Source organism: Lucilia sericata, unplaced genomic scaffold (genome assembly GCF_015586225.1).
Source record: "Lucilia sericata isolate MDLA Ls3-8-SP2 unplaced genomic scaffold, ASM1558622v1 Contig002413F_arrow, whole genome shotgun sequence".
NCBI lineage: Eukaryota > Metazoa > Arthropoda > Insecta > Diptera > Calliphoridae > Lucilia > Lucilia sericata.
In genome coordinates this window covers 1-51,944 of record NW_023996206.1, presented here as the reverse complement: position 1 = coordinate 51,944, position 51,944 = coordinate 1, and the positions used below count along the sequence as shown (strand labels likewise).

The following is a 51,944-nucleotide window of genomic DNA, read 5'->3' as shown; positions in this document are numbered from 1 at the left end:
CATCAGAAAATGTGTTTCTAAACTTCCAAAATAGCGAAGAAATTCAACATAAGATTTATATTAACAGAAATTTATCTTCCAAGTTTTGTAAGGATCAGTATATAATTGATCCTAACCTCCACACAAGGTCCCCTTCAGAAAAATCATTTAACTATTATTATATACATAATACCAATATATGGATGAAATTCGACATAAACAAGTTTTGTAGGAATTAAAATCTGTCTACTAACTTTCAGGAATATCAGTCCGCAATCGACACTACCCCTTATATAAAATCCATCTCAAAAAAATACTTTAATGCTCATAACTGGCTATAAATGGCCATAATTCCACATAATCAAGTTCTATAGGAACTAAAACCTAAAATAGAACCTCTCTTAATCCAAGCCCATATTGAAGGCGCTTTACCGAAAATTATCTTAATGTCAAAATCAATTTATGATCTACATACGTAAGTTCATATATTAGTCCACCTGAAATTCACGTTATTTTTACGACATTTTACGACAAAATATTAACATTCTTGAATTAAGAATTGATTCCTTTAAATCTTTGGTTGGAAACAAAAGTGCAGAGATTGGCAAACTAATAACAATTTCTTGAACTCTGATTAAACATTTTAACAAAAGACAAGTTTCAGTACCCTCGTAGATATAAAATAATTAAAACAAAACAATTAGTGAGTCCTAAAATACATATGCCAATTAGGTCCTATCACTACGTGATAGCCAGTAGTGTTGTAGTAACAAAAACATTTTTCTCGGGTCATTTTGGTGTTAAACCCTTCCGTGGGAAATCGATTTTCTAAAACCCTTCGCAAAAAAAATTGAGTTCTAAATTAGGAACTGCCTTCAATAACGTGCACACCGGGTGCTCCGTAACTGGATCAACCACATATTAAGGAACAGATGGATAAGCTGCGAGATGTACGATATATCGGAAATTTGTCTTTTCACAAGAAAGACAAAAATTTCTACGTATACTAAACCTTGCTTCCTGGACAAGAAGATACCAGTGACAGATTTAGTACTTAGGTGTAATTCACGACCGGAAATTAAAATGGAGACACCACATAGAGGATAGGATCAACAAGGCACATCGGCATTGGGCGATATGTAGGATAACTATAGGTATGAAATGGGGTCGTAGTCCTACTATGACAAATTGGCTTTATAAAAGTGTAATTAGACCAATTCTAGCTTATGCTTCAATAATTTGGTGGACTGCTTTACACAAAAAGTGCAGTATAAAACTACTACAGGGAGTTCAGCGTACATGCTGCTTGGGTATACGTGGTGCCATGTGTACTACTTCAACCAAGGCTCTGGAAACCTTGCTAGATATTCCACCCATTGCGCTTACAGCCGAACGGCTTCTTACTTTAGGCGAACTGTCCAAAAGAGGTTATAGGACACGTCATCAATGTATACTGGACACATTGGAAGGTTATACACAATCATCGGACGTGCCTGATCGCATACCAGACACAGAATAAGTCGGAAACTTTAAAACGCTGATCCCAGATAGAATGTCTTGGTCAAGCGGAATACTAGAGCAAATACCAGTAGGAATCCGTTGTTACACGGATGGATCTAAATTGGGGCAAGTGGGCCTTGGGTTCTATATTGAAGACTCAGAAACCTACCGTTTACCTAATCATAACACAAGCTTCCAGGCAGTAGTCCGAGCAATGACGGAATGCGTAAATTGGATTAGAATAAATATGGCGGCTACAGCACTTAATATATTTACCGACAGTCAGAAGGCAATTAGGGCGATATCAGGTGATAGAATTAAAACTAAGGCCGTATTGGATTGTAAGAAAGCTTTAACTGAATATTCTACCAGAGGTAAGGTTTACATCATATGGGTACCAGGCCACTCGGGAGTAGTCGGCAACAAAAGGGAGAATGTAATAGCTTTAAAGGGAAGGGAGCTCGTTACCTGACAAACGCAAAACCATTCGACGCAACAAAAGCTGAACTAAAAATATGGGTGAGAGGATCTCATAAGGCCTCTTGGAATAATGAAACGGTGGGTAGACCACAAAGATCCTATGGGGTGACCCTGATGAGAACAAAACGAGAAATCTCCTCTAAATAAGCAAGTCTGAAGTTAGTATGACGGTACGTATTCTAAGTGGACACACAGGATTAGGAGCACATCTATACAAAATTGGCCGTGCGGATTCAGACGAATGTAGAGCATGTGGAGAGGACAGTGAAACTCTGGAGCACTTTCTTTGCCACTTTCAGGCATACATCGAAGTTAAATCCAAGTATCTTTGAAGTTATGTTATTCCGGAAATAACATTCCTAACTAACACTGATTGGAAAATTCTTAGGGAAACCAGGAAACTGAGTTTCTGACCACTTAAAAATAATTCATTCAATAAATTTTTTCATGATAAGGAGCGCACAACAGGCCCGATAGTGGCCTAGGTGTATTTATTCGGATTTGATGTAGTATACAGCCTCCTATCAACCTAACCTAACATAAATGAGGAAGTTGAATAAATCGCAGACCTTATCATTGCCTTTTCTACCTGTAAATATCGTGGGTCAGATATGACCCATGTTCATATCAAAAATTTCCGATTTCAAGTGATATACTTGGAATGGGCAGTATTAATCAAACCTACTATTTTGATCTGCAAATCTTGAATGAATAATGTACATATCAGAAACAACTACGGTTTTAACTGTTCTACTTTACACCAATACAAATTAACGCACAGTGGAGCATTTGACCGAAAATCTGGCCAAGGCAATGATGAAGTGATTAGGGTTCCGCAAGTTATACTTACGAAAGTTGTAATTTAAAGGCAGGTTATCAAGTTAATCCAATACTTCTGATTGATCGAGCAATACTAAAAAGTGTATCGTATATTTGCCGATACATATAAAATCTTAATTCCTCGTAGACATCAGCTAATGTTGCAATGCAGATTGTCTATTAGTTAAATAACTTTGACAAGTACGACAGTATTGCAATAGGTCTATCGCCTTTATCAGGTTTTTAAGTCGGTATTATTTTAGCATATTTCGACATTGTGGAAGGATTTAAAGAAATTTAATCTGATTCGACTGAAACGAATTTAATGTTTTTTTTTTTAAAGTTTGCGAACGCAAAAGAAAGAGAATTACGATGATTGGCAATATCTGTGGACTTGAAAGATAATACTGGAATTAGCCATTGGTATCGTCATAGTTATTGCCCACTATTAACGTTATGTTTAATAACACGCATATCTTTAGTTACACTCCTTTTAAAGTTGATGAAAAATTTTCATATTAAAGAAAAATTTTCATATTAAAGAAAAATTTTACCACCATTTTGAGCAAAATACTCCTCTGTGCAACGGCTGATTTATAAAATAATTGGTCGATATTATTTGTTTTACATTCAAAGTTCTTGTTAGTTGGTATTTGAAGAAAAAAAATCTTCCCAAAGTCTACAGATTTCATTGTTCATTTGGATATGTTTTACGTCTTTTCATGTGCGTTCATTATGCAAAATATTTAACAATAAATTTAAAAAAAACTATAAGTTAATTGTATTAAAAATGTGAGAAACCTTTGTTTTAAACTACAATTAAACACCTCTAATATTGTGATATGGAATGGATGCAGTAGGTATGCAGGTATGTATGATGCTAAATGATTATGAAAGATTTAACCCCGTTTTCATACACACTTTCCATACTAAACCATCAAAACGTTATTAATCGTTTATGAATACAGCGGTTAGATATTAGACATTTTTGGTTGAATGTCCGGGGGACATTGTTATTTCAGTATTATATGTATATTACATCAGGTCCACTATTGGCCCTGTTGTGCATTCCTTTTCATGGATAGTTTAGGTGAATCTATGATAGGAATTATGGTCGAATGTTTAGAAACTCCCATGTAATCGTATGGGATTATCACGCCCATATTTTTAATTTAACCCTCGTTTTGTCGCTTTAAATTTCGTCAGGTTGACTTCCACCAGCACTTTTCCCTCCACAGCATCTAGATTAGCTCTTTCATTGACGATTATCTTTGAATTGGTGAACATATGATGCTGAGATTACCACTGGAAGAATATGGCTCTATCATAGTCCAATACGGTCTTACATTTAACCTTATCAGCTGGATTCGCCATAATTACTTTCTAGCTGTTGGAAAATATGTTAACCTCTGTCGGTGCCATACATATTCTATCCAGTCCATTATACACATTCCGTAAGCTAGTATTCTAGTTAGATAGGCGGTATCAATCTAGAGTAACAGACCCATTTTATCTTTCACCGTGTAACAACAAATTCCCACAGAGGTTTGCTATATTGTTTCGCTTGACCACGATCTCTTGTCTGTAATCAATATTTCAGAGTTCCCGACAATTTCTGCTTTGATCATATCGCCTTAAAATATACGTAGCTTGGCTGTGAATGCCGCCTGTAAGGATATCAAGCAATATTTCCAGAGATTTGATTGACGTATTGCTCATGGCACCTCTTATATGCAAGCTACATTTTTGCTGAACTCCCTGTAATGGTATTAGGTAACACTTTTTCATCAAACAAGTCCATCAGACTATTGAAGGATAAGTTATAAATCCTATAGGTCATAGTTGGGCTAAGAGCCCATTTCGAGACTATGGTTCGCCCGTGTTGAACTTTTTTAGCCAAACAAGTCCACCCGCCTATTGAGGGTTAAGTTAGAATTGTAATAATTACGCGTAAGAGACACGATTTCGAGCCTGTGGCCTACAAAGTGTATTTAATGTTCAAGAACTAAGGTTCAGTATAGGTAGGGGTTTTCGTCTTGGTTGAGCCCAAGCTGAGTGGTTGAGTAACAGATTGATTTTAATCATTTATAGGTTAAGGTCCTTAGGAAGCTATTAATCATGTTAACTCAATTACAACTATGTTTAGAATTTTCCATGTTTAAAAACTGTTACAAGGTGTTTGGAATGCGTTGGAATTGCCGGATTTTGGTTATAAAGTCCTATAAATAGTTCAATCGTTTAGGGAGATAAATCGTCTTTCGTCACAAATGTAGTCTTTGTAAACGAGAGTGAAGGCAGTCGTCACTTTAGTGTCCCCCTTTGTAAGCGAGGGAGGATATAGTCGTTACTTCACAGACCCCAAGTAATCTAAAGAGTGGACATTTAAAAAACAAACCTAAGAGTAAAAGCCTTTCATAAACTCCTTTGGAAAGACTTTCTTTGTAAGCTATACAGTAGGTGAGTAAGTAGTTCGGCACTCTCCGGTCGAACTGCTGTGATTTCTAACATTTCATTTATCATAGTGTAAGTCGTTATTCGAAGAAACACCCTAATATTTTAATATTATTAATTAGGTAGCTAGGTTGATAGAAGGATGTATACTACATCAAATCCGAAGAAATACACCTAGGCCACTATCGGGCCTGTTGTGCGCACCTTATCATGAAAAAAAATATATTTTTCAGTGTCCACAAACTCAGTTTCCTGAACGTAATTCCTAAGAATCTTCCAATCAGTGTTAGTCAGGAATGTTATTTCCGGAATAACATCACTTCTAAGATACTTGGATCTAACTTCGACGAATGCCTGGCAGTGGCAAAGAAAGTGTTCCAGAGTTTCACTGTCCTCTCCACATGCTCTACATTCGTCTGAATCCGCACGTCCAATTTTGCAGAGATGTGCTCGTAATCCTGTACGTACCATCATACTAATTTCAGACTTGGTCATTTTGAGGAGACCCCTCGTCTTGCACTCATCAGGGCCACCCCATAAGATCTTCGTGGTTCTACCCAATGTTTCATTATTTCAAGAGGCCTTATGGTATCCTCTCACCCATATTTTTAGTTTAGCTTTTGTTGCGTCGAATGGTTCTGCGTTTGTCAGGTTAACTGCCTCGAGCTCCCTTCCCTTTAAAGCTATTACATTCGCCCTTTCGTTACCGACTATTCCCGAGTGGGCTGGTACCCATACGATATGAACCTTACCTCTGGGAGAGTATTCAGTTAAAGATTTCTTACAATCCAATACGGTCTTAGATTTAGTTCTATCGCCTGATATCGCCCTAATAATAATATGTATTATTAATTAAATTTTTAATTGTACCAAAAACTAATTAAAATTAATTTTAATAATTTCCTTTTAAAATGAAATGTATTTTCCCAAAAAATCTCTTACAAAAATACTGTGAGGTTATGGAAAACTATAAACACACATACACATGCATATGCCTTTAATAATTTTTTATTATTTAAATGCATATTTTATGAAAAACTTTATTAGTTGTGTGAGAACTTAAACATATTGTAACGAAAAATTCAATGGAAATTTTAAAATTCTACCTCCTCTTTCAACAAAATAATGAAAAATATTGATTTTTTGCAAATATTCAGGAGAGCAGAAAAATATTATTTTCATTCATTGATTAGTTAGTTAGTTTAAACATTTTGAAACTGTTTGTAAAATTTCTTTAAAAAATGAGAAAAACGATTAAGAATGTATTAATAAATGAAACAGTTAAAATAACCGAACATTTCAACTAAATGTTTCAACATGAGAAATTTTATGAATTGAGTACTAGAACTCATTTTTAACAATAATTTATAAACGTTAAGTGTCGTCGAAATAAAAAAAATTATAAACACTTTTGATAAGAATCGCAATTACATGTCGAATTCGCTTAATACGACTATTAATCGAGAGTAAACTAACATAAAAAATAATAAAGATTTGATAAGACTTCTTTTCTAGATAGTAAATATTGGTGCTAGAGAAATATGAATTTTGGCTTGGAGGTATTGGCCAGAAGAGTTTGGTATCAGTTAACCGGCAACCGGCTACGAGTCAATTGTGGTATATTGTGGGGTACCGCCTGGGCTTTAATAAAGGTACTTGAATGAATATTAAAGTTGTTGTAAATTTTGCTTGATAAGAAATCAAGAGTGAGAGTGTTTTTAATATATTTAAAACTAAACAAAGTGGAACTAATGTTTTTTGGTTAACAAAAACATTGGATAACGGTACCGGTCTTGACTCCAGATCAGTTTTGAACATAAATGAGTCTATAAACCAGTTTAGAGATCAAGTTCATAGTCTCAACTATAGATCAGTCTACAGTCATGACAATAGAACAGTATATATGTAAATTAGCCTATAATCTTGACAATATAGCCATAGTCTTGAATATACATAAGGCTATAGTCTTGACTATAGCAAAAGATATAATCTTGCCTATAGATATAATCTATAGTCTTAATTATAGATAAAGTCCACAGTCTTTACTTTACTAGTTTATAGTCTTCAATATAGACCAGTCCATTTTTTTTACTATAGACCAGTCTATAGTCTTGACTATACATCAGTCTTGACTATAGATCTATATATAGTATTGACTATAGATCTATCTATAGTCTTGACTATAGATCAAGTCCATAGTCTTTACTAGTTTATAGTCTTCAATATAGACTAGCACATAGTCTTGGCTATAGACTAGTCTACAGTATTGACTGTACATCAGTCTATATTCCTGACTATAGACCAGTCTATAGTCCTCACTATAGATCAGTCTATAGTCTTGATTATAGATTTATATACAGTCTTGACTATAGACCTACATATAAATATAGTTTTGAGTATAGACCTACCTATATTGCTGACTATAGACCTATCTATAGTCTTGATTATAGCCCTATCTTATCTAGTCTTGTCTATAGGCCTATCTATATTCTTGGCTATAGACCAATCTATAGTCATAACTATACACAAATCTGTAGTCAGAATATAGTCTTGACAATAGATGAGTCTATAGTCTTGACCTATAGACTAGTCTATAGTATTAACTATAGATCAGTCTATAGTCTTGTCTATAGATCTGTCTATTGTCTTGTCTATAAATTAGCCTATAGTCTTGTCTATAGATCAGTCTATAGTCTTGTCGATAGATCAGTCTTAGTCTTGACTACAGATCAGTCTATAGTCTTGACTAAAGATCAGTTTATAGTCTTGTCATATAGACTAGTCTATACTATTAACTATAGATCAGTCTGTAGTCTTGTCTATTGATCAGTCTATAGTCTTGACTATAGACAAGTCTATTGTCTTGACTATAGATTAGTCTACAGTTTTGACTATAGATCAGTTTATAGTCTTGACTATACATTAGTCTATAGTCTTGACTATATATCAGTATATAGTCATGACTATAGATCAGTCTATAGTCATGACTATAGATCAGTCTATAGTCATGACTATAGAACAGTCTATAGTCTTGACTATAGATCAGTCTATAGTCTTGACTATAGCGTACTCTATAGTCTTTATTATAGATTAGTCTATAGTCATGACTATAGATCAGTCTATAGTCTTGACTATAGATTAGTCTGCAGTCTTGACTATAGATTAGTCTATAGTCTTGACTATAGACAATTGTATAGTCTTGACTATATATAGTCTTGATTATAGATTAGTCTATAGTCTTGATCATAAATTACTCTATAGTCTTGACTTTACATATATAAGTCTATAGTCTTGACTATAAATTAGTCTATAGTCTTAACTTTAGATTAGTCTATAGTCTTGACAATAGATTAGTCTATAGTCTTGACTATAGATCAATCTATAGTTTTAACTATAGGTCAGTCTATAGTCTTGATTATATATCAATCTATAGTATTGACTATAGATCAATCTATAGTCTTGATCATAAATTACTCTATACTATTGACTATAGTCCATAGTCTTACTATAGATCAATCTTGACTAAAGCGTACTCTATAGTCTTATTTGTAGATTAGTCTATAGTCATGACTATAGATCAGTCTATAGTCTTGACTATAGATTAGTCTATGGTCTTGACTATAGATTAGTCTGTAGTCTTGACTATAGATTAGTCTATAGTCTTGACTATAGATTAGTCTATTGCGTTGACTATAGACAATTGTATAGTCTTGATTATAGATCAATCTATAGTATTGACTATAGATCAGTCTATAGTTTTGATCATAAATCACTCTATACTATTGACTATAGATTAGTCCATAGTCTTACTCAATCAATCTATAGTCTTGACTATAGATCAGTCTAGACTTTAGATCAGTCTATAGTCTTGACTATAGATCAGTCTATAGTCTTGACTTTAGATCAGTCTACAGTCTTGACTATAGATCAGTCTATAGTCTTGACTATAGATCAGTCTATAGTCTTGACTATAGATCAGTCTATAGTCTTGACTATAGATCAGTCTATAGTAGTGACCGTAGATCAGTCTATAGTGTTAGCTATAGATCAGTATATAGTCATGACTATAGATCAGTCTATAGTCTTGACTATGTATCAGTCTATAGTCTTGACTATAGACCAGTCTATATTTTTTACTAGTATTGACCATAGATCAGTATATAATCATGACTATGGAATAGCCTGAACTATTGATCAGTCTATAGTGTTAGCTATAGATCAGTATATAATCATGACTATAGATCAGTCTAGTCTTCATAAGTATTTGATGATCAATCTTAAAAAATGAAATGAACTTAATTCTTATTCCCCTTGCAGATGAGCAACGATGAACAAAGCTGCTGGCATCGTACATTTCATCCTATAGCTAAAGAATTTCAAAAGGATAAATTTTGCTTTTGTCATGAACCCGTAGATGATTTCCTAAAATCCCAAGTAAGTTTTAAATTAAAGTAATAATAAAAAAGAAAGACATTTTTCTAAACATTTCAATACTTTTCAGTGGCAAACCTCACAGAAATCCTTTCTCTGGCTATTATATCGCTGGGGCCTGGCGGTATGCTTTTGCATTGGTGTGTTTGGTAGTTTAGTACAACAATGGGCTCAGGGTCGTTGGTTTATATATTTAACCGATTGGGGTTTCTTTTTGTGCATGTTTGTTAGTGTTTTTGGTGCTGTAATAGCGACAATATTTTACTTTAAACCAGATAAATTTGGTTGGTATTTTATTTTTTCAATGTTTCAGTATAAAAATTCTTTATTTATCTTTTGTTCTGTTTTTAGTTGCAAATAGTGGTGTTATAAAATTTTATTGGCTTTCCCATTGGTCTACCTTGGTGGTCGCTACAGTGATAACTTTTATGTATTGGCTTTTTATATATCCCAGTAAGTTTTTAATATGTTATTATCTGATTTGATTAAGTATGTGTAGTTCATTGAACAATATTAAAAATTTTATGGAACGTTATCTAAAAATTGCAAATTTCCTGAATGTCTGAAGTATTTTTGATTCTAATCGAATTTGTAGTGATTGTTAAGTGTGATTTACAGATTTAGAAATATGTATAAATAGTTTTAATATAAAAAGGAACAGTGGGGCTAATTGGAAACTACATACTTGAATAAATTCATAAAATATACCTTTTACAAATTCTGTTTTTCTTTTTAGCCGATGATGCCAGAGCTTCAGATTTATATAATTTATGGGCCCATGGTTTCAATTCTGTATTGATGTTATTGGATCATATGCTGGTGGCATTCCCTACACGTATTTTGCATTTCATTTATCCATTAATTTTAGGACTTGCTTATGGTATTTTCTCCATTATTTACTATTTTGCGGGAGGTGTGGATATGTAAGTAAAAAAATAGAAGTAGAAAATTAGATACAAATTATAAAGACAACTAAAAGAGGATCTAACTACAGCATAAAAGATATTGAAGTGAAACATTATTAAGACTTCTTCGTTACGAGAAAAGTCAAAGTTCATTAAGTTCATTTCATAATTAACAAAATTTTCTCTTTTCCTTCTTTCTTCCAGCAATGGCAATCGTTATATTTATGAAATATTGGATTGGTCGCAACCTGGCTGGGCCACTTTAGTGATATTCGGCTGTTTAATTTTAGTTTTAATCTTTTGTTTTCTACTATTCTGTCTATATAAATTAAGAAAAACTATTTATTGTAAATGTAATAATTCTAAAATGACCATAACTGCCTAAAACCAAGAGAAAATAAAAAATAAAACCGTTAAGTACAAAATCTAATGTAAAACTTCTTTATAAGATTTGTTTTATTATATTTCTTTTTCGTTTTTTGTTGAATTAAAAATATTTAAAAGATGAATGCTTGCGTTTAAGGGGTAATTTTCAAGCCATTTTATTAATAACGGCCATTTGTAGAGACTGTATTTGATTGGACCATTTGTCGATGGCATTATAACGTGAGCCAGTGCTGTTCTCTTTATCCAATTGCAAGACTTGATTAACCTGATCAATGCGTCCTTGTATGGTGCTATAAAAGACAATAACAAATTTCACTTAAACTTTGCTACAACAAATATATTTTCAAATTACTAACTTATCCAATATACAGGACACCAATAGACTTTCCACCTCTGCCGGTTCGATGTTAAGAGCATTAGCTATAAATGGTATGGCTATATTCTTATAGGGACGTATTAACTTTATCAATACTTGGGTGCGTATATTGCGCAATAAGTCTTCAATATGCTCTCTTATAAAGGGATCGGCCATTATATTGCTGCGATTGTGTCTTAAAATCGATTCAAATTCGTTGATATCATTATTTTGATAGGACACCACCAAATTGGTCATGGCTAGAATTTCCGGATCATTTTTGTAGGGTTTAGCTTCTTGTGAGTCGAAAGGATTAATGCCCGACTTCATTAACCTGTAAGTAAAGTTTTAATTGCAGAATAACTAAAGTATTGAGTGTCTAATTTAGAAAGGATTCGAAACAGGTGGCTGTTGTTGTTGTTGTTAAGTTAAAACTATACAATAATCTTGTTGGGGGTTCTACATCAATGTCCAGACCTAAAAATTGTGCTACTTCAACTGGATGTGTTCATAAATTGGACAAAGTGAGCAGTTGAATATGTGGAGGGTATCATGGGCACCTTGACCACATACTAGACATTCATTGGGGACGACTCGGTCTATGCGTGACCTGTAGTCATTAAGCCTGTTGCTGCATCCCGATTTTTGTTGTGTCAGAACTGCTCTTGTTTTCTGCAGCAGCTTTTCTTCTGTGTCTGCTATGGGCGACCTACAAGAACGACATTCATGCGATATTGATGGCGTCTCTATGAATGTTATTCAAAGCTGCCATATAAGTGGACTGATCTATTGGATCCTACACAAAACTGCATACTTTTTTGTATTTTTTGTAACAACAATACAAAAAACAGATGCTGTAAAGTTCCACTAAAGCAAGCCTAATGCTGAGCGAAATTTACAACTAAAGTGTTCCATTGGTTTTAACGTGCGATGGCTTGTTTATTCCGCCAAAGATCACTCAGGCCAAGCAAAAAATACATTGGAGAAGCAGTATTCAACTAAAATCTGGTAAATTGGTTAACATACAAAATGAGAGTATGACGGCTAGGAATATGTACACAATCAGACTATATTGTGTACCAGGGCACTGTATTAAACATAGTAATGAAATATGAGATAAACTTAGAAAATACCCTGACACAATAGGATGGAATCCAGGGTATCTAATGTGCCTTAAGGTGCACTCTAATGCCATCAGAGTGCTAATTATGTTTGCGTGGTATTGGGTCAAATTGGGTCTAGTAGAAGAGCTAAAAGGAGTAGAACAGGTGTATAGGGAATATAGAGTAAGATATCGCATGATGAACTCGTGGTTATAGCTAGATATGAGCTTGACGATCATATAAGTAACGAATTCATTCGAAAATTCTAGAATTCTAGATTCCATATCATAGATATGGAGTTTTGATAGGATAAATAAGACCAGTGGGACAATAGTCTTTCCTTCTCTATAGATTTCTAATTATATAATTCCATTTATAAAAAATAATAAAAGAAATCACAATTATACTCACATATTTGCCAATACCAAATATTTCAAACAAGTCGTTCGGCGTGGCGAGCCCGATTCATCATAATTTTTAAATGCCTCAAAGAAATCTGTATGAGCCTTTTCAAATTCACCTTCACGCAAATGCATTTTACCACCGCATTCTCTAATTACGCCCATAATCAGAGGATGCGGTATGGCCGACTTAATGTGTAACGATTGCTCGTACAAAGCCTTTAGTTTTTTATTATTCTTTTGCACTGTGTACATTTGAATTTCCAAGGCATAGATTTCCAAGAGTTGGGTGCCTTTCTTTAAATCATCTTCACCATCGTCTGTCTGACACGATGAGTGAAGTTGTTTAAGAATTTTTTGTAATTTGCCAAATTCACTACGATCGAAATAGAGTTTCCCCAATTTGGTATTGGTCTTGAACCACAGCCGATCATTTTTTGCATCCTTAAGGGCTTCCAAAGTAGTTTCATAGAAATTTTGCAAAAGTTCCATCTTTTTGAACAATTAAAAAAAAAAGGAAAATGTTAAACAATGTTAATTTTGTGAAACAATAACTTACATTTTTGGAAGTAGATATATAATCCAATATGGAGTTAATAGACTTTTCCGAATGATTGCGTGTCACGGCACTTTTGATGTAAGTCAACAATTGTTTGTATCTCACCATCATTTCCTCATAATTATTCTAAAAAGATATTCATTTGAAAATAAAGCATGTACAAAATTTTGAAAATTTTTTACTGCATTTACCAATTTAAAATTGATTTTAATCATTTGCTTAAGAGCCTTAAAGCCCCATTCTCCCTTTTCACCATTTTCCAAATCTAAGACTTTTTGGAAGGATGCCAATGCCGCTTTCGGATCATCTTCTTTTAAAGATTTGCTGTTATAATATTGATTTTCTAAATCAACATCTGGTTCTGAATTGCTATCTTCCGAATATTCCTAAAAATATATATATTAACAATAGAAAAGATGCTTTTATCAGACAACTCCTGGCCACAACCGGCTTATTTCGCTTGTCACAAAACTTCAACGCAACGACTTACCAAACCATAATCCTCATCATCTTCACACATAAAATCATCATCATTATCGGACATTTTTCTTATATTTTTTAATTAATTTTTATAAAATAGAAGATAATTTAGTATTTTAGAATTTTTTCTAAGAATTTCTGCAATCTATTTTTGCACAAACAAAAAAGCGATTTTTTTTCAGCTGTCAGAATCTACTGTTGCCAGATTGTTTGAGTGAACCACTTTACTACAGAGTTGCTTTATTTGAAAAAATTAGTACACTTAAGAAAATTTTTAATATTTAACGATTTTCTGTGAAAAATATTAGGAAATTCAAAAATGAAAGAGATAGACGGCACATATATTCTTTACAAATAAGGTTTGTTTGGTATTGCAATATTTTTACTTAAATCTACCTTCTTAATTTTATTAATTGACACCTCATACACATGAGGTAATTTGAGCTTTTAATAAATGTTTAAAATCTGTTTTGTTTTTTTACAAAATACACAATTAATTTGTAGTTTTCTTTTGGATTTGTAAATTCAGTCCCTCTGAAATTTTTATGTTAGTTTAACTCAGTGTTATTGGCCAATTAAACCTAAGTTATAAATGAGATTACACTACGCAGCAAAAATAAATTCCTCGGAAAATATATCATAAAACTTGGTGAAAGGATTTGTTTTTAATTTTTAAAAATTCATCAAATTTAATTTTTTTACTTTTTTCCATCCCTGCATAATTTCTCACACAACTTTTGTGCTTGCTCTATTTTATTGTTATAAATTATTTACAAAATCCCACTTAAAATGTCTCTCGGATTCTGTTTTTATTTAAAATCTTTAAAATTTTTAAAATTATGCGTATTTGAGAACTTAGACGGCTTAAAGTCGATTTTAAGCTGTCGACGATATTTTTAGTGCCGCCGCCGTTAATATTTGTCCGCGCAGGGCTCTGTACGGCAACATTCAGTTAGTAAACGTCACAAGCACAACTAGTAAACTTTTTTATTTTCCAATTGGATATTTGTTTTACTATAATTTCATTCATTGTAAAGTATTGGATTTTTCAAGGTTTTCTCTTAAAGCCCAAAACATAATTTAAGTGTATTTAAAGAATCTCATTAGATTTATTTCGACAAATATTAATTATTACTATTAAAGAAAGAAAAAACTATGCCCGTCCGAAAATATCGACATGAAACAAGAGAAGTAAATTGTTGCATGAAATATGTATTGTTTATTTGCAATACATTGTTATGGGTAAGTCCACACTTGACATTGTATGTGTTTTCGATTGTTTGTTTATTAAGTGCATTTGTGAAAAAGATTTTGTATCTATTATGGTTTTGTTTGTGTTATATTATTTTGTCATAGCTACAGATACAAAGCATTTCATGCAAAATGATCAAAAGTTACAAAGTCGTTCGTCGCAAGGCCGTTTTGGCGCCGTCGTTAAATCCCAATATGGAGTTATAGGCCATAAAAAATGTAATGGGGTTGATGTGTATTGATTTAGTTGTTATTTATCGTAATATGACAATTGTTTTGTTAAATTTAGTTAATTAGAAGAAAAATAGTAAATAACAAGAGAAATAACTTGCGAAGATCGCAAATCGTGACGCCGTTAAATAAATCGTTTTAGCATATACTGTTTAAAAATATAATGAAAATGTAATTTTGTAAATTTGCTTTTTTTAGATGACTGGTTTAATTATACTAGCGGCTGGCATTTGGGCATGGAATGAAAAAGATACTTTTAGCAATTTAAACAAGTTGACCCTGTTGGTGTTAGATCCGGCCTTCGTACTAATATGCATTGGTAGTTGTGCATTTTTAATTGGTTTTACGGGGAGTGTAGGAGCCCTGCGTGAAAATACCTGTCTATTAGCAACTGTAAGTAGAGTTTTAACTATTTTAAGACTATTTTAATTAATTCATTTGTTTTTTTTTAGTTTATTTTACTAGTGTGTGTTTTGCTGGTTGTGGAAGTTTGCTTTGGTGTCATGTATCTTGTATTGAAAGACAAAGGCTGGGTATGTTAATTTGTTGCTATTAGTAAGAGAATTACTTTGATATTATTCCTCTCTTTTTATTAGATAAAAGATCAAGCTACTGAGGGCTTGCGCGCCTTTATTATCCACTATCGGGAAGATCCCGATCAACAGAATCTTATTGATTGGATACAAGAAGATTGGCTGCAGTGTGTGGCATTGATGGTCCCAAAGATTGGGATAGTAATAATTATTTCAATTGTTCCTCTTATGCCATTGGTAGCCGGGAGGCTTGCGGAGTACCATTTTCCTGCTGCCGTCGGCAATCACATGAACTAATTAAAAACAAACAAATGTGGTTATGATGTACGCAAGGAGGGCTATGTAAGTATTATGAATTTTTATTAACTAAACTTTTGACCTGACTATAGACTAGATAATAGACTAGACAATACACTAGGCAATAGACTAGACAATAGACTAGGCAATAGACTAGACTATTGACTAGACTATAGACTAGACTATAAACTAGACTATAGACTAGACTATAGACTAGACTATAGACTAGACTATAGACTAGACTATAGACTAGACTATAGACTAGACTATAGTATAGACTAGACTATAGACTAGACTATAGACTAGACTAGACTAGACTATAGACTAGACTATAGACTAGACTATAGACTAGACTATAGACTAGACTATAGACTAGACTAGACTAGACTATAGACTAGACTATAGACTAGACTATAGACTAGACTATAGACTAGACTATAGACTAGACTATAGACTAGACTATAGACTAGAATATAGACTAGACTATAGACTAGACTATAGACTAGACTATAGACTAGAATATAGACTAGACTATAGACTAGACTATAGACTAGACTATAGACTAGACTATAGACTAGACTATAGACTAGACTATAGACTAGACTATAGACTAGACTATAGACTAGACTATAGACTAGACTATAGACTAGACTATAGACTAGACTATAGACTAGACTATAGACTAGACTATAGACTAGACTAGACTATAGACTAGACTATAGACTAGACTATAGACTAGACTATAGACTAGACTATAGACTAGACTATAGACTAGACTTTAGACTAGACTATAGACTAGACTATAAACTAGACTATAGACTAGACTATAGACTAGACTATAGACTATAGACTAGACTATAGACTAGACTATAGACTAGACTATAGACTAGACTATAGACTAGACTATAGACTAGACTATAGACTAGACTATAGACTAGACTATAGACTAGACTATAGACTAGACTATAGACTAGACTATAGACTAGACTATAGACTAGACTATAGACTAGACTATAGACTAGACTATAGACTAGACTATAGACTAGACTATAGACTAGACTATAGACTAGACTATAGACTAGACTATAGACTAGACTATAGACTAGATTATAGACTAGACTATAGACTAGACTATAGACTAGACTATAGACTAGACTATAGACTAGACTATAGACTAGACTATAGACTAGACTATAGACTAGACTATAGACTAGACTATAGACTAGACTATAGACTAGACTATAGACTAGACTATAGACTAGACTATAGACTATAGACTAGACTAGACTAGACTATAGACTAGACTATAGACTAGACTAGACTAGACTAGACTAGACTATAGACTAGACTAGACTAGACTAGACTAGACTAGACTAGACTAGACTAGACTAGACTAGACTAGACTAGACTAGACTAGACTAGACTAGACTAGACTAGACTAGACTAGACTAGACTAGACTAGACTATAGACTAGACTATAGACTAGACTATAGACTAGACTATAGACTAGACTATAGACTAGACTATAGACTAGACTATAGACTAGACTATAGACTAGACTATAGACTAGACTATAGACTAGACTATAGACTAGACTATAGACTAGACTATAGACTAGACTATAGACTAGACTATAGACTAGACTATAGACTAGACTTTAGACTAGACTATAGACTAGACTATAGACTAGACTATAGACTAGACTATAGACTAGACTATAGACTAGACTATAGACTAGACTATAGACTAGACTATGGACTAGACTATAGACTAGACTATAGACTAGTGACTAGGCTATATGACTAGGCTTCAAGTATAAAACTGTTAATAGTACAATTGTTAATTAATTAATTATTAAATAAATAACATTATTTATGTTCAAATGCTTAGAATACAATACCAAACAGACACTGTTTATATTGCATAAAAATTGGGATTATTACTTGGGGTTAAATGTTTTAAACACAATACATACTGAGTAAACAAGCTAAACAAAGAAATTCATATTTTAATATCTATTCTTATTCAAACAAAACCCATTTTTAATTTATTTAACTCTTAACAGTGACAAACTTGTTTTGAGCCATTGTTTTTATTTCGGTTTTAAATTCTATAAATATAATTTAACAGTTTACAGTTATGTCTCTTCTTACGTTTAAAAGAACTCTAAACAAAATTATTTATATTTTATGTATTTAAAATTTTAATAGGTTTTGTTTTGAAGTTTATGTTAATAACTAAATATTGGTAGTATTCATTAGGGGGGTTCTTTTTATAAGTATTTCATGAAATTGGCATGTTAGTGCGAATTATTTATTCTGTTAAAGTTTTAAATGCTGTTAAAACTATCTCTGAGAATTTAAGAAAACATAATATTAGTTTTTCTAACGAAATTAAACTTAGTTATGATCGAATAATTAATGATACCATTTTTTAACCATTTTAAACTAGGAGAAGATGGAAGTTCAAAAAGTATCTTCATACATACATATACATACGTATACAAATCTCAAGAAGATGAGGGGATTAAAAATGTGATGTCAAACGTAAGGACTAAAGGTGGCATATGTAGCGAAAGACAACAGAAATATTATTTTATCATTTTCGTACAACTGGTTTTATGACAGACACATGAACTATATTAGCAGTTAGTTTCAAAAAGTACTCAATCGTTTTTGGTTTCGCTCTTTTTCAAAAACCTGTTTGTTTTGTTTTGTATATGTGATCACATTAGTAAATCCGAGTTTTGCATATCCCCTCATTTCGTACTAGATTAACATAAATAATAGTAGTAGTAGATGTAGTAGTAGATGTAACTAAACGCTTTCAAACTAAAAATAAAAAGCAGTTTTCAAAGAAAAATACATACCGACAACTACATGAAAAAGTTTAAAACGGCGCATATTTCTTAAAAAACACGAATTTTGAGTCATGCTAGTCTTATATACTTGCAATATATACTTTGTTGATAAGGGTTAATATAACTGAAATAAGCATCTTAAATCATATAAGTATGTGTGTGAAACTTTTGGCTTGTTATTTTTTTAACTTCCCGCCTTTAGTGCAAATATGCACATGGAATATGGAATACGTTTCTCTCTTTGTAAATATGCTGCTCATCCTGACAGGGTAACCATATCTGCAAATTGGTTTTGCATTGTCATAGTATGTATCTTATTATTTAAAATATTAATTGGATAAGGAGTATTCTCTGCATTGGCTGTATATTTCCTCGATATAATTTTATATCAAATTTAGAGGTAACCATCCCTGGATTGTGTTTAAACATGATAGACTAGTCTAGTTTATAGTCTAGTATATAGTCTAGCCTATAGTCTAGTGTATAGTTTAGTGTATAGTTTAGTCTATAGTTTAGTATATAGTCTAAAGTCTAGTCTATAGTCTATTCTATAGTCTAGTCTATAGTCTATTCTATAGTCTATTCTATAGTCTAGTCTAAAGTCTAGTCTTTAGTCTAAAGTCTAATCTATAGTTTAGTCTAATCTATAGTTAGTCTATAGTCTAGTCTATAGTCTAGTCTATAGTCTAGTCTATAGTCTAGTCTATAGTCTAGTCTATAGTCTAGTCTATAGTCTAGTCTATAGTCTAGTCTATAGTCTAGTCTATGTCTAGTCTATGTCTAGTCTATTGTCTAGTCTATAGTCTAGTCTATAGTCTAGGCTATAGTCTAGTCTATAGTCTAGTCTATAGTCTAGTCTATAGTCTAGTCTATAGTCTAGTCTATAGTCTAGTCTATAGTCTAGTCTATAGTAGTCTATAGTCTAGTCTATAGTCTAGTCTATAGTCTAGTCTATAGTCTAGTCTATAGTCTAGTCTATAGTCTAGTCTATAGTCTAGTCTATAGTCCTAGTCTATAGTCTAGTCTATAGTCTAGTCTATAGTCTAGTCTATAGTCTAGTCTATAGTCTAGTCTATAGTCTAGTCTATAGTCTAGTCTATAGTCTAGTCTATAGTCTAGTCTATAGTCAGTCTAGTCTAGTCTATAGTCTAGTCTATAGTCTAGTCTATAGTCTAGTCTATAGTCTAGTCTATAGTCTAGTCTATAGTCTAGTCTATAGTCTAGTCTATAGTCTAGTCCTATAGTCTAGTCTATAGTCTAGTCTATAGTCTAGTCTATAGTCTAGTCCTATAGTCTAGTCTATAGTCCTAGTCTATAGTCTAGTCTATAGTCCTAGTCTATAGTCTAGTCTATAGTCTAGTCTATAGTCTAGTCTATAGTCTAGTCCTATAGTCTAGTCCTATAGTCTAGTCTATAGTCTAGTCTATAGTCTAGTCTATAGTCTAGTCTATAGTCTAGTCTATAGTCTAGTCTATAGTCTAGTCTATAGTCTAGTCTATAGTCTAGTCTATAGTCTAGTCTATAGTCTAGTCTATAGTCTAGTCTATAGTCTAGTCTATAGTCTAGTCTATAGTCTAGTCTATAGTCTAGTCTATAGTCTAGTCTATAGTCTAGTCTATAGTCTAGTCTATAGTCTAGTCTATAGTCTAGTCTATAGTCTAGTCTATAGTCTAGTCTATAGTCTAGTCTATAGTCTAGTCTATAGTCTAGTCTATAGTCTAGTCTATAGTCTAGTCTATAGTCTAGTCTATAGTCTAGTCTATAGTCTAGTCTATAGTCTAGTCTATAGTCTAGTCTATAGTCTAGTCTATAGTCTAGTCTATAGTCTAGTCTATAGTCTAGTCTATAGTCTAGTCTATAGTCTAGTCTATAGTCTAGTCTATAGTCTAGTCTATAGTCTAGTCTATAGTCTAGTCTATAGTCTAGTCTATAGTCTAGTCTATAGTCTAGTCTATAGTCTAGTCTATAGTCTAGTCTATAGTCTAGTCTATAGTCTAGTCTATAGTCTAGTCTATAGTCTAGTCTATAGTCTAGTCTATAGTCTAGTCTATAGTCTAGTCTATAGTCTAGTCTATAGTCTAGTCTATAGTCTAGTCTATAGTCTAGTCTATAGTCTAGTCTATAGTCTAGTCTATAGTCTAGTCTATAGTCTAGTCTATAGTCTAGTCTATAGTCTAGTCTATAGTCTAGTCTAGTCTATAGTATAGTCTATAGTCTAGTCTATAGTCTAGTCTATAGTCTAGTCTATAGTCTAGTCTATAGTCTAGTCTATAGTCTAGTCTATAGTCTAGTCTATAGTCTAGTCTATAGTCTAGTCTATAGTCTAGTCTATAGTCTAGTCTATAGTCTAGTCTATAGTCTAGTCTATAGTCTAGTCTATAGTCTAGTCTACAGTCTAGTCTATAGTCTAGTCTACAGTCTAGTCTATAGTCTAGTCTACAGTCTAGTCTATAGTCTAGTCTATAGTCTAGTCTATAGTCTAGTCTATAGTCTAGTCTATAGTCTAGTCTATAGTCTAGTCTACAGTCTAGTCTATAGTGTAGTCTATAGTCTAGTCTATAGTATAGTCTAGCTTATAGTCCAGTCTATAGTCCAGTCTATAGTCTAGTCTATAGTCTAGTCTATAGTCTAGTCTATAGTCTAGTCTATAGTGTAGTCTATAGTCTAGTCTATAGTCTAGTCTATAGTGTAGTCTATAGTGTAGTCTATAGTCTAGTCTATAGTCTAGTCTATAGTCTAGTCTATAGTCTAGTCTATAGTCTAGTCTGTAGTCTAGTCTATAGTCTAGTCTATAGTCTAGTCTATAGTCTAGTCTATAGTCTAGTCTATGGTCTAGTCTATAGTCTAGTCTATAGCCTAGTCTATAGTCTAGTCTATAGACTAGTCTATAGTCTAGTCTATAGTCTAGTCTACAGTCTAGTCTATAGTCTAGTCTATAGTCTAGTCTATAGTATAGTCTATAGTCTAGTCTATAGTCTAGTCTATAGTCTAGTCTACAGTCTAGTCTATAGTCTAGTCTATAGTCTAGTCTATAGTATAGTCTACAGTCTAGCTTATAGTCCAGTCTATAGTCTAGTCTATAGTCTAGTCTATAGTCTAGTCTATAGTCTAGTCTATAGTCTATAGTCTAGTCTATAGTCTATAGTCTAGTCTATAGTCTAGTCTATAGTCTTAAGTAGACTATAGACTAGTCTAGTCTATATTCTTGTTTATAGTCTAGTTTATATTCTAATCTCTAGTTTAGTCTCTTAAAAGAAATGTAAATATTGGTAATTTTTTGTTAATGTTTGTGAACAGCTAAAGAAAGCATCTGGTAACCTTAATCTTCTATATACAAATTCCTATATATACATGTTTACCCTCTTATTGAAAATGCTTACATACATATATACATGCATATGTATGTCTGATGTACACAGTATTAGTGTGATAAAATTTTAATGTTTAATTTTAAATAAACGGATGTTTAGTGTTCTGTTGCAAGTATCGCAAATCTGTTGAAGGAGCGGAAAAAATTTGTGTGTTAAATGCATAATAAAATTATTTCAAAAGATATCAACACTTATATTTTTAAAGTTAAAATAAAAGTATTTAAAGAAAATGTTTCAGTAATTTAAAAAAAGTTTAAGAAAATCACGTTTTTTTAAATTATTTTTGAAAGTTTTTAAATTATTATTAAAAAAGGTAATTTATTCTGTAAAATGTATAATTAGCAAATTTAACTATAAGAGGTTTCAGACTGATCTTCTAATGAAATTTTCTAAAATGTTTTTTTTTTTCTAATTATTTTTTGTAAAAAATGCTGAATTTTCAACAACAAAATATATGAAAATGTGTTCGTTTAAATATACATTAAAGCCGGTAGATAGACATATTTATGAACGTGGTTGTTTGCGAGCTGGCGAAGAATATTTGGAGACTCACATTGTTTCTGTATGGATCTATATAATGCTAACAATATTCTGGCAGGTTAATAAACTTAACTTTTATAAAATCGACATAATTTCTTATTGATTTAGTTAATTTTTTTATTAAATTTAGTTTTAAAATATTTTGAAGTTTATTATTTTTAAACAAGTTGGTCCCTGATTCTTTTGGAAGTATTTTTACAATTCAGTAAGTAGAACCATAATATAATTGAAAAAGACAAATATTTAAAGAACTAGTTTTTGTAGAATGATTACTGTACTACTACTACCTTCGATTACTAATGCGGTAATTTTTCCCCCGATTTCAATTGTAATCAAATGCCATGAGTTAATCTCTGAAATCTCAAACGTTCTTAAGGCTTAAATTTGTATCGTAAAGACTTTAAGGGACAAACGGGGCAACGATTTAAATAGCCTTTAACTATTCCTAGACCATAGTAGATGAGGTAACTACGCCAATCCGAAACCTAAGTAATTGTCTCTTCCTAACCGTTATCGCTGGGTTTGTGTAGATTTGCGACTCTATTGGTCTAGAAAACGCCATCTAAAGCAACGTTTTTCTAGCTCGTGTCAATCGTAGTATATCGATAGTATTCCAATAAGAACTGTTTAGTCAACAACACATGTTGTTTGATAGGCAGTTTTCTGTTCTCCTCATGTTCTAAATTCGTCATCTTGACCCATCCGGTTGCATTTGCTTTGTGTGTCGCTACTATCCTCTCCTTATCCCTGCTGATGTTCTAAACTTTTGGTTGATGTATTATACAGTCGTATAATGACGCATATGACTCCATAGCCTTCGATGGCGAATGCTGGAAGCATACTACTCCTCCTTGTGGCACGCCCATTTTAATTTTGCTTTACAACTTTGATAGGCACAAGTTGCTGATTGAATCCATTGTGTGAGAAGCGGAAAATGTTCTTTCAACATTGATAGTTGTAGCGATTCGAAAATGTTTGATACAGGATACAACAAGGAGATGGAGTGTATGATTCTTCTGAAGTAGCATGTTTGTTTGGTTTTATTATGGGAATAGGTCGAGAAACTTTCTAAATATCTATGGTTTAGGAATAGTTAAATGCTATCATCAATTGGTGAGAGAGAGAGAGAGACCTACTGAACCGAGATTCGTGAGCGAAATCATTCCAAGCAAAAGCTACTTTCTAAATATCTATGGTTTAGGAATAGTTAAATGCTATCATCAATTGGTGAGAGAGAGAGAGAGAGAGAGAGAGGGAGAGACCTACTGAACCGAGATTCGTGAGCATTAACATAGCGATACCACCATTCCAAGCAAGAGCTTTTAAAGGTTTCGACTTGGCGATCATTTTTTCGATATAAAAAGCGATTAAAGAATATAGCTGAGCATCTCATGTGAGATTCTCTGAAAAATTGTGGTATAAGAACTAGTTCTACAACTGTTTCTTAATAATTTCTTTCAAGAGTAACAATTTTGAAGAATATTCATTAACGAATTAGTTACAGAACCATTCTATAGAAAGAATTATTTCTATACAAATTTATTGGTCAAGCTAAACTAGGAATAATTGTGGAATTTAAACGTTCCTATATAGATTATTTTTATTATTTTTTCTTTTTATTTTTTATTTATTTATTTTTGTATTATTTTTTTTATTTTAAGAGTTTTGAAATATCGAAAATTATTTACGAAAAAGGCTGTGTTCAAGCGGGTGAAGAATGGATGGAAAGAAATCTTATTATAATATCCACAAGTGCTATTATAACAATTTTCTTTCAGGTTTGTTTTTAGTTTTTTTTTTTTTAATTTCTGTAAAATTTTTTATTATAATTATTGTTTTCTACTATTTTCTGTCATATTTTCTTAAACAGAAATCATTTAATAAATTTTTTCTACTTTCTTTTCACCAACCAATACATATAGATATTATTCATAATTTTTACCCAAAATCTACGTGCTGAAATAAATGCTCAAAAATCAAAATGGCACTGACAATTGCCCACAGCCCCTTAAGAAAGGCTGGTTGCTGTTTAAGCGGCTGGAAATGGACATGAAAACAAAAAAAAAAAAAGAAAAAACAACCGAAAATCAATCTTATGATTAGTCAACTAACATACCCTGACATCTTAAAGTCAAGGAAGGTATTTATGTACGTCATGTATTTGGACAGCTGGAATGATGAATATATCGCCTGTTAAATATGTATGTAAGCTAAATTTTAAATATTTATATATATATATAACTATATTATTAAGGGCGGGTTTCTTACTCCTTAGTTAAACTAGGCTTAACTTGCTGTTAGATTAAACTCGGAACAAATTTAGGCGGACTTTAACCGATGATTGTGTTTTTCAGTTTTAGATTTAAGCTCAGTTAACTTTGTTAGTATTGCCAAGTTTTTACTCAAAAACATAAACAATGAACAGCTGTTTTTTGCAAACAATACTTTTGTAAAATAGAAAATTTTGGAAAAATGTTAAATAAACATTTAAAACAATAATAAATAAAACAAAACAGATCAGAAAATTGCAATTTACTTAAAATATTAAGTTTTTGTTCTTCCGAAATCATTGTTTTATTGTTTTTGTTAATTGTGTTTTCTCACTTATAACTTGAGTTTAATTGGCCAATTACACTCAGTTAAACTAAGATAATATGTAACTTTACTGATAACTGAAAAACACGAAACATATAATAAACCAGGTTTAACCAAAGAATGAAGATTATCTTTATCAGAAAAACTCGCCCTAAGTTGCCAATTTTTGATAGTCTATTTTTTAACAATGAATATTTTGTAAATTTTTAAGATTTTTACCTCTACGTACCTTTGAACAATTATTATTATAGTTTTATTATTATAGCTCAAGTGTATTGATTTCTAGCGAGCAATTTAAAAAAGAAAACGTGATTTATTAATGCCTAAAAGTATGCAAAATCGTTTATATATTTAATTTATAAATAATTTATGATACAAATTTTAGAGTCTTGTTTTATATTTTAACTAATTTGGCTCGCCCTTATTTTAGCTGTAAAATTACACAGTCCAACAGAGGCTAGATTGGGATCTTTTAGAAAAATTACTTTGGACTCTGGAGTTAAAAATTTGTTGGCCTTTGTTATGATAATGATTTTAAATATAATTTTGATATATTTTCTCTTTACTATACGATCGTTTTACGAAACGCAAAACCTTTCTTTGTTTAACTACCGTTCGACGTCTTATGGGACACATATTCCTCATTTGATTTGTTGTCATTGCAGCCTTATTTTCCAAACAATTTTGAACTAATCGTTGTTTATACTAAGTTTAGTGAGGAATAAACTCCTTTCCTTCTTACAAAAGGAAATTCTTGAAATATTATTTTTATTATAGAGTAATCAACTAAAAGGTTTTTTGCTAATGTTTCCAAACTATTGCAAATCTATGTTCTAGATATTGACCCATCATTCATTTCTGAAAAATGCGCTAAAGAAATATATTGTGTTTTACCTTTTTATGTGTATATGTTTAAGTAAAAACAATGTATTGAATAAGATATAAATGTTATATATAGAGACGTTTATTATTTTAATGTTTAACTTGTAAATCTCAAGTTTAGAATTAAAATTTAATTTGCCATGTAGTTTGATAACAATTTTTAGACTACAAAGCAAATAAATGAAATGTTCTTAACAAAAACAAACCAATAAATCCTTTTCAGGCAGCTCTATTTCTCTTTTGTTTATTGCAAATTCTATTTCCTTTAAATTAAAGCTTTTTATCAGACTTAGCTAAATTTATCAGACTTAGCTGTTCTTGAATATATTCCTTTTTTAGCTAGTGTTAGTTACATTTTCATTAGGTAAACTGTTTAATGGCAAACAGTTTTTGAAGTATGCAACTGTATAGTCTGAAATATCGAAAGATATACTTTCATTTGTTACTGTCTTCTCAACTATCCTTGTTTCAAAAATATCCTTCTGCTCATAAAAAATTGTACACATTTCTATTAAAGCCGCTTTGGCATTATTATAGCTGATACACATGTATCTTACTTAAGATCGGATAAGCTGACACTATTGCCTCGATCGAAAATCGTTTGTTGTAAACCTAAGCTAGTGGTTTCAAACAAATAATAATAATTTTTTTTTATATTCTTTTAAACTTTTGCCAAAAGAAAACCGAACACTGAGTGTTTGAAACTCATGCTTGAGAATTTGAACGATTGATACATATTTTTTCTTTACGACTGCGCTGCCAACAGCACATTTTTTTCTTAACAAATTATCTATTTAATTAAAGCGATTTATTAACAAATTTGAATATTTTCTTATAGAACTTTTTATGCTCTACATTTTTATAGACTTTTTATAATAATTTAAAAATGTTTCATAAATTAGAAGTTTGCAAATGCTACAAAATTATATGTTAGATTTTTTTCCTCTCTTCTTTCTTATGTAAAACGGGCCAATGATTTTGTTTGTTTCCTCATCGTAACCTATTATATAATTTTATTTTTACCTCGTTATATCTTTTATTAAGAGGTAACGAAATTCATTGGAATTTTCCAATTATGCGTTCACTTTTTACTAGTTTCTCTAGAGTATTTATCCTGCTAGATCCTTTTACGATTGATGCCTTAATTATGTTAATTTCACTTTGTATTACTCTAATTAAAGTTCAACCATTAGTTTGGGATTTGTTGACACATTATTGTTGATTTATATCCTTCCTTACCATTGAATATTGTACAAATGGAGTACAATATATTTACGTTGATTATGAGTTTTAACATGTTTAATAAATAAGATTTTTCTTACATGTTGCGAAACTATTAGAACGATTGATACACATTTTTTCCTTACGACTGCGCTGCCAACATCACATTTTTTCTTAACAAATTATCTATTAATTAAAGCGATTTATTAACAAATTTGAAAATTTTCTTAAAAAACTTTATATGCTCTACATTTTTATAGACTTTTTATAATAATTTAAAAATGTTTCCTAAATTAGGAGTTTGCAAATACTGCAAAATTATATTTTAGATTTGTTCCTCGATATATCATTTATTAATATATAATGAAATCCATTAGGATTTTCCAATGCTCTGTTCACTTTTTGCCAGTTTCTCTGGCGTACTTATCCTGCTAGATCCTTTTACGATTGATGCCTTAATTATGTTAATTTCAGCTTGAATTATTCTTATTAAAGTCCAACCACTAGTTTTGGATTTGCTGATACATTATTGTTGTTATAACGTTTACTATCAAGAATGCTCCTCCAATTTTGATATATAATCTTAAGAGAGAATTTTCATTTACTATTATTTACTATTATAGAATTTGTGAAACTACTCGAAGTAGTGATACATATTTTTTTCCTTACGACTGCGCTGCCAACATCACATTTTTTCTTAACAAATTATCTATTAATTATTGCGATTTATTAATAAATTTGAATATTTTCTTAAAGAACTTTTTATGCTCTATATTTTTATAGACTTTTTATAATAATTTAGAAATGTTTCCTAAATTAGGAGTTTGCAAATGCTACAAAATGAAATCGTAACCTAACACGTTTATGCTAATATATAATATTAATTTAACCTCGATATATCATTTATTAAGATATAATGAAATCCATTAGGATTTTCTAATGCTCTGTTCACTTTTTGCCAGTTTCTCTGACGTACTTATCCTGCTAGATCCTTTTACGATTGATGCCTTAATTATATTAATTTCAGCTTGAATTATTCTAATTAAAGTCCAACCTTTAGTTTGGGTTTTGCTGACACATCATTGGTGTTAAATACTCCTCAGTATTCTTCACTTGATAATTATATTCTGGTCTTAACTGTGACAGTTGTATTTCATTGGTATTAAATATTTTTCATATTTTTTAATTCGGTTATTTTGGTACAGATTGATAATATTGTATTGGTACACAATATTATACAAATGGAGTACAATATGTTTGGGTTGATTATGAGTTTTAACATGTTCCAAATAGGATTTTTAGTATTTATATACCTTACTGCTTACATTACATTGATACATATTTGGTATTTATATACCTTACTGCTTACAGTACATTGATACATATTTGGTATTTATATACCTTACTGCTTACAGTACATTGGTACATATTTGGACCGATGGAATTCGAATCAACATAATGAAAAACAAGACTAATATATATTTTTTCATATTACGTTATAAAGGTTTTGTATTTAAAGAATTACAATATTTTATTTGATGAAAAACAAACAAGTCTAATATATACTGGCTCAGAGAACGTAATTCCAGCACCTGTTAATGCAGTCATTAACGCATAGCGACTTGGTCGTAAATCCATAATTATCACAAAATATTTACTAATCCTTATATAGCCTTTTTCTTCATCTACTACCTGTGTAATTAGAATTTGAGATTTTGTATATGGTTCATGCGATTGACATTAATGTTTGTCGTGATGGGCGCAAATCCATTAGTCGATTAAAGAAATTTGCCAGGTAGGTGTGTGTGAATTTATCCTTCGGAATAAAGAAGGTAAATTTTCGAATTGGTCGGTCTATTCTATCTGTCTTTAGAGTCCTTTGTTCTTTGTCATGGTTGGCCTGTTAGAATTATGCACTTTTTTTCAATACAAATTACGTCTGAAACACAGTTTGAGGAATTCATAAACTTCCTCCAAATTAAAACCCTTCAGAAGCACGAGTAAAAGGGAATCATCATCATTTTGATCGTTTATTTGTTTTAAAAAATTAATACAAAACAGTCAAATTTTCAACTAAAGATAACAAGTGGTTGCACTTTTCCAATCCTATCCTCTTTTGGAAAGGTTCCATCGTTGGCAAAGAGCATATTTACTAGCACTACCTCGAAACGATTTCGCAACATTATCTTAAGAATCATATTGATCCTATAGATAACGCTTGTAGATCAGTATGATGTAACACTATTTCATTGAAAAGAGTTTGCTGCTACTTTAAGGTGAAGTTCGCATTGAAACTGGGCATTATTCTTCACTTGGCAGCCTCAAAGGCCTTTGTCTTTGAGATTGAACTAATCCAACTGTCCGTTTGCAATATTTTCAGTTACTCTCTACCTCACTCTTACTGATCTCACTCAGAATGTCTCACTCTATTGACAGTTAGATACTCTCCGGCTTAGCAAATATGCGAAGAGCAATTTCAGCATATAGTATACATACATTTAATTTTGTTAAACTTGTAAACTACTTGTAAGGAGAACGATACACTTAAGTTAAGAATTTTTTACTTGATTTCATAAAAAAATGTAATACAGACCGATAAACTGTATCAAATTTACACACACTAAATCAATATGGTGTGTTCTATTAGTTAAACGTATTATTCCTTTTAGAATTCTTCCTCGTGTAGTGGAATGTCCACGAATCAAATCTAGGATTATCTAAATCAATAGGGTGTGGTCTATTCTTTAATCGAATTCATCCTCATCCTTCGTTAACACCTTAACAATATCCTTGCGTCTGTAACGACCGATAAACTGTATCAAATTTACACACACTAGATCAATATGGTGTGGTCTATCATTTAAACGTATTATTCCTTTTTGAATATTTCCTCGTGGAGTGAAATGTTTACGAATCAAATCTAAGATTATGGGGATTATATGAAAAAAACCTTTTTTCCTCTCACATCTGCATCCAAAAATTAGAGATCACCTTCGGGGACAAATACAAAAGACAAATGCTCCATTAAAAAAAAATATTTTCTTTACTTTATTAAACAGTTTAATTATTTGAAATAATTAAATTTCTTTACTAACAACCCCTTTTTATTCTAAAATTTCATCATAATTCTTGCATTTCCAATCACGAAAAAATATATTTCAATTCATTGTTTTTTTTAGTTGCAATTTTTTGTGGCTTGTTTTACAAAAAAAAAAAAATCTTGCAATTCATTCCTCCTTTTGTCGCAGTTTCGATCAGAAGAGGCGCCAATTGCTCCTCTATTAGTGGAATAAACCTCTTTTCCTCTCTCATCTGCATCCAAAAATTGGACGCAAATGCCAACTCCATTTCCAATACTTCATACCAGAGATCTTACTATATATATATATATATATATATATATATATATATATATATAATAGCTTCTCTATTAGTGGAAAAAATCTTTTTTCCTCTCACATCTGCATCCAAAAATTGGACACAGATGCCAACTCCATCTCCAATACTTCATCATACCAGAGATCACCTTCGGATACAAATACAAAAGACAAACGCTCCAGTTAAAAATCAAAATATTTTCTTTACTTTATTAAACAGTATAATTATTTCAAATAATTAAATTTCTTTACTAACAACCCCTTTTTATTCTAAAATTTCAACATAATTCTTGCATTTCTTATCACGAAAAAATACGAGCAGAATTGTTCGTATAGATGTCGCTTGTAGACCAGTAAGATAAAATACTACCAAGTCATACAGGACCCATCCATACTAATAGTCTCAAGAACTTTTTCAATTCATCGCTATTAGTTGGAGTCGATTTTTTTTATCAACTTAAGCGCTTTGGTCCCTTTGCTAAGCGTATCCTCCTTTGGAACTGTTTCTAACTGAGATTTACTTAAATTATTATTAAAATTACACTTAATATAGTAAGAAAATGCATACGATAAATGTCTATCAACTAATGTAGTCGATGAGGAATTCACATTCGGAATACAAGTTTGTATATTTTTAAATATGCTCTTTGTATCTGAATATCCTGCAAATGGAAATTATATATCTATGAATAACGGCTTAATTTTCCACACTTGCAAAATGCGGTTACTTTTTTACGCTGATAATTAATTGTTATGGAAAAATATTAACAATATTTCACACACTTTAGTCCTGGGATTTGTTACAGATGATGTTATAGAGGGATTTTATCAATATTCCTATTCACTTTGTCTGTGGCATGCCACTAACCAACTTATTCAATTGTATTAATTTTGATTGTTATTAGCGATACTCCAGTTTCTTCAATTTGTAGTTCATCGAAAGAAATAAAGAAATATTTTTAAATTTAATTTTTAATTTTTTATTATTATTTATTTATGTTAATGCAATATATTATTGCTATCACCAAATGTAAACTTATCATCACCTTCATGAAATTCGACCTGTCCTTTACTATTAATCCATGTAATCTCTGCATGGTCAACATCTCGTATCCAACTCATAAAAGACGACCTCACCTTTATCGTTGTACCATGTAACCTCTATATGGTCGACTCGGTCGCATTTTTATACTCCTCTCGCTGCAGTCCTAAGAAGAAACAGTGCTAATTGTTCACTTTAATTAGCGGTAAGAACTTCTTCTCTTCTTTCATCTGGATCCAAAAAATTAGATGCAAATGTTAGTTTCATATCTAGTACATCGTCGTACCAGAGATCGCATTCGGTAAAAAAGCGAACAAGATAAAGGCTCCATATTTTTTCGCCTTCTCCAGTTGTGTTCATTTTGATTTTTATTAGAGATCGTCTGCAACTAGCGATACTCCATATTCATCAATTTGTAGCTCACCGAAGATAAATTTGTCTTTAACCTCATAAAAGATGACCTCATCTTTATCGTTGTACCATGTAATCTCTTAAGAAGAACAGTTACTAACTGTTCTTCGATTAGCATTAAGAACACCTTCTCTTCTTTCATCTGCATCCAAAAATTAGATGCTAGTTCCATATCTGGTACATCGTTGTACCAGAGATCGCATTCTTGAAATTGATCTTGAACATACACAAGAAAATTAAAGGAAATATTTAGTTACACGTTTATAAACTTTGAATAAAAAAACCTAATATTTAGGAATTCATCCTCCTCCTCCATAAACATCGTCATTGACTCGTATTGTTGTTGTCTCTGTTGTAGCAGATTTCACCTCGATGTAATGTATGCAAATTTGTGTTTATTCTGAAAATGCCTAAATATATTTTCAAATAACTCTTAACATTTTTCAAGCTATGACAGTATTTTATGTTTAATTTAAATTTCCCTCCTATTATAATAAAAACAATTAAACATTTTGTTTAAAACTTTACAAGTGGTTTATCGATAAGAGCCTTAGCTTCTAACCGTTTAAGTCAATACTCCCGTACACATAATAACATTTCTCTTGTCAACATTTTCCATGTTCTAAATATATCATGGACCACTCACTGTTTAAGAGGATTATCACTAAAGCCTTCAATGAACACTTTTCTTACTCTTTCGTTTGAACAATCAAATTCTTCTGTACTTTGTGGAGGCAGTCCATCAATATGGCCTCTTACTTCTTTGTGGGGCCTATCCTCTTAAAGTCTCTTAAGTCGTATTGATATGAATTAGAAAGACCTTCGTTTGGACCTCTTCTTTTAAAGCTCTACGCTTGTTTTTTTCATTTTCCTCTCTTTCTTATCCTTTTTCTTCATTTCTTTCTCTATCACTGTCTCCACCAGTTAAGTGTTCACTGAAATTATATCTAAATCGTTTGATCCAAAGAAAAATCTTCGTTTTCGAATATATTCAGGAAATCATTGTCTAAAACCAATGGTTGTGTCAATGTTACTTTCTTTGGTGAAAATTATATTGATCGTCACTATTATAATATATTTGTTCTGGCAAATATCAGATCTAACCTCACATCTATAGCCATTTTTAATAGAAGTCATTTTAAAATTGAGTTAAAAGTAAGCTCGCATTGTACTGAGAGATACACATATGTAGCTCTGTGGTGGATGCTGTTATATCATTTAAAATAAAACTAATTTTGTTTCGGTATATTGTATTTGTATTTTACAACATTATTTTTGACCCCCTTAGCTTTTAGATCTTCTGTTTTAAACGAATACACCTTAAACCTATAAATACTTTCATAAGTATTCCTTCATTTTCATCTTTCATCATTTGTAATACTTTCTTATTCTATTCTGATATACCAAAGTGTTTATTATATTCGTTTTCTGAAGTGTCGAATCTTGAATCGATGTCATTAATTATATTTTTATAAAAATCTTCTGCTTCTGTTGTAGAAACGGATGTCATTCCCATAATATAAACTAAGGATAAAATGGAATTCAATGGGTTCAAAGTATAAGAACTTCCAGAATTTCTATAAGATCCTTTTTAGATGTGTTGGTTGTGATAATTTCAGACATGGTTTAAATTTCCAAAAATTGTTTCGTCCTGTGAAATAAATTAAATTCAAAAGGGTGAAATATGTTTTTCGCTTATAGGAAAATAACTTCAACAGTTTTCATGCTATGACAGTCTTTTATGTCTCATTTTAATTTTCAAATAATGTTTCTTCATATAATATTTAATTTAATCTGATAAGAAAATAATATATAATTTCTAATTCCAGCATTGTTTTAACTCCAAATGTTATCATTCTCTCGCATTTTAATATATTTTTGTTTTCAATAACTAGGTTATGGATCATATGACTTTCTAGATCTCTCTTCTGCCAATTTACAGCCGTACCCTTATATACTACTTCGGCTGGGCCTTTTCTCTTTAATGTTATTTAATTAATATTTTTGGCTCAATAAAAACATAAATAAAAGTATTTAACAAATTAATAAATTTTGATCCATGGTTGATTTTGTGGTGTTATCTATCTCGCGACGTTGATCGGATAAAACTTTAAACAAGACTAACTTCGCTCAATATACATATATGAGTGAGTTAGTTGTAACGTATTCAATGTTGGATCTGTGTTTATTAGAATCTGGTTGATTAGCCATTAGAACTTTTCTCGGCAACTTTGGCGTAAGATGCCTACTCTTTTCAGTATATTCATTACTCTCAAAAGTCTGACTAGAGACTCCTTTGAAATATGATGTTTTGTTTGTCTCTGTATTTAGGAAGACGAGGAGCTCTTATTCTTCTTCTTACGGTTATTCTCAGTCTTATTCTATTTGTTTCAGAATTTCTGATATAATCCAATTAAGAGTCTGAACACTCATCTGCATTTACGTGCCGATGTTGCTGAAAACTCCAATTTTCCCTTTACATTTTTGACAAATGGTCATGGAACCCACAAACTCACTATTGCAATGTGAAGATGTTTAAAGGTTCGGAACGGCTTGCGAACTGATCAATAAAATTACGCTGTAACTTTAATATTTAATTTTGTTCCATGGTTTGTTGAATTGCATCCGAGTTCAACTGGGAGTTTGCGGATCAGTGTGTCTACAACAAGATTAAACAGTACTGTAGACTTAGGGTCTCCTTGTTTTAACCCGCTGACGGATAAAACTAATTGATCCGTTTCTCAATTATCCCCCGCAAACTTGATGCTGGATGTTTCATACAATTAACCTATATTGACCAGCTCCTGTGGTAGCCCGTACGATTCTAGATTCCCCAAAATAACTTTGTGGGAAAGTAATGACAACCTATGTGACAAAATGCAAAATTCTGATGGTGTTTTCTAGGTTAGGTTACGTGGGTTGCTCGAGTTCTCTCGGAGCCCTATCAATTTTGTTATGGTCGTCACTGGAGTGTGAATATCCTTATATATATACCTATTTACCATCTGCAGATACGTCTCTGTATAATGTTAATTATTTATGTTTTTTTTTTATAAAATTTTGCGTTAAAACTCGTAAGCAGATCGAATACAAATTATTCGATCGATCGTGAGTTTAGAATTAAAATTCAATTAAATTAAACTTTTTTGCATACTTTTTAAGGCTTTTTAATCTCCCTCTCCTCACACACAAATTTACAAACTAAAATTAATGCTTTTAATACAAAAATCTCACTATTGCAAATTAATTATTATTATTAATAAAATACCAATAAATTTATCTTATTTCCAATTTGCAAATTATTCTTGAAATGCAGCTGTGATAAAAAACAAAATAATAGGAAATCTCTGTTTCTACTGTTCAATTAATAAGAAAAGAAATATAATAAAAACTCTTAATACTTGCAAATAGATAATAATAAAAATCTTAATAAATAATCAAAAATTAAGAAAATTAAGAAAAAAAAAAAAAAAATATTTTTAAGTCTAGAAAAATAAAACTCTACAATTAATAATTGATAATGAAGCTTGTCATTAACTGGATGTAAAATAAATTATGTAAAAAATTATTTAAATAATTTGCAGATTTTTTTTCTGAATAATAAATAAAAAATATTAATTACAATGTCAAAAGATTTTAAGAAAAAAGAAAAATCCTTAACAAATAATTTTATAAATCATTACTAAAAATCTTTTAAATTTTAAATAAAAACGCAAAATTTAAAAAAAACAAGTCATTCCATTTACAAAAATTATTTTAAATTAATTTATAAATATTTTAAAATATTAAATTATTAATTTCGAAATCCTAAAATGCCAAATTATAAAAAGAAAAATAAATTAAACTTATAAATTTATTTTAAACAGTCATAGAAAATTAATTAAAAAAAAAACTTTTTTTCTTTAAAAATGTAAAAATAAATATTATTTTAACTTTAGTTAATTTAACATTATTATAAATATTTTATATGACTTTGAAATTAATTTTAAGTAACAGCATTCCTTAAACAATTTTAAACTTTAAGTTCAAAATTTTCAATACTCAAATTACTTCTAAAGCCCAATTTAAAAAAAATCATATATATTTTAAATATTCTCTTTTAAATCTTTAAAATCCAGTAAAAGCATTTAAATCCAATTATTTATTTTAATAAAAAATAAGTTTTTTTTTAAATAATAATTTTGATATAATTTTAAATTTATATATTTTTTTAAAAAATTTGATTTTTTTGCCTATATAAATAACATAAATACCTAGATACTGCTTTATTTTCTATATTTGTAAACATCTTTGTATATTTTTATACTTATAGATATTGAAAGAAATTATATCTAAAATAATGTATAAATAAATAAAATAATTAAGTAATAAAGTTTAATTGCAAAAATATGTCCATAAATAAAAAATTTCAAATGTTTTATTTCAATGTGTGTAAAAAGAAAATTAAAAAAGTGTTGCGGTAAGACAAAAGAAAACATCATACGCCGTACTCAACTCTATATTGTGTAAATTTTGTTCATAAAGATCGAATCAGAACTTTTGAAAATATCGATTTTTTTAAAATGTATTTTACTATAGTATTGTATTGGAATTTAAAACATTAAAACGTTCTCCTGAAAAGTACAAATAACAACTTATGTATGTATATACTTTTGTCTTTTTACCACAGAATTATTGTTTAATATTCAGAAACTCAGTTTAATAGACGTAGTTACTTAATGTTCCTGTGGTATCATACTATCTGAAAATGAACGCTACCACTGCTGTCAAATTGATGTTTTTACCAAAAAATGTTATGGTTTTTAACGGAAGTTCCGGTAAAAAACGCTTTGTAGTGGTTTGTGGGAAATTGTGAAGATTTGTCTATACATAGTTAATTAATTAGTTAGTTAGGTAGTTAGTTAGTTAGTTAGTTAGTTAGTTAGTAGTAGTTAGTTAGTTAGTTAGTTAGTAGTTAGTTAGTTAGTTAGTTAGTTAGTTAGTTAGTTAGTTAGTTAGTTAGTTAGTTAGTTAGTTAGTTAGTTAGTTAGTAGTAGTTAGTTAGTTAGTTAGTTAGTTAGTTAGTTAGTTAGTTAGTTGTTCGTTCGTTCTTCTTTCGTTCGTTCGTTCGTTCGTTCGTTTCGTTCGTTCGTTCGTTCGTTCGTTCGTTCGTTCGTTCGTTCGTTCGTTCGTTCGTCGTTCGTTCTTCGTTCGTTAGTTCGTTCGTTCGTTCGTTCGTTCGTTAGTTAGTTCGTTTAGTTTGAAAGGAGGATGAATGTGACATTAAATCCGAAGAAATACGCCAAGACCTCCATCAGGCCTGTTGTGCGCTCCCGTACTTATGCCTAAGGTGGGAATCAAACCCACGACTTCCATTTAACTGACTAGAACACTAACCACTAACCTACCGGAGGCCACATCCTTAACCCTTAGTAAGTCCATAGTCTAGTCTATAGTCTAGTCTATAGTCTAGTCTATAGTCTAGTCTATAGTCTAGTCTATAGTCTAGTCTATAGTGTAGTCTATAGTCTAGTCTATAGTCTAGTCTATAGTCTAGTCTATAGTCTAGTCTATAGTCTAGTCTATAGTCTAGTCTATAGTCTAGTCTATAGTCTAGTCTATAGTCTAGTCTATAGTCTAGTCTATAGTCTAGTCTACAGTCTAGTCTATAGTCTAGTCTATAGTCTAGTCTATAGTCTAGTCTATAGTCTAGTCTATAGTCTAGTCTATAGTCTAGTCTATAGTCTAGTCTATAGTCTAGTCGATAGTCTAGTCTACAGTCTGGTCTATAGTCTAGTCTATAGCCTAGTCTATAGTCTACTCTATAGTCTAGTCTATAGTCTAGTCTATAGTCTAGTCTATAGTCTAGTCTATAGTCTAGTCTATAGTCTAGTCTATAGTCTAGTCTATAGTCTAGTCTATAGTCTAGTCTATAGTCTAGTCTATAGTCTAGTCTATAGTCTAGTCTATAGTCTAGTCTATAGTCTAGTCTATATTCTAGTCTATAGTCTAGTCTATAGTCTAGTCGATAGTCTAGTCTATAGTCTAGTCTATGGTCTAGTCTATAGTCTAGTCTATAGTCTAGTCTATAGTCTAGTCTATGGTCTAGTCTATAGTCTAGTATATAGTCTAGCCTGGTCTATAGCTTATTCCACAGTCTAGTTGTTGTTATTGATTAAATTTGATGTTTTCTAGTGGTTTTTGCAAAAACCTAGATCTGACAATTTCTATCGGTTTTTGTTACATAATTTGGCGGGAAATAGAGGGAAAAGATGGCAACACTGATCGCTACTGCGATAATCGTATTTAATTTCGACGAAAGCCTACCAGTTACAAAATATGTCGGGGCATTCAAACAAGTGGTCTGTCTAAATTCCGAAGTCTTATGGATAAAAAATAAGTTTGGTAAAACAGTAGAATTTCATTCAAACGATTTTGTCGTTCCAATAAACTTCGAAGTATGTAAAAAATAGATCTCATTTTTATTAAAAGTCGAAGTAAAGAAGATAATGTCAAATTGAATGAATTTTTTAGACCTGAATTGATGACCGGGGTTTAGATCTTAAGTTGTCGCTAACAATGATAAATGGTACAGCATTTAGAGTAAGTTTGAAATATATTTTTATTATATTTTTTAAATATAAATAATAAAATATAACTAAAATTTATTACTCAAATCTAAATTGTTATGTAAAAACATAATTTGGTTTACAATAGTGGGATTTCTTTCCACTTCTGATCCCACTTCTGATATTGAGTTTAGTGCCTTTGAAAAAAGTCTTTCCGATGTTTCCGAACTGGCTGGTATGGCCAAAACAAATGTACTTAGTTTGTACAGTAAAGGGTATTCTCGTTTGTGTGAATTCCACCACTCCAATGGATCGAATTCCTTGTAGTATAAGATCGTCTGGCTTTCATATCTTATGATTTCATTCAATATTTTATCATCGCTCTCTGGTGGATTAACAGCAATTTGGACGAAATCATTAAAAGCATCATCATTGTCATTTTCAAGTTCCTGAATATTATTTGAGATAGGTCCTGTATTTTCCTCGTTCCTCTTTATCATTTCCTTGCAGCTTTTGTGAATATAATCCTTTTCATTTTGATCAAAATTCTTCAATTTATTTGCTGGTGGAAATAAAAAGAGTGCAATTTTGTGGAAGTCCTTAATGTTTTCATCAATAATCGTATCCATAAAATGTAGAAGATTCTCCTTTAATACTTTTCTAAATTCCGAATCACTTGAATTTATTCTGCCAGTTACGATTTTCAGTCGTCTTATTTGAGGATATACTTGATGGATTGTTGGACAATTCTTTCCTTCCAAAAGCCTCACAACTTCCTCGAAAGGTTTTAAAACATCAATTATATCATTGATGTGCTCCAAATTAAGGTTAGACATTATGCAAATCTCTGGTTTATCTTGTAATATGTGTTTAATATCAGACCAATTTTGTTGAACTGATCTCATGATATAAAAATATGGAGTAAAGTTTTTCAAAGTATCGTTAAAGCTGATGTTAAGACCTGACTCTTTGAAATGCTTAGCTATATTGAAACAACCCATCATCAATGCATGTACTTTGGGTGTACTGTAAATGGCTTTTTCTAATACCTGCCTTAGAAGGTGATTAATGCAGAATATGTTGTTATCCTTTTCGAATGCTGATTTCATATATGAGCCTCTTTTAGTAACAATTGATACCGTATCATTTAATTTGCAATTGAAGTCCATTAATATTTTATTGACTTCATTCCGTATATTTCTTCCTTCAAAAATAATATAGAGTTAAAATTAATAAAAATCGACTGTAAGAAATGCTATAAGAAACTTACCACTAAGTCTCTCGCTTTCCATTTCAACTATCCCTAGGGTTTTGTGAATTAACTTTCCATCTTTAATATAATGCACTGCAACACCAACGTATAAGGATTTCGTAAAGTTGTCGGTCCATAAATCGCATGAGATATTAAGTCCCACTTCTTTTATTAAAATTAATTCGCCTTTAAGAATTTTGTGTTCGTTCTCATAAAGATTTGTAATATTTTGTAATACCGTTTCTGAGTCTGGCATGAGGCTTTTTACATCTAAATTTCTTCCAAATTTGTCACCAGTTTTAACACAAAAATCAAGCAATTTTAATAAGCCTTCGTCATTGGTTATATTATTAAATGGTCTACAATTAAGAACCATCCACTGAACAACCAATTTAGTGAGTTTTTGTGTCAAATCATTCGTCGTTTGGAATTTTTCTATATCGCACATTTTCACTCTATCTATATGAACACGTCTATTGAGAAAGAACTCACGAATTAAATAAGATACAAATTGCTTTGTTCATGGAGTTTTATTTTATTTTGTGAAGGATTTTCGAGGTAGGTATAGTTCAGGCAGGTAATATTTAAGTTTTGTAAAAAACTGGTTGAACAATATTATATTTTTAATTCTACGAAAATTATTTTCTAATTACAACATATGGGTACCAGGTAAAACATATGGGTATTTCTATGAAAAACTAAACCCTTCAAAATGGTTTTACGATAAAGTACCAATAATTCCACAATAACATCCCATTATTGCAGGAGAATTCACAAAGAATTACCAGTTGGAAAACGGAAAGTACCTGACGTACGGTTTTAAAAAGTACCAGTAGAATAGCAAATAGTTCACTCTTATAGATTTTAATTCTACCAGGATCTTAATTGTCTGATTTTATGTTTCTGGAACAAATATACAGACAAATCAAAAAGTACCAGAAAGTGTCCTTTTATAGATTTTCATATAATCAGTCAAATTGGCGTTTTTACTTCAATATTACAAAGGATTCAAATTCCAGCAGTTCGGCAAAGAGTCAATGGATCCGAAAAAGAAAAAGTGATTTCCACTAACGTCTAACCACCTGGTTGGCTCTAATTCATCTTACGTCAGGGATGTACTTTTTGTAAACGAGGGTGAAGATAATCGTCACTTGAAATATAAAAAACAAACTTAAACTTTTTGTCTGTCTCCTCGTAATCTATGGGGTGGCGATTGACTTCCTCGTAGGACAAGCACATGTTAAAGTAGCTAGTCACCTGGGTAGTCGGTGGCTAAGGGTAACTTAAAGTGGTAGGTTCAATAGGTAGTTTGGGACTGTCCGGCCAAACTGCTGGGATAGTACCAGTTAAAGAACAACAAGTTAGAGTGCTATATTTGGCTGAGCCGAATCAAAAGCAAAATTTCTATACATAAAAGCTATATTGCAGTCAACTTTTGTATCTATATCGTAATTTAGTATAAGTAATGTGCGTTTAAGTGATTTTCGGAAGGTGACCTTGTATGGGCAGATCAGAAAAAAATTTCAGAGTAACATTTCTGTATATAAGGGCAATACTTGTACTAAATTTTATATGAATATCTGTATTTAATAATGAGGCATGTGTTTTTAAGTAATTTTCAGGAGAGGAACTTGTAGGGGAGCTATGACCAATTTTAGACCGATCGGAAAACAATTTCATAGTAATATTTCTGTATATAAGGGCAATACTTGTACCAAATTTTATATGGATATATTAATTTAGTAATAAGTTATGTGCGTTTAAGTGATTTTCGGTAAGGGACCTTGTATGGGAGCTATGACTAATTATGGACCGATCGGAAAAAAATTTTATAGTCATATTTCTGTATATAAGAGCAATACTTATACTAAATTTTATATGTTATATATATTATATATTAATTTAGTAATAAGTTATGTGCGTTTAAGTGATTTTCGGGAAGTGATCTTGTATGGGAGCTATGTCCAATTATGGACCGATCCAGAAATGTTTTTTCTCAATGAATTCTATTGACATAAGATTTTAATTTGTAAAATTTTGTGAAGATATCAACATTCTGGCGGAAGTTATTAACAAAAAACTCATTTTCCGGTAATATGTACTTTTATATGGCAGGTATACGAAATTGTGGACCGATTCCTCCAATTTTCAACTGGGATCAAGCTCTCTTGTAGAAACGAAAGTATGATGATTTTCATGGAATTATATTGCATAGTTTTCGTAAAAATTGCATCAGAATGTGTAAGAAATGCTTATTTTTTCGGAGTTGTTTTAAATTTTGATTCATAACTTTTACAGATGTGAACCGATTTTGTTCATTTTCAATACCAAACAACTTAAGAAAATGAAGTACTTTTTGGGTGAATTTGGTTAATTCTACCGCTTCGTTTTATCGTAGCTAAATCGACTCAGAATTTGATAATGACCCAGAATATATATACTTTGTTGGGTCTCAGATGAATATTTCTTGGTGTTACACACGGAATATACCCTCTATCACCACTGATGGTGGTGGAGGATATAATTAAGCTCAAAATAGGAAGCGAATATTTATCCCTTTTTGACCTTGTAGAATATAATGGCAAATTGAATGAATTTTTCAGAACTGAATTGATGATTCCGGTATAGGTTTTCTCTAACAGTGATCAATGGTACAGCATTTAGTGTAAGTTTGAAATATATTTTTATTAGATTGAAAAATAATATATTTTTTTTGATATAAATAATAAAATATAACTAACATATAGTACTCAAATCTAAATTGTTATGTAAAAACATAATTTGGTTTAAAAAACTGAGATTTCTTCCGACTTTTGATCCCTTTTCTGATAACATGTTGCGTGCCTTTGAAAAAAGTCTTTCCGATATTTTCGAACTGGCTGGTGTTGGCAAAACACACGTACTTAGTTTGTACAATAAAGGGTATTCTCGTTTGTGTGAATTCCACCACTCCAATGGATCGAATTCCTTGTAGTATAAGATCGTCTGGCTTTCATATCTTATGATTTCATTCTGTATTTTATCATCGCTCTCTGGTGGATTAACAGCAATTTGGACGAAATCATTAAAAGCATCATCATTGTCATTTTCAAGTTCCTGAATATTATTTGAGATAGATCCTGTATTTTCCTCGTATCTCTTTAGCATTTCCTTGCAGCTTTTGTGAATATAATCCTTTTCGTTTTGATCAAAATTCTTCAATTTATTTGCTGGTGGAAATAAAAAGAGTGCAATTTTGTGGAAGTCCTTAATGTTTTCATCAATAATCGTATCCATAAAATGTAGAAGATTCCTTTTAAATACTTTTATAAATTTCGAGTCACTTGAATTTATTCTGCAAGTTACGGTTTTCAGTCTTCTTATTTGAGGATAAACTTGATGGATTGTCGGGTAATTCATTTCTTCAAAAAGCCTCGTAACTTCCTCAAAGGGTTTTAAAACATCAATTATTTCATTGATATGAGCCAAATTAAGGTTAGACATTCTGAACATCTCTGGTTTATCTTGTAATATTTGGTTAATATCAGACCAATTTTGCTGAATTGATCTCAACAAATAAAAATTTGAAGTATAGTTTTCCAAAGTAAAGCGGATGCTATGACCTGATTTTATGAAATACTGAGCTATTTCGGAACAAGCTATCGTCACTGCATGTACTTCGGATGTTCTGGAATGGGCTTTTTCTAATACCTGCTTTAGAAGGTGATTAATGCAGAATATGTTGTTATGCTTCTCGAATGCTGAATGCATAACTGGGCACATTTCAGTAACAATTGATACCGTATCACTTAATTTGCAATTGAAGTCCATTAATATTTTATCGACTTTATTCTGTATATTTCTTCCTTAAAAAATAAGAGAGATTTAAAATTAATAAAAATTTACTGTAAGAAATGCTGTAAGAAACTTACCAGTATTGGTCATGCTTTCCATTTCACATATCCCTAGAGTTTTGCGAATTAACTTTCCATCTTTGATATAATGTACTGCAACACCAACGTATAATGTGCTCGTAAAGTTGTTGGCCCATAAATCGCATGAGATATTAAGTCCCACATCTTTTATTAAGTTTAATTCGTCTTTAAGAATTTTATGTTCGTTCTCATAAAGATTTGTAATATTTTGTAATACCATTTCTGAGTCTGGCATGAGGCTTTTTACATCTAAATTTCTTCCAAATTTGTCACCAGTTTTAACACAAAAATCAAGCAAATTTAATAAGCCTTCGTCATTTGATATATTAAATGGTCTGCAATTAAGAGCAATCCACTGAACGACCAATTCAGTGATTTTTTGTTTCAAATCATTCGTCGTTTGGAATTTTTCTATATCGCACATTTTCACTCTATCTATATGAACACGTCTATTGACAAAGAACTCACGAATTAAATAAGATACAAATTGCTTTGTTCATGGAGTTTTATTTTATTTTGTGAAGGATTTTCGAGGTAGGTATAGTTCAGACAGGTAATATTTAAGATATGTAAAAAACTGGTTGAACAATATTATATTTTTAATTCTACGAAAATTATTTTCTAATTACAACATATGGGTAGCAGGTAAAACATATGGGTAATTATATGAAAAATAAAACCCACGACTGAAAAAATAAAACCCATCAAAATGGTTTTACGACAAAGTACCAATAATTTCACAATAACATCTCATTTAATAAGGGCTTCAATATTATAAAGTATTAAAATCCCAGTAGTTCGGCATGCATGCGAAAAAGACATTGATTTCCACGACGTCTAACCACCTGGCTGGCTCTAATTCGTCTTTAGTCAGGGATGTACTCTTTGTAAACGAGGGTGAAGATAATCGTCACTTGAGTGTCCCCTTTGTAAGCGACAGATTGGACACTTAAAAACAAACTTAAACTTTTTGTCTGTCTCTTCGTAATCCATGGGGTGATGATTGACTTCCTCGTAGGACAAGCACATGTTAAAATAGCTACTCACCTGGGCAGTCGGTGGCTAAGGGTTAATTCAAAGTTAGTTAGTTCGGGACTGTCCGATCGAACTACCATTCACTCAGTCCACTGAATGTTTAATTTCATGTTTCTAAGTTCAATATTATCGAAAACTAAAAAATTATCCGGAAAAGTAGCCTTTTATTCATTTTCATTCACTCTGACCCTGAAGTTTAATTTTATGTATCTACGATCGAATTATAGGAAATTTTAGAAGAAGACACAACAGGAAGGGCGAAAAATTCCAGCTGTAGAACGAAAAAGTACCAAAAATTCCATTCCTATGAATTTCCATTCACTCAGGACTCTGAATGTATAATTTTACAATAGATACAATATTTTAGAAAATTTAAAAAGTACCTCTTGAAAAGATAAAAAGTACCAGAAAGTTCCCTTTATAGACTCTCATTTACACCCTTTTATAGATGCTCTACACAAAGGAAAAACCAGTTGAAAGGAAATGAAATTGATACAATCCGTTTTCAAGAGTGAGCTTTCCACGTTTGTTAACATTTAGAAAACAACGTAGCGTTGACACTTTGATAACACATCGTTTTCACTCCCATAAAAATAAATAAATTTTATTAAAAAAATTGTAAATTTTCGTAGTAAGCCACCACCAGTCGTAAATCGAATCTACGTCTATGATTTGACAACATCATGTTTTATTTATCTTTTTGTTGATTTGAAAACGTCGTGTATTGTTGTTGTTGGTTTGAAGGGTCGGTCACTTCCGGAGACCTTTCCTTTACTGAGATTCTTGCAGTGGTCAGTAGAAGAGCGAGCCGGAAGTTTACCAGTCCACTTTACCTTTCCTGGTGTTGTGGCCACTTTGTTAGTGTTTTGAACTCCGCAGCTCGCTTCGAAGACATGAGCGCCTTGTTTTTTGGGATACCACCATCTTGGCCTTTTAGCCGACTGCAGGTTGATGATGCTATCGACACATCACTCTTTTGAGTGCTAGCATCCACCTGTTGTCCCCAGGGAATGTACCAATATAGAACGTCACCAACTGGACCGCATATTCTTTCGAATTTAGCAATGCTTTGTCGGTGCCTTCTGAGTAGGAGCCTCTTCCTTGACGAGAAAGGCGAGAGACCTCAAAGTCCCGTTCCTAGCCTTCTCCTCTCTCGCTCGGCCTGTATTATTAATACCTCGAGGAGGGGCTCTTGGCTTCTCCTCCACGGCAACTTGCCGATTGACCTGTGGACGGTCCCCTTTAATGTCTTTAAATTCCCTTGGCCTCATCGGTAGGGGATGTTATCTTATCAGTCTGAACGTTAGCAAGCTCATCGTCAGTCGGAGATAAATGCCCCAACTTCCCTTTCCTAGCCTTCCCCTCCTTCGTTCGGCCTGTATTATTAATACCTCCTCCATGGCTACTTACCGAACGACCTGTGGAAGGTTCTCACCCAATTGTCAAAAAAGATGGGGGGTATATTGATTTTCCGTTTGCAACACATCGAAATATTGGTCATAGACCCACAAAAGTATATATATTCTGGGTCCTCATTAAATTCTAAGACGATCATGCCATGTCTGTCCGTCTGTCTGTCTGTTGAAAGCACGATAGAGCCCGAATGAAAAGAGCTAGAGGGTTGAAATTTCACATAAATATTTCTTATAGATAAGGTTTGTTTGGTATTGAAAATGGGCAATATCGGTCCACGTTTTCGGATAGCCCCCATACAAGTCGCCTCTCGAAAAGCAGCTTTAACAGCCATAACTTGTTTAAAAATACGAATATAGCGATGAAATTCGACATAAGTAAGTTTCTTACGATCCAAAATCAGTATGCAAAATTTTATGAGGATCGGTCCATAATTGACCCTACCCCCCATATAAGGTCCCCTTTTGAAAATGACTTTAACGCTCATTACTGGCTTAGAAATACTAGTATATAGATTAAATTCGACATAAGTAAGTTTCATACGAGTCAAAATCTATCTAAAAAATTTTATGAGGATCGGTCCATGATTGACCCTACCCCCCATATAAGGTCCCCTTCAGAAAATGACTTTAACGCTCATTACTGGCTTAAAAATACTAGTATATAGATTAAATTCGACATAAGTAAGTTTCATACGAGTCAAAATCTATCTAAAAAATTTTATGAGGATCGGCCCATGATTGACCCTACCCCATATAAGGTCCCCTTCAGAAAATGACTGATAAGCTCATTAATGGTTTAAAAATAAGAGTGAAGCGATGAAATTCGACACAAATAAATTTAAAACGAACCAAATTCTGTCTACCAAATTTTATGAGGATCGACCCATAATTGACCCTACCCCCCTATATAAGGTCCCCTTCAGAAAATTACTTTAACGCTTATAACTGGCCTAAATATACCAGTATTTAGATGAAATTCGACATAAGTAAGTTTTATTCGAGTCAAACGAGGTTTGATGGTGGGTATAAAAGATTCGGCATAGTCGAATATAACACTCTTACTTGTTAAATTTGGTTCTTATATTTTGAATTCCACGAGTATGCAAGAGCAGACGAAATGTGCCTATATAACGCTATGCCTCACATTAATATGTTTACGAAAGTTTTTCTGGATCAGCCCTCAATTGGTCATAGCTCCCATATAAGATCCACTTATATGGGCAGATTTTATCCGGTTTCTCCGGGTCAGTTCGATATACAGCAAAAGGGCCAGATTTTTTTACACAATTATTTATATAATTATATATTATATTTTAATTAACAATTACATTCAATTAATTAAATGTAACATTTTCTCAATGTATGTTTTAATTATTTGAGAGTTTAGAATAATTGACAGTTTTCATATAAAAATTATTGAAACCTTCTAAATATCTACTTGTTTAACCATAACTGGTTGTAGAGTGTGAATGGACTTAAATATATTTAATTTACATCTAAAATACTATCAATTAGTTTTTTAGCCTGTTCTAACTTTTCCTCTAATTCAATATTTATCTGCTTTATTAGTATCTCTTGGGCGTGATTTATCTCTTCGATGTGTTTTTGTTTTTCTTTAAAATACAATAACAATTGTTCTGCGATTTCATTAATCGAGTGACGTTTCTTTTCCATTTCCTGGCGGTAGTGAGAAATGAAAGTTTCTTCACAAATGTAACCATATTTCAAATGCTCTTGACCATCGGCCCAGGTGAAATTATTTGTTTTTGACCATGTATGAACACAGGGTTGATTACCACCTAAATTGTTGGGTTCTCCTTCTTCCCAGTTGGCAAAATTAAATGTTTTACCATTCGAAACCCAGACAAATTTACGCTTTGAATGTTCAGCCGTAGAGGCGGTAGCACCAATCCATAGATCAAGTCCAATGCCTAAAAGTATAAATTGTATTAATGTACTTATTTTATATTGCCTAAACTTACCAAAACGATTTTTTAATAATTTTACTAAATAATAATTTTTATCGGCAGTATCTATTTTTGCTAGAGATAAATTTCTTTTGGCACATTCATGTAAAGCCTCCAACCAGGAATACTAAGTAAATAATTGTTAAATTGATTCTCTTATTTACAGTTTGTTTAATAAATTTACCTCATATTTGTTTTCGATTAAATATTTTGAACCATCCTCGGTTGTGGCCCATTCTGGTGCACTTTTCACCAGAGAGAAAAAAGCAATTAAAGCAAAAATTGACAGATTTCTTATATTCTGTAGATGTTTCATTGTTTGAATTCGTTAAGTAACTGAATATAATGATTTTATAAAATCAAGTTGTCTTGCATGATTTGTGGAAAATAGAGATGGTTCCGTGAGAGTGCAAACAACCTATCTTACGGGTAGCTGCTATATAAGGTCTTGTTAATCGTATTGACTTCTTCCATTCTATTCTTATATTAAATTTGTATAAATTCTCTTGTTTATCAAAAGAAACTGGAATTTATTGATCGTTTTATAAATTTACTCACTTTTTCATCTCAAATACATATCTGTAATAAATAAATTTGTTCAATTTTAATTAAATCACTTTTGCATTGCGCATTTTAAGTGTAATTCCCCTTATTTAAGCGATACACTTTGAACCAATTGTATATTAAGAACAGGTCTACAGAAAGATACACAACATTGAGTTTTAGTGCAATGAATCAGACACAGTTTGTATTTGCAGTGTTTACTTGAATAGGGGTTTAAAAAAATAGCAAATATACCTTTAAAATTTAAAATATTCCTCACCTTGGTATATTCTGATACATTTATACCCTTCAGTTTCCGCTGATATAATGCATTGAAAACCAGCAGTCGAAAAAGAATATCTGAGTGCTTTACCTGTCTTGACGGTAGACTGGAGACGGTGTCAATTTTTGTACATGGCAACAACACCGAAGAGAGCCATATATGACATTTTGATATATCTGACCTTAAACCAACTCTACGAATTTGGTTATTAACCCAAAGCCACTAAGTGAATCCCGAAGAAATCTCAACCAAATGAACATCGAGGACAAAGCCCTTCGGCCAACTGGCCACCCGTTTTACCAGATTATATGGCGTTCTGGTTCGACCCCATGTCAAATCATTTCAAGTCAAGGCATTTGATCATCACCAGTTTATAATCCCGGCAGAGCAGATGTTTTAGTAGCACCTCTTTAACCCGGGATTGCAATACACCAAGATGGGATCTATCATCATGGAAACATGCCCCGGGAGAACCAACAGTCGAGTATGATGTCGAAGTGCTTTACATGTACACATGTGTTGACAGCCTTATTTCTCGACATGTACATGGTTGTACATGGTTCTGCCAGTCGATGTACAAGCACGTTGCTTAAGTATCTTGGTTTACCGCGCACCCCGAAAGGACCTCTTCAATAACCGAGACAAGACAAAGTCCAAAACTTTAGCTTGTGAGATACCGGTTTCAGTGGGAAGTGGTAAGGTAAAAGTTTGATAAAGGTAGTGCAGTTTGACTATCGACAAATATTCATATGTTGCCACGTATATTGAGGTCATATGGTACCCTACAGTCTGACATAATCGCAAATATTTCAGCCTGAAAAAGACGAAAGTTGTGGGGAAGAAGACACCAGAACCAACATCGCAGTTCATTTTTGAATCATATGTAAAGATCGTAGTGGTATATCAGTGTGATAAGTTACCCCTACATCACTGTGATAGATAGATAGATAGATAGATAGATAGATAGATAGATAGATAGATAGATAGATAGATAGATAGATAGATAGATATATAGATAGATAGATAGATAGATAGATAGATAGATAGATAGATAGATAGAAGTAGATAGATAGTAGATAGATAGATAGATCGATAGATAGATAAGATAGATAGATAGATAGATAGATAGATAGATAGATAGATAGATAGATAGATAGATAGATAAGAAGATAGATAGATAGATAGACGTAGATAGATAGATAGATAGATAGATAGCTAGATAGATAGATAGATAGATAGATAGATAGATAGATAGATAGATAGATAGATTAGATAGATAGATAGATAGATAGATAGATAGTGATAGATAGATAGATAGATAGATAGATAGATAGAATAGATAGATAGATAGATAGATAGATAGATAGATAGATAGATAGATAGCTAGATAGATAGATAGATAGATAGATAGATAGATAGATAGATAGATAGATCAGATAGATAGATAGATAGATAGATAGATAGATAGTAGATAGATAGAGATAGATAGATAGATAGATAGATAGATAGATTAGCTAGATAGGATAGATAGATAGATAGATAGATAGATAGATAGATAGATAGATAGATAGATAGATAGATAGATAGATAGATAGATAGATAGATAGATAGATAGATAGATAGATAGATAGATAGATAATCAAAAACTAGTTTATTGTCTAGTCTAATCTCTAGTCTACGGACTAGTTTTTAGATTAGTCTATGGACTAGTCCATGGATTAGTTTATTGACTAGTCTCTAGTATTCTAGCTACTTATTGAGCACTTCTACGGATTAGTCTATAAAATAGTTACTACTGACTATAAGGAGGAATACAATATTGTCAAGTTTATGGACTGGTATATTGACTAGTTTATAAACCAAGTCTAAGTTATGCTATGACTTGTGTATTGACTAGTCTGCGAAATAGCCATTAGATAAGATTGTGGACTAGTCTATGGAAGAGTTTATTAAACAGTCTATTGATTATTTTATGTACTGGTCTATAAACTAGTCCATGGACTGGCCTATATAGTCTATAAATTAGTCGACTAGTCTACGAACTAATCAATAGACAAGATTTCTATTGTCTATAGCTAGTATGTTGATTAGTCTATAGATTAATTATCTGTCAGGTGGTGAGCTATCCGAATATTTACTCTATTGATTGGTTTATGTCACAACAAAGCTGTTTATGGACTAAGATATGGACTTTTCCACATTTCGGTTTATAGACTAGTCTACTGACCATCCTTTTGGTTACTCTATAGACTAGTCTACAGACAATTATGGAGATTGGTTTATGGACTACACTGTTGACTAATGGGCATTATAGCGACTAGTCAATTGACTACTTAGCAATAGTTTTTGTTAAAAATATTTCTTGCTACGGCTAGAAATAGCACTAATCGTACGTGGACCAGCCTAATATTATAATTTAAATTTCATGTATAATTAATGAATTGTAGAAATCAACTATTATCAGATTTAATAAAATTAGATTAATATAACAGCAATATTTTCTTGAGTGTACAAATAGAAGTACTC

General features: G+C 31.7%; 4 protein-coding genes across 6 annotated transcripts; 2 read left to right on the top strand and 2 right to left on the bottom strand.

Annotated features, from left to right (window-relative positions):
* The first annotated feature begins 564 nt into the window (after nucleotides 1-564).
* LOC119613902 (protein rolling stone-like) lies at nucleotides 565-11,006 on the top strand. 3 transcript variants are annotated; one of them, XM_037969974.1, is made up of 8 exons: nucleotides 565-682; nucleotides 3,457-3,646; nucleotides 6,745-6,881; nucleotides 9,547-9,663; nucleotides 9,731-9,944; nucleotides 10,012-10,113; nucleotides 10,397-10,583; nucleotides 10,770-11,006. In XM_037969974.1, the coding sequence occupies exons 3-8, from the start codon at nucleotides 6,771-6,773 to the stop codon at nucleotides 10,948-10,950; spliced, it is 912 nt and encodes a 303-aa protein (XP_037825902.1). In that variant the 5' UTR covers nucleotides 565-682; nucleotides 3,457-3,646; nucleotides 6,745-6,770; the 3' UTR covers nucleotides 10,951-11,006. The 3 variants fall into 3 exon arrangements, with proteins under 3 accessions (XP_037825902.1, XP_037825903.1, XP_037825901.1); XM_037969975.1 differs by lacking the exon at nucleotides 6,745-6,881 and having other exon boundaries at nucleotides 10,770-10,950; XM_037969973.1 differs by lacking the exon at nucleotides 3,457-3,646 and having other exon boundaries at nucleotides 567-682; nucleotides 10,770-10,950.
* Nucleotides 10,984-14,074, bottom strand: LOC119613901 (COP9 signalosome complex subunit 2). Its single transcript, XM_037969972.1, has 6 exons — nucleotides 13,861-14,074; nucleotides 13,562-13,756; nucleotides 13,371-13,496; nucleotides 12,822-13,303; nucleotides 11,309-11,641; nucleotides 10,984-11,242 (listed from the first exon to the last, which is right to left on the bottom strand). The coding sequence occupies exons 1-6, from the start codon at nucleotides 13,912-13,914 to the stop codon at nucleotides 11,098-11,100; spliced, it is 1,335 nt and encodes a 444-aa protein (XP_037825900.1). The 5' UTR covers nucleotides 13,915-14,074; the 3' UTR covers nucleotides 10,984-11,097.
* A 731-nt stretch (nucleotides 14,075-14,805) lies between these two features.
* On the top strand, nucleotides 14,806-25,449 carry LOC119613899 (tetraspanin-5). Its single transcript, XM_037969970.1, is given in 9 exon segments — nucleotides 14,806-15,092; nucleotides 15,531-15,725; nucleotides 15,785-15,865; nucleotides 15,929-16,031; nucleotides 16,034-16,176; nucleotides 16,178-16,207; nucleotides 22,881-22,991; nucleotides 24,595-24,711; nucleotides 24,856-25,449. Coding segments are annotated over 9 exon segments (936 nt in total). The 5' UTR covers nucleotides 14,806-15,005; the 3' UTR covers nucleotides 24,925-25,449.
* Nucleotides 25,450-47,926: 22,477 nt separating this feature from the next.
* LOC119613900 (lectin subunit alpha-like) lies at nucleotides 47,927-49,121 on the bottom strand. Its single transcript, XM_037969971.1, has 3 exons — nucleotides 48,777-49,121; nucleotides 48,608-48,719; nucleotides 47,927-48,556 (listed from the first exon to the last, which is right to left on the bottom strand). The coding sequence occupies exons 1-3, from the start codon at nucleotides 48,906-48,908 to the stop codon at nucleotides 48,111-48,113; spliced, it is 690 nt and encodes a 229-aa protein (XP_037825899.1). The 5' UTR covers nucleotides 48,909-49,121; the 3' UTR covers nucleotides 47,927-48,110.
* Nucleotides 49,122-51,944: the final 2,823 nt, after the last annotated feature.

Excerpts from the sequence above, each read along its gene's own strand:
- LOC119613902 (XM_037969974.1), top strand. The coding sequence starts at position 6,771 with ATGAATTTTGGCTTGGAGGTATTGGCCAGAAGAGTTTGGTATCAGTTA. Across the intron at positions 9,664-9,730 it reads ATGATTTCCTAAAATCCCAA|TGGCAAACCTCACAGAAATC; the intron begins GTAAGTTTTAAA and ends AATACTTTTCAG. Across the intron at positions 10,114-10,396 it reads TTGGCTTTTTATATATCCCA|CCGATGATGCCAGAGCTTCA; the intron begins GTAAGTTTTTAA and ends TTTTCTTTTTAG.
- LOC119613901 (XM_037969972.1), bottom strand. The coding sequence starts at position 13,914 with ATGTCCGATAATGATGATGATTTTATGTGTGAAGATGATGAGGATTAT. Across the intron at positions 11,642-12,821 it reads TATTTGGTATTGGCAAATAT|GTTAATGAAGTCGGGCATTA; the intron begins GTGAGTATAATT and ends CTTTACTTACAG. Across the intron at positions 11,243-11,308 it reads GTGTCCTGTATATTGGATAA|CACCATACAAGGACGCATTG; the intron begins GTTAGTAATTTG and ends TGTCTTTTATAG.
- LOC119613900 (XM_037969971.1), bottom strand. The coding sequence starts at position 48,908 with ATGAAACATCTACAGAATATAAGAAATCTGTCAATTTTTGCTTTAATT. Across the intron at positions 48,720-48,776 it reads TAATCGAAAACAAATATGAG|TATTCCTGGTTGGAGGCTTT; the intron begins GTAAATTTATTA and ends TTATTTACTTAG. Across the intron at positions 48,557-48,607 it reads ATTATTAAAAAATCGTTTTG|GCATTGGACTTGATCTATGG; the intron begins GTAAGTTTAGGC and ends TTATACTTTTAG.